Consider the following 72,089-nt stretch of genomic DNA (forward strand, 5'->3'; position numbering starts at 1 on the left):
GTGATCTATTCCCCCTTTCATAGCTATTGTTGACAGTGTGTATGCTATGTTAGTACTCGGTCTAAATTGCAACGGTCTATTATGTACTCTAGAGGTTACTTTAATATGAACTCCGGATGTTGTGGAGCTTGTTTACTCCGGCTTGAGGTGTGCTTTTGTAGCCCTACACAATGAATGGCGTTTGTTATCCAACAAGAGAGTGTAGAAAGTAGCATTTATTTATTCAGTTATGTGATCAATGTTGAGAGTGTCCACTAGTGAAAATATGATCCCTAGACCTTGTTTCTAAGCATTGAAACACCGTTTCCAACAAGTTCTGTTACATGTTTGCTTGCTGCCATCTTTATTTCAGATTGCAGTTACTACTTACAATCATCCATATTACTTCTATTTCACTATCTCTTCGCCGAACTAGTGCACCTATACATCTGACAAGTGTATTAGGTGTGTGTTGGGGACACAAGAGACTTCTTGTATCGTAATTGCAGGGTTGCTTGAGAGGGATATCTTTGACCTCTACCTCCCTGAGTTCGATAAACCTTGGTTGATTCACTTAAGGGAAACTTGCTGCTGTTCTACAAACCTCTACTCTTGGAGGCCCAACACTGTCTACAGGAATAGAAGCGTGCGTAGACATCAAGCTATTTTCTGGCGCCGTTGCCGGGGAGGTAAGGTAAAAGGTATTCACATCCTCCGACTACTAAGCTATTTCCTAGCACTGTTGCCGGTGTGTGAGTGCTCGAAGCTATTTCCTTTAGATTCTGCAATTATATCTTTTTGTTCTTGTTTTTATTTCACTAGTTAGGCTTAATGGAAAACAACAACAAAAATTAGAGATCTTTATGAACTTTATATGGAATTAGGACATGATGTGTTTGAAGAGAAAATTAAAAAAACCTATGGAACTTTATATGCATGCTAATGACAATGTTATTAGTATGAATGCTTTGAACACCATTGTTGCTAATGTTATGGAAAATTCTAAGCTTGGGGAAGCTGGTTTTGATGAGCATGATATTTTTAGTCCCCCAAGCATGGAGGAGAAAATTTACTTTGATGATACTTTGCCTCCCATTTATGATGATTATAATGATAGTGGTATTTTTGTGCCACCTACTATGGAGGATAAAATTTATTATGATTATACCATGCCTGCAATTTATGATGATTACAATGATGGTTGTGATAGTTTTACTCCCACTATTACTAATAAATTTGATTGTGCTTATGTGGAGAGTAATGATACTTTTATGCATGTGAATAAGAATGCTTTATGTGATAGTTATATTGTTGAGTTTGCTCATGATGCTACTGAAAGTTATTATGAGAGAGGGAAACATGGTTATATGCATCTTAATAATATTAAGTTTCCCCTCTTTATGTTGAGAAGTTTGAAGTTACTCGTGTTTTATCTTCCTATGCTTGTCACTTTGTTCTTCATGAAATTTATTTGTGTACAAGATTCCTTTTCATAGGAAGCGGGTTAGGCTTAAATTTGTTTTGAATTTGCTTTTTGATGCTCTCTTTTGCTTCAACTCTCATTTCTTGCGAGAGCATCATTAAAATTACTGAGCCCATCTTAATGGCTATAAAGAAAGCACTTCTTGGGAGATAACCCATGTTTTTTTTATTTTGCTACTATTTTGTTGTGTCTTGGAAGTTATTACTACTGTAGCAACCTCTCCTTATCTTTATTTTATTGCATTGTTGTGCCAAGTAAAGTCTTTGATATTAGGGTTGATACTAGATTTGGATTACTGCGCAGAAACAGATTTCTTGCTGTCATGAAATTGAATAGCCCCGTCTGTAGGTAACTCAGAAAAATCTGCCAGTTTACGTGCGTGATCCTCAGATATGTACGCAACTTTCATTCAATTTGAGCTTTTTCATATGAGCAAGTTAAGTGTCCCAGAAAAATTCGTATTTACGGACTGTTCTGTTTTGACAGATTCTGCCTTTTATTTCACATTGCCTTTCTTGCTATGTTGGATGGATTTCTTTGTTCCATTAACTTTCAGTAGCTTTGTGCAATGTCCAGAAGTGTTAAGAATGATTATGTCACCTCTGAATATGTGAATTTTTGATTATGCACTAACCCTCTAATGAGACTGTTTTGAGTTTGGTGTGGAGGAAGTTTTCAAGGATCAAGAGAGGAGGATGATATGATATGATCAAGAAGAGTGAAAAGCCTAAGCTTGGGGATGCCCCCGTGGTTCATCCCTGCATATTTCAAGAAGACTCAAGCATCTAAACTTGGGGATGCCCAAGGCATCCCCTTCTTCATCGACAACTTATCAGGTCACCTCTAGTGAAATTATATTTTTATTCCGTCACATCTTATGTGCTTTACTTGGAGCGTCTGTATGTTTTTATTTTTGTTTGTGTTTGAATAAATTCAGATCCTAGCATTCATTGTGTGGGAGAGAGACACGCTCCGCTGTTGCATATGAACACTGGTGTTCTTAGCTTTACTTTTAATGTTCATGGCGAAGGTTGAAACTGCTTCGTTCGTTGTTATATGGTTGGAAACAAAAAATGCTTCATATGGTAATTGGTATAATGTCTTGAATAATTTGATACTTGGCAATTGTTGTGCTCAAATAGATCATGTTTAAGCTCTTGCATCATGTACTTTGCACCTATTAATGAAGAACTACCATAGAGCTTGTTAAAATTTGGTTTGCATGATTGGTCTCTCTAAAGTCTAGATATTTTCTGGTGAGGTGTTTGAACAACAAGGAAGACAGTGTAGAGTCTTATAATGCTTGCAATATGTTCTTATGTAAGTTTTGTTGTACCGGTTCATACTTGTGTTTGCTTCAAACATCCTTGCTAGCCAAAGCCTTGTACTGAGAGGGAATGCTTCTCGTGCATCCAAAACCTTGAGCCAAAACCTATGCCATTTTTGTCCACCATACCTACCTACTATGTGGTATTTCTCTGCCATTCCAAGTAAATTGCTTGCGTGCTACCTTTAAAACTTCATTCCTTGTCTTTGCAATATATAGCTCATGGGAAAATAGCTTAAAAACTATTGTGGTAAAGAATATGTAGCTTATGTATCTTATTTCTTATAAGTTGCTTGTTGAGCGGTAACCATGTTTCTGGGGACGCCATCAACTATTACACCTTTGTTGAATATCATGTGAGTTGCTATGCATGTTCGTCTTGTCTGAAGTAAGGGTGATTTATCATGATCAAATGGTTTGAGTATGCATATTGTTAGAGAAGAACATTGGGCCGCTAACTAAAGCCATGTATCATGGTGGAAGTTTCAGTTTGGACATTAATCCTCAATCTCTTATGAGAATATTATCTGTTGTTGAATGCTTATGCATTAAAGAGGAGTCCATTATCTGTTTTCTATGTTGTCCCGGTATGGATGTCCTTAGTTGAGATCTATCAAAAACGAGAAATCAAATGCGATCTATCTCCTTGGACCTTTGTACAGGCGGCATAGAGGTACCCCTTTGTGACACTTGGTTGAAACATATGTAATGCAATGATAATCCATGTAAATCCAAGCTAATTAGGACAAGGTGCGAGCACTATTGGTATTCTATGCATGAGGCTTGCAACTTATAGGATGTCTTATGCATAACACATATGAATTATTACTACCGTTGACAAAATTGTTTCTATGTTTTCAAAATAAAAGCTCTAGCACAAAAATAGTAATCTATGCTTCCCTCTACGAAGGGCCTTTCTTTTACTTTATGTTGAGTCAGTTTACCTACTTCTTTTTATCTTACAAGCAAACACTTGTGTCAACTGTGTGCATTGATTCCTACATACTTGCTTATTTGCATTCATCATATTACTTTGTGTTGATAATTATCCATGAGATATACATGTTGAAGTTGAAAGCAACCGCTGAAACTTATATCTTCCTTTGTGTTGCTTCAAAACTTTCTACTAAGAATTTATTGCTTTATGAGTTAACTCCTATGGAAGTCTTATTGATGCTTGTCTTGAAAGTACTATTCATGAAAAGTCTTTGCTATATGATTCAGTTATTTAGTCATTATCTTTACCATTGCTTTGAATCACTTCATTCATCTCATATGCTTTACAATAGTATGATCAAGATTATGTTAGTAGCATGTCACTTCAGAAATTATCCTTGTTATCGTTTACCTACTCGAGGGCGAGTAGGAACTAAGCTTGGGGATGCTTGATACGTCTCAAACATATCTATAATTTCTTATGTTCCATGCTACTTTTATGATGACACTCACATGTTTTATACACACTTTATGTCATTATTATGCATTTTCCGGAACTAACCTATTAACAAGATGCCACAGTGCAAGTTCCTGTTTTCTGTTGTTTTTGGTTCCAGAAAGGCTGTTCGGGCAATATTCTCGGAATTCGACGAAACAAAGACCAAACATCATATTTCACCGAGACGGACCAGGACACCGAAGGGGAACCGGAGAGGAGGCCCAGGGCCCCCAGACCATAGGGCCGCGCGGGTGGCTCCCTGGCCGCGCCGGCCTATGGGGAGGGCGCCCTGGTGCCCTTCTGACTCCGCCTCTTCGCCTATATAAGCCCTCGTGACTTAAAACTTCGATACCAATTGACGAAACTCCAGAAAGACTCCAGGGGCGCCGCCGCCATCGCGAAACTCCGTTTCGGGGTACAGAAGTCTCTGTTCCAGCACGCCGCCGGGACGGGGAATTGCCCCCGGAGTCATCTCCATCGACACCACCGCCATCTTCATCGCCATCGCTGTCTCCCATGATGAGGAGGGAGTAGTTCTCCCCCGGGGCTGAGGGCTCTACCGGTAGCTATGTGGTTCATCTCTCTCTCTCCCATGGTGTGATCTTTATGTGATCATGAGCTTTGTATCACTATTAATCTATGTGCTACTCTAGTGATGTTATTAAAGTAGTCTATTCCTCCTCCATGATGTAATGTTGACAGTGTGTGCATCATGTAGTACTTGGCGTAGGTTATGATTGTAATCTCTTGTAGATTATGAAGTTAACTATTACTATGATAGTATTGATGCGATCTATTCCCCCTTTCATAGCTATTGTTGACAGTGTGTATGCTATGTTAGTACTCGGTCTAAATTGCAACGGTCTTTTATGCACTCTAAAGGTTACTTTAATATGAACTCCGGATGTTGTGGAGCTTGTTTACTCCGTCTTGAGGTGTGCTTTTGTAGCCCTACACAATGAATGGCGTTTGTTATCCAACAAGAGAGTGTAGAAAGTAGCATTTATTTATTCAGTTATGTGATCAATGTTGAGAGTGTCCACTAGTGAAAGTATGATCCCTAGGCCTTGTTTCTAAGCATTGAAACACCGTTTCCAACAAGTTCTGTTACATGTTTGCTTGCTGCCATCTTTATTTCAGATTGCAGTTACTACTTACAATCATCCATATTACTTCTATTTCACTATCTCTTCGCCGAACTAGTGCACCTATACATCTGACCAGTGTATTAGGTGTGTGTTGGGGACACAAGAGACTTCTTGTATCGTAATTGCAGGGTTTCTGAGAGGGATATCTTTGACCTCTACTGTGGTGACCCGGCATACCACTGCATGGTGTAGTATGCAAGTCTGATATAACACCAATGAAACACCGTTCCACTAGTATTATATCGCTCAGAATGGTACAACAGAAACATATGCGGGTCCAAGGCATGTCTATAGAATTACATACATTGACTCTGTTACATAAGATCATCACAGCCTCCTACTTTACAATGAGGTAAAACTGCAAATAAACTCCAGAAGAGCGACTCGTTGTCTAGTCTTATCACAAACTCTATTTGTAGAGTATTTAACTAGCTATAGAGGCTATGAATAGATTCTAGCTAAATAGGAGCTAGGTTTAGGAAGCTAGTTCCCTTCTATGGCTAAACTAGGTTTTCTCCTTGTTGGATGTGGTATCTGACTCCTCTGACAGGGTCCTGTCTCTTGAAGTAGTTGTTGACTCCTCGGCCTTCGAGTTGTACTGTAGATCCTCCTTTGGGGCCTCCATATCTAAGCAGGGGATTTAAGAGTGGGATGAGTACGAGCTTACTCAACAAGTTCATTATAGGAAAGAGGTGTTTAATGCACTAGCTACGACATTAGACCAGAAAGTCTAATACCAATGCAAGTTTTCATAATCATTTCTTCAATAGGTTGCTTTTATTCAGAAGAACTATGTCCGTCAGCCTTCACCGGTTTACTAGAACTTCATGGAGCTCCTTTCCGGCCGCGTTCGTAGTTCCATATCCCGGAACAGGGAGTGATAGGTCACGGTTCTTTACACTCTGCAGAGGTGTGTTGCTTTACCCATAAGAGATCTTAACCTTGGTGCCAACCGGGTGATCTTCCCGTCCACACTTCCTATGGTGTGAGGCCCGGTATAAGGTCTAGCCAATTGATACGTCTCCGACGTATCGATAATTTCTTATGTTCCATGCCACATTATTGATGTTATCTACATGTTTTATGCACACTTTATGTCATATTCGTGCATTTTCTGGAACTAACCTATTAACAAGATGCCGAAGTGCCGATTCTTTGTTTCTGCTGTTTTTGGTTTCAGAAATCCTAGTAAGGAAATATTCTCGGAATTGGACGAAATCAAAGCCCAGGGGCCTATTTTTCCACGAAGCTTCCAGAAGTCCGAAGGAGAGACGAAGAGGGGCCACGAGGGGGCCACACCCTAGGGTGGCGCGGCCCCCCCTTGGCCGCGCGGCCCTGTGGTGTGGGGCCCCCGTGCCGCCTCTTGACCTGCCCTTCCGCCTACAAATAGCCTCCGTGACGAAACCCCCAGTACCGAGAGCCACGATACGGAAAACCTTCCAGAGACGCCGCCAACGCCGATCCCATCTCGGGGGATCCAGGAGATCGCCTCCGGCACCCTGCCGGAGAGGGGAATCATCTCCCGGAGGACTCTACGCCGCCATGGTCGCCTCCGGTGTGATGTGTGAGTAGTCTACCCCTGGACTATGGGTCCATAGCAGTAGCTAGATGGTTGTCTTCTCCCCATTGTGCTTTCATTGTCGGATCTTGTGAGCTGCCTAACATGATCAAGATCATCTATCTGTAATTCTATATGTTGCGTTTGTTGGGATCCGATGAATAGAGAATACTTGTTATGTTGATTATCAAAGTTATGCTTATGTGTTGTTTATGATCTTGCATGCTTTCCGTTACTAGTAGATGCTCTGGCCAAGTAGATGCTTGTAACTCCAAGAGGGAGTACTTATGCTTGATAGTGGGTTCATGCCTGCATTGACACCTGGACAATGTGAGAAAGTTCTAAGGTTGTGTTGTGTTGTTGCCACTAGGGATAAAACATTGATGCTATGTCTAAGGATGTAGTTGTTGATTACATTACGCACCATACTTAATGCAATTGTCTGTTGCTTTGCAACTTAATACTGGAGGGGGTTCGGATGATAACCTGAAGGTGGACTTTTTAGGCATAGATGCATGTTGGATGGCGGTCTATGTACTTTGTCGTAATGCCCAATTAAATCTCACTATACTCATCATGATATGTATGTGCATGGTCATGCTCTCTTTATTTGTCAATTGCCCAACTGTAATTTGTTCACCCAACATGTTTGTTCGTCTTATGGGAGAGACACCTCTAGTGAACTGTGGACCCCGGTCCAATTCTCTTTACTGAAATACAATCTACTGCAATACTTGTTCTACTGTTTTCTGCAAACAATCATCTTCCACACAATACGGTTAATCCTTTGTTACAGCAAGCCGGTGAGATTGACAACCTCACTGTTTCGTTGGGGCAAAGTACTTTGGTTGTGTTGTGCAGGTTCCACGTTGGCGCCGGAATCCCTGGTGTTGCGCCGCACTACATCTCGCCGCCATCAACCTTCAACGTGCTTCTTGACTCCTACTGGTCCGATTAGACCTTGGTTTCTTACTGAGGGAAACTTGCCGCTGTGCGCATCACACCTTCCTCTTGGGGTTCCCAACGGACGTGCCAACCACACGCATCAAGCAAATTTCTGGCGCCGTTGCCGGGGAGATCAAGACACGCTGCAAGGGGAGTCTCCACTTCTCAATCTCTTTACTTTGTTTTTGTCTTGCTTAGTTTTATTTACTACTTTGTTTGCTGCACTAAATCAAAATACAAAAAAATTAGTTGCTAGTTTTACTTTACTTGTTATCTTGTTTGCTATATCAAAAACACAAAAAAATTAGTTTACTTGTATTTACTTTATCTAGTTTGCTTTATTTACTGTTGCTAAAATGGCCAACGCTGAAAATACTAAGTTGTGTGATTTCACAACCACAAATAATAATGATTTCTTATGCACACCTATTGCTCCACCTGCTACTACAGCAGAATTCTTTGAAATTAAACCTGCTTTACTGAATCTTGTTATGCGAGAGCAATTTTCTGGTGTTAGTTCTGATGATGCTGCTGCCCATCTTAATAATTTTGTTGAATTATGTGAAATGCAAAAATATAAAGATGTAGATGGTGATATTATTAAACTAAAACTGTTCCCTTTCTCATTAAGAGGAAGAGCTAAAGATTGGTTGCTATCTCTGCCTAAGAATAGTATTGATTCATGGACTAAATGCAAGGATGCTTTTATTGGTAGATATTATCCCCCTGCTAAAATTATATCTTTGAGGAGTAGCATAATGAATTTTAAACAATTAGATACTGAACATGTTGCTCAAGCTTGGGAAAGAATGAAATCTCTGGTTAAAAATTGCCCAACCCATGGACTGACTACTTGGATGATCATCCAAACCTTTTATGCAGGACTAAATTTTTCTTCACGGAATTTATTGGATTCAGCTGCTGGAGGTACCTTTATGTCCATCACTCTTGGTGAAGCAACAAATCTTCTTGATAATATGATGATCAGCTACTCTGAATGGCACATGGAAAGAGCTCCACAAGGTAAGAAGGTAAATTCTGTCGAAGAAACCTCTTCCTTGAGTGATAAGATTGATGCTATTATGTCTATGCTTGTGAATGATAGGACTAATATTGATCCTAATAATGTTCCGTTAGCTTCATTGGTTGCACAAGAAGAACATGTTGATGTAAACTTCATTAAAAATAATAATTTCAGCAACAATGCTTACCGGAACAATTCTAGTAACAACTATAGGCCATATCCTTATAATAATGGCAACGGCTATGGTAATTCTTATGGGAATTCTTACAACAATAATAGGAGTTCACCCCCTGGACTTGAAGCCATGCTTAAAGAATTTATTAGTACACAAACTGCTTTTAACAAATCTGTTGAAGAAAAGCTTGGGAAAATTGATATACTTGCTTCTAAAGTCGATAGTCTTACTGCTGATGTTGATCTTTTGAAATCAAAAGTTTTGCCTAATGAGAATCATCATAATAAAATTGCTACTACAGCAAATGCCATTCAAGTTAGAATTAATGAGAATATAAGATTAATGGCTGAACTGCGTGCTAGGTGGGATAGAGAAGAAAATGAAAAACTAGCTAAAGAGAAGAATGTAGCTAAAGTTTGGACTATTACCACCACTAGTAATGCTAATGCTACACATGTTGCTGCACCCCCTACTAATACTAATAAAAGAATTGGTGTTAGCAATGTTTCCACTTCTAATGCAAAGCGAAAAAGCACTGAAACTGCTAAAAAGCTACTTTGAAACTGCACTGTGATAAAGTCGCTGAAATTTTTTCCAACATTGGGGATGATGATCCCATTGCTTTAGATTATAATGGTTTGAATTTTGATGATTGCCACATCTCTGAAGTTATAAAGTTCTTGCAAAAACTTGCTAAAAGTCCTAATGCTAGTGCTATAAATTTGGCTTTCACGCATCATATTACAAATGCTCTCATAAAAGCTAGAGAAGAGAAATTAGAGCGCGAAGCCTCTATTCCTAAAAAACTAGAGGATGGTTGGGAGCCCATCATTAAGATGAAGGTTAAAGATTTTGATTGTAATGCTTTATGTGATCTTGGTGCAAGTATTTCTGTTATGCCTAAGAAAATTTATAATATGCTTGACTTGCCACCGCTGAAAAATTGTTATTTGGATGTTAATCTTGCTGATCATTCTACAAAGAAACCTTTGGGGAAAGTTGATAATGTTCGCATTACCGTTAACAATAACCTTGTCCCCGTTGATTTTGTTGTCTTGGATATTGAATGCAATGCATCTTGTCCCATTATATTGGGAAGACCTTTTCTTCGAACTGTTGGTGCTATCATTGATATGAAGGAAGGTAATATAAAATATCAATTTCCTCTCAAGAAAGGTATGGAACACTTCCCTAGAAAGAGAATGAAGGTACCTTTTGATTCTATTATGAGAACAAATTATGATGTTGACACTTCGTCTCTTGATAATACTTGATACACACTTTCTGCGCCTAGCTGAAAGGCGTTAAAGAAAAGCGCTTATGGGAGACAATCCATGTTTTTACCTACAGTACTTTGTTTTTATTTTGTGTCTTGGAAGTTGTTTACTACTGTAGCAACCTCTCCTTATCTTAGTTTTGTGTTTTATTGTGCCAAGTTAAGCCGTTGATAGAAAAGTAAGTACTAGATTTGGATTACTGCACAGTTCCAGATTTCTTTGCTGTCACGAATCTGGGTCCACCTCCCTGTAGGTAGCTCAAAAAATTAAGCCAATTTACGTGCATGATCCTCAGATATGTACGCAACTTTCATTCAATTTGAGCATTTTCATCTGAGCAAGTCTGGTGCCATTTTAAAATTCGTCAATACGAACTGTTCTGTTTTGACAGATTCTGCCTTTTATTTCGCATTGCCTCTTTTGCTATGTTGGATGAATTTCTTTGATCCACTAATGTCCAGTAGCATTATGCAATGTCCAGAAGTGTTAAGAATGATTGTGTCACCTCTGAATATGTCAATTTATATTGTGCACTAACCCTCTAATGAGTTGTTTCGAGTTTGGTGTGGAGGAAGTTTTCAAGGATCAAGAGAGGAGTATGATGCAACATGATCAAGGAGAGTGAAAGCTCTAAGCTTGGGGATGCCCCGGTGGTTCACCCCTGCATATATCAAGAAGACTCAAGCGTCTAAGCTTGGGGATGCCCAAGGCATCCCCTTCTTCATCGACAACATTATCAGGTTCCTCCCCTGAAACTATATTTTTATTCCATCACATCTTATGTGCTTTTTCTTGGAGCGTCGGTTTGTTTTTGTTTTTGTTTTGTTTGAATAAAATGGATCCTAGCATTCACTTTATGGGAGAGAGACACGCTCCGCTGTAGCATATGGACAAGTATGTCCTTGGTTTCTACTCATAGTATTCATTGCGAAGTTTCTCCTTCGTTAAATTGTTATATGGTTGGAATTGGAAAATGATACATGTAGTAATTGCTATAAATGTCTTGGGTAATGTGATACTTGGCAATTGTTGTGCTCATGATTAAGCTCTTGCATCATATGCTTTGCACCCATTAATGAAGAAATACATAGAGCATGCTAAAATTTGGTTTGCATATTTGGTTTCTCTAAGGTCTAGATAATTTATAGTATTGAGTTTGAACAACAAGGAAGACGGTGTAGAGTCTTATAATGTTTTCAATATGTCTTTTATGTGAGTTTTGCTGCACCGGTTCATCCTTGTGTTTGTTTCAAATAAGCCTTGCTAGCCTAAACCTTGTATCGAGAGGGAATACTTCTCATGCATCCAAAATACTTGAGCCAACCACTATGCCATTTGTGTCCACCATACCTACCTACTACATGGTATTTTCCGCCATTCCAAAGTAAATTGCTTGAGTGCTACCTTTAAAATTCCATCATTCACCTTTGCAATATATAGCTCATGGGACAAATAGCTTAAAAACTATTGTGGTATTGAATATGTAATTATGCACTTTATCTCTTATTAAGTTGCTTGTTGTGCGATAACCATGTTCACTTGGGACGCCATCAACTATTCATTGTTGAATTTCATGTGAGTTGCTATGCATGTCCGTCTTGTCTGAAGTAAGAGAGATCTACCACCATATGGTTAAGCATGCATATGTTAGAGAAGAACATTGGGCCGCTAACTAAAGCCATGATCCATGGTGGAAGTTTGATTTTGGACAACAATCCTCAAATCTCAAATGAGAAAATTATTAATTGTTGTTATATGCTTATGCATAAAAGAGGAGTCCATTATCTGTTGTCTATGTTGTCCCGGTATGGATGTCTAAGTTGAAGAATAATCAATAGCGAGAAATCCAATGCGAGCTTTCTCCTTAGACCTTTGTACGGGCGGCATAGAGGTACCCCTTTGTGACACTTGGTAAAAACAATGCATTGTGATGATCCAGGTAGTCCAAGCTAATTAGGACAAGGTGCGGGCACTATTAGTACATTATGCATGAGGCTTGCAACTTATAAGATATAATTTACATGATGCATATGCTTTATTACTACCGTTGACAAAATTGTTTCATGTTTTCAAAATCAAAGCTCTAGCACAAATATAGCAATCGATGCTTTTCCTCTATGGAGGACCATTCTTTTACTTTCAATGTTGAGTCAGTTCACCTATTTCTCTCCACCTCAAGAAGCAAACACTTGTGTGAACTGTGCATTGATTCCTACATACTTGCTTATTGCACTTATTATATTACTCTATGTTGACAATATCCATGAGATATACATGTTACAAGTTGAAAGCAACCGCTGAAACTTAATCTTCTTTTGTGTTGCTTCAATACCTTTACTTTGAATTATTGCTTTATGAGTTAACTCTTATGCAAGACTTAATTGATGCTTGTCTTGAAGTGCTATTCATGAAAAGTCTTTGCTTTATGATTCACTTGTTTACTCATGTCATATACATTGTTTTGATCGCTGCATTCACTACATATGCTTTACAAATAGTATGATCAAGATTATGATGGCATGTCACTCCAGAAATTATACGTGTTTATCGTTTTACTCGGGACGAGCAGAACTAAGCTTGGGGATGCTGATACGTCTCCGACGTATCGATAATTTCTTATGTTCCATGCCACATTATTGATGTTATCTACATGTTTTATGCACACTTTATGTCATATTCGTGCATTTTCTGGAACTAACCTATTAACAAGATGCCGAAGTGCCGATTCTTTGTTTCTGCTGTTTTTGGTTTCAGAAATCCTAGTAAGGAAATATTCTCGGAATTGGACGAAATCAAAGCCCAGGGGCCTATTTTTCCACGAAGCTTCCAGAAGTCCGAAGGAGAGACGAAGAGGGGCCACGAGGGGGCCACACCCTAGGGCGGCGCGGCCCCCCCCCTTGGCCGCGCGGCCCTGTGGTGTGGGGCCCCCGTGCCGCCTCTTGACCTGCCCTTCCGCCTACAAATAGCCTCCGTGACGAAACCCCCTGTACCGAGAGCCACGATACGGAAAACCTTCCAGAGACGCCGCCAACGCCGATCCCATCTCGGGGGATCCAGGAGATCGCCTCCGGCACCCTGCCGGAGAGGGGAATCATCTCCCGGAGGACTCTACGCCGCCATGGTCGCCTCCGGTGTGATGTGTGAGTAGTCTACCCCTGGACTATGGGTCCATAGCAGTAGCTGGATGGTTGTCTTCTCCCCATTGTGCTTTCATTGTCGGATCTTGTGAGCTGCCTAACATGATCAAGATCATCTATCTGTAATTCTATATGTTGCGTTTGTTGGGATCCGATGAATAGAGAATACTTGTTATGTTGATTATCAAAGTTATGCTTATGTGTTGTTTATGATCTTGCATGCTTTCCGTTACTAGTAGATGCTCTGGCCAAGTAGATGCTTGTAACTCCAAGAGGGAGTACTTATGCTCGATAGTGGGTTCATGCCTGCATTGACACACAGGACATGTGATGAAAGTTCTAAGGTTGTGTTGTGTTGTTGCCACTAGGGATAAAACATTGATGCTATGTCTAAGGATGTAGTTGTTGATTACATTACGCACCATACTTAGTGCAATTGTCGGTTGCTTTGCAACTTAATACTGGAGGGGGTTCGGATGATAACCTGAAGGTGGACTTTTTAGGCATAGATGCATGCTGGATGGCGGTCTATGTACTTTGTCGTAATGCCCAATTAAATCTCACTATACTCGTCATGATATGTATGTGCATGGTCATGCTCTCTTTATTTGTCAATTGCCCAACTGTAATTTGTTCACCCAACATGCTGTTCGTCTTATGGGAGAGACACCTCTAGTGAACTGTGGACCCCGGTCCAATTCTCTTTACTGAAATACAATCTACTGCAATACTTGTTCTACTGTTTTCTGCAAACAATCATCTTCCACACAATACGGTTAATCCTTTGTTACAGCAAGCCGGTGAGATTGACAACCTCACTGTTTCGTTGGGGCAAAGTACTTTGGTTGTGTTGTGCAGGTTCCACGTTGGCGCCGGAATCCCTGGTGTTGCGCCGCACTACATCTCGCCGCCATCAACCTTCAACGTGCTTCTTGACTCCTACTGGTCCGATTAGACCTTGGTTTCTTACTGAGGGAAACTTGCCGCTGTGCGCATCACACCTTCCTCTTGGGGTTCCCAACGGACGTGCCAACCACACGCATCAAGCAAATTTCTGGCGCCGTTGCCGGGGAGATCAAGACACGCTGCAAGGGGAGTCTCCACTTCTCAATCTCTTTACTTTGTTTTTGTCTTGCTTAGTTTTATTTACTACTTTGTTTGCTGCACTAAATCAAAATACAAAAAAAATTAGTTGCTAGTTTTACTTTACTTGTTATCTTGTTTGCTATATCAAAAACACAAAAAAATTAGTTTACTTGTATTTACTTTATCTAGTTTGCTTTATTTACTATTGCTAAAATGGCCAACGCTGAAAATACTAAGTTGTGTGATTTCACAACCACAAATAATAATGATTTCTTATGCACACCTATTGCTCCACCTGCTACTACAGCAGAATTCTTTGAAATTAAACCTGCTTTACTGAATCTTGTTATGCGAGAGCAATTTTCTGGTGTTAGTTCGATGATCTTGCTGCCCATCTTAATAATTTTGTTGAATTATGTGAAATGCAAAAATATAAAGATGTAGATGGTGATATTATTAAACTAAAATTGTTCCCTTTCTCATTAAGAGGAAGAGCTAAAGATTGGTTGCTATCTCTGCCTAAGAATAGTATTGATTCATGGACTAAATGCAAGGATGCTTTTATTGGTAGATATTATCCCCCTGCTAAAATTATATCTTTGAGGAGTAGCATAATGAATTTTAAACAATTAGATACTGAACATGTTGCTCAAGCTTGGGAAAGAATGAAATCTCTGGTTAAAAATTGCCCAACCCATGGACTGACTACTTGGATGATCATCCAAACCTTTTATGCAGGACTAAATTTTTCTTCACGGAATTTATTGGATTCAGCTGCTGGAGGTACCTTTATGTCCATCACTCTTGGTGAAGCAACAAAGCTTCTTGATAATATGATGATCAGCTACTCTGAATGGCACACGGAAAGAGCTCCACAAGGTAAGAAGGTAAATTCTGTCGAAGAAACCTCTTCCTTGAGTGATAAGATTGATGCTATTATGTCTATGCTTGTGAATGATAGGACTAATATTGATCCTAATAATGTTCCGTTAGCTTCATTGGTTGCACAAGAAGAACATGTTGATGTAAACTTCATTAAAAATAATAATTTCAACAACAATGCTTACCGGAACAATTCTAGTAACAACTATAGGCCATATCCTTATAATAATGGCGCCGGAATCCCTGGTGTTGCGCCGCACTACATCTCGCCGCCATCAACCTTCAACGTGCTTCTTGACTCCTACTGGTCCGATTAAACCTTGGTTTCTTACTGAGGGAAACTTGCCGCTGTGCGCATCACACCTTCCTCTTGGGGTTCCCAACGGACGTGCCAACCACACGCATCACCAATCATGTTCCTCCGCTACCTCGAACACCCACCCGTTGTTGCATGCCCCGACCCTGGGTCCTCGCCGGTCCCATTATTCCCACTCACGGGTGGACCCCGACCACGACAACAGTTTGGGACTCGTTAACCAAACTCCTTCGCCGGTAGCTGCAACCCATCATAGACCGCAATACCGTGGGGACTTAAGGCTTCCCCAGCCAACCGCTTGTTCTTCGAGCGACAAGTGTCTACGGACTATGCCGTGGGGACTTAAGGCTTCCCCAGCCAACCGCTTGACCTGACAGATACAAGTGTCTACGGTAAAGCGCATCCGTTGATGAATGAGAGGTGGAAACACTTTTGACTACTCCGTCCCACTCCGGATCTTATGGTTAACACGGGTATTACGGCACAAGAATCACTGGACGACATTTGTTGTTTAATCCTAGATGGATATAAACCCTTGCAATGGAACCTCCACCATATCAACACAATCCATGGTTCCATTGCCCACCACATAGTCATATTCATAGTTATGAAAGTAGTGGTTTTGGTTTTTATGCAATAGTGATAACCATAGTACTTTGCAAGTAATTTGATAGAAATACTCAAATGACATGAGCAAGTGATGAACTTGCCTTTCTTGACTGCAAGATTATGCAGGCAAGGTCTTCGATACGCAATAACTCCAAATTCTGAAATAGCATCATCGTCCGGTAAGGACGATGTTTAAAAGATTGCCAAGGATGCAATAATGCATAAGTATGAGATGCAATCGCTCTAAGCGTGAACTAACCCCAATGATTTAGGATCAGTGAGTTGTAATGATTGGTTTAGGGTGTGTTGTACTTTTAGAGTGGTTCACATACAAGGTTCTTATTCAGGTATGATTACTTGGTATCATAAACAGGTAGATAATAAAGCACAGTAATCAGTTGAGCACACAAAGAATGATAATTGGCATAATGTTAACATGTAAAGAACAGTTGTCAGTTTTAGTACTATATGGCATGGTTAATGATTGATTATCATATACTTTAAAAGAATAACTTTTGAAGAACATGTTCTTTGATAAAGAACAAGTATGATAATTAGGGTTGTGGAGTTCTATGGTTTACTATGGTTTCAATTGGTTCTGGAGTAGATATTAGATGGATCCCAACATAGTTGGATTCATCAGCTACTAGGCTTGTATTGTTGAATTAAGTCTAAACATCTTAATTACCAATAGTTGATATCAAGGTGGTATACCTTGTTGGTGATAGCTGGCTAGGGTTTATAGGTCCTTATAAGCAGGGTTGATGATGATTCTGTATTTACTTCAAAAGAATAACTTTTGAAGAACATACTTCTTAAATAATAAGAAGTATATCAATTAGGGTTGAGGTTGTCTAGGTTTTGTTATTGGATTCACTGAGTAAGGAATGGTGGTTTCCTAAATAGGATGTTTAATAATTATTTCACGCTAATAGGGTTTAGTGTGTATGGGATATAATGATAAATATTGGGTATAGATGCTATTGGATCTCATCACAATGGTGTGATGCTATTTAAGGTTAATTAAGGATGAGATCCATGTGATAGGGACTAGGTTTGACTAAGATGAACACATGGGATGCTAATTAGTAGTGTTAGGGTCCCCATATGTCATGTGGATTTGAACAAGCATTTAGTTGCTAAATCTGAATCTATGATTACTAATGAAGTGACATGATCACATGTTACTTAGGGTTTTTAGGTTTGGAAACAATTTAGGGTTCATATGAAATAATGGATTTGGGGTTCCTAATTGAATTAGGGTTTTGGGTTTTCACATGAAATGATAGGGTTGTAATATCATTCCATATGGAATTAGGGTTTGCTATTTACCATATAGCTCTATGATTAATAACTTCATTTTTAAAGTTGAAGTTATTAGTAACTTGAAAATACAAATAATATTGAATTTGACATTTTATTATTTTTAATGGATTTAATAATTAAGGTAATTATTAATTAGGGTTTAAATCCTCCTATTAAGGATTTAATAAGTAATAAGTAAAGGAAAATTAGTTTTAATATTTTCCTGATTTACTTACTGGTTTTTATTAAATTTAGAAGTTTTTCTTAATTATTGAATATTATTTGAATTTAGAATTAAAATTAAAGGCTTAAATAACAGGTATTAAATAATTAAATTTTTTTAAAAATAAAAATTTCATATTATATTTTTATTGGATATAGTTTAGTTTTCTAAGAATTTTAAGATCTCATTTATATTTTTCTGAGTTTTTATGAATTAGATATGAATTTCTAAAGTTTCTACTATTTTCAGGAATATTGAAATAGCTATAATTACTAAAGATACCGGTTCGTTTTGTACCCAGACGCAGACAGGTGGGGTCATTGACCCGGTCAGTTGCCACGCAGGCAACGACTGGACAAAGAACATGAAAGGGCCCCATGGCCACGTCGGCCTTGCCGGCGGCTCAACGCCGACGGTCAGGAGAAGACGGCGCCGCCGATTTAGGGCACGGCAGGGCGCGATTTTTGTTCCGTTCGAACCAGCAGTGTATAGGGAATCTAATGGTGGTGGTTCCATCATCTATTGGTCGCCGGAATCACGTCGGCGGACTAGTTTCGCGGCATTGCTCTCCGGCGAGGTTCCTAACTCGAGGTACAGTGCATGCCGGGAAGTATATAAGGGTTCAATCGACGCGCAAGCTCACCGTGGGGCTTGTAGAAGGCTCGATGAAGACGATTATCGACGGAGGAAGCCTCACAGTCGCCGATTCCGACGAACTGCTGTGAAGGGGAAACTTCAAATTGGCTTGATTCTGAGGTTCCCCAGATGTGTAGCTTGGCCAGAGTAGAGAAGACGTTGAGGCGCACCTCCTCGATCCATCACTGGGCTCAGGGGTGGTCGGGAGCGGTGGGGCGTTAGGGTGGCCGGTGGCTAGTGTATCGGTCACGGTGACGAAAATGGAGAAAATTGGAGCGCTAGGGTTGCTCCCCCGTATTTATACCGCCTCCGAAGATCGTCGATGGACGCGGAAATCCACATTGGCGGCCGGGACGTGGAGCTCTGGCGGCATCGTGCTGTCGAGCATGCCCGCGCCGAGGAAGACGGAGACGAAGACGATTTCGTCGTCTTCGCTCTTATCCGTGGCGAAGGGGTAAGTGGCTGGGCCAGGCCGTGGTTTGGGCCGTTAGTGGTCTGCTGCTGGGCTGTGGTGGTGGGCTGCGGTGGCCAAGTGAGGTCTGGTAAGCCTCTCCTCCTTTTCTTCTTTTCACTTTTCTATTTTTATTTTCTGGTTTCAATTTCATTTATTGAATTCTATTTTTTAAATCTAATTTGATTTCAAAATTTACTTGCAAGTTTCTTATTATGTTAATTCAATTACAAGGTAATGTGATGTATTACACCACACTCCATTATGAAGCAAGTATTTTATATTTGATTACATTTCATGCTTGTTGGCTTATTCAAAATAAATAGGCATGAGTTTATATTCTCATTTTTTTTTAAAATTTTCTTTTTCCTTGTGAATCCAATTATTTGGATTAGTATAGTTGATACTTTAAAGGTTGTATTAAGACTTGGTTTCAACTTAGGTAATTTGTCACTTGCACATAATTTTATGTGAGCACTTGCTTGTTTAAGGTTTTGTGGTTTTTATTATAACCATATTTTAAAGGTGGCACTAGGATTATATTTAATAACACCTTGAATTACCTAGAGTAGACATTACTCTTATAAGGGTTTGGTCTTGGTTATAAGGACAAGTGGTTAATCACCAATCATGGTTTTATCATTCTTAATTTATCACTGAAGTAACTAAAGTGATTAGGGTTCTTTTTATAGTTAACTTTGGTTATATGGATAAATGGTTTCTCACCATATAAGGTATAGATTTGACTCTAAGGTTTTCTTAGGTTCTTTTAATTAAGGAATAAGTGGAATGTAGATGTGGTAAGATTCTACTTATGATCACCAAGTGGTTCACAAGTTAAGGTTGGAATATAAGCTTAGGGTTTCTTACTAGTTACCTCCCTATGATTTCATGTGGTGAATGATATCTGTTTATCCTATTAGGGTTTAACTTATCCTCACATATCTTAAGGGCATGACCATGGTTTAGACATGATCATCTTGTTCTTAATATCTTTACCTCAAGTTCTTAAGGTTTATGATCATTACTCATTTTATAATGATCAAGGTTTGGCTTTCTAAAGTATATCTCTCCTGAGTTAGGTTTCTCACTTCTAAGATCCTGTATTGTCTTGATCAACTAAGGTATATTACTTCTCTTATAGTTCCTTAGGTGGACATGGTCATGGTGGTCTCATTGGATTGATATCCCAGGAAATGCCTGAGATATATATTCACTTAGAGTTCTCTCAAGGATTGATGGTTTAACTACTTGAATATATAATAGGTCTCTCCCTTAATTCCAAGTGTTTCCTCAACTAACTGAAGTGTAGCACCAGATCTTGAGCTCTCTTATATAGGAATGGATTATTCTAGGTTCTATGGTATGTTCACAAGATCTCATTAGATAGTAAAGGGTTAAGTCTCCACCTAGATGCTTAGTTGAATTGGTTGCTACTTTACTTCATCAATTCATGGATGTGATCTTACTCAATTTGGTATTGGCTAGCTCACCACTCCCAAATGATATGGTTTAACTCCTAATACTTTAGTTCAATGGTTGTCCTTTATTCTTAAATATGTAAAGATAAAAATTGGTATCTATGGTTTCTCTCATTTGGAAGGACTTCAATACTAACCTAAGTTTAGGCTCCATAGAGAATGATGTGATCATCAATATCTATGTTTAACACAATTGGGTTCTCTCTCTAGGGATGGTCTTGAATAATATCCTATGGTTTCTCTTACAGATGATTATTTGAATACATGGATGCATATCCAAGGTTTAGCTCAAAGTTTGTTAATGCTTCTCTAATAATTAGAATATAACTCTCACCTCTCTTGGTTTGATGCTTAACTATTTGGAATAGAGAAGGATATATATTTATAAAGTTGATCTTCTTGTTATGTTTCCAATAATGAACTAAAATGAACACCATGAGGTTCATGGTAGGATCAAGGATTAGTTTAAGACATGGAAAACATAAGTGAAGAATAGTTTCTCCAATTATTGTTACTTGACTTGCAATTGAATTGATGTTCATATGTTATGACAAGAATTACCATATTATGATCTTTAATAAGATCAAGTAGTTGATCCTTGATTTATAAGTTCTTGTGTTGATTTTAATTCCATTTGATCTAATCCCTTAGATCAAATTATCTCTACCCAAAACAAGGTTTTAGCAAAGTCACATTGAGGTTTATAGCGCTTGACTTGATGAGCTACTTCAATTCCACCAAGGTCAGGTGCAACTTCAGTTACTGTGACTGTTTCACTTTAAAGCGCAAAAATTCCCCAGATTTTCTATGCATGAATGCAATGCACACCTCTGTTTACTCTATTTTTGTAACCCCATTACCTGGGATATTACATCTACCTCCCTGAGTTCGATAAACCTTGGGTGATTCACTTAAGGGAAACTTGCTGCTGTTCTCAAACCTCTGCTCTTGGAGGCCCAACACTGTCTACATGAATAGAAGCGTGCGTAGACATCAAGGGCCCCGCCGGTGCCGGCACCGCATGGTCTTTGCCCGGCGATGCCCTGTGGCGGCCGCGAGGGGAGGGGGAGGAGAGGAGTAGGGACGAGGCAGGCGCCGCCGAGAGCCCTCGGGTCGCCCGCGGGAGCGACCAAGAGCTAGGGTTTTTTTGTACGATCTTTTGATGTCGTCCCGTTTCCCATTATTCCTTATTCATCTTAGTTACGTATTACATGAATACGTCCAAATGTGAAACAAAAGAGGAAATGAAAAAAAAGATCGCATGGATATGAGAGGATGCATTTCTGTCTCATGTAAGGTCAATTAGTTACCTCTGTTTATGTCTAAATAAGGGTGACATGTATCAGGGAAAAGGATTTTCCTCATATGGAGCTCAAGCTAGCCTAAATTCTGACGCTTTAATAAAGAAAATTCACATTAGTCTCCTAAGAGCATATTTAACCGGTCCCTTATAATTAGTTAGAGAAGTAAAACTGTAATTTTTTTAGTTTTACTTCTCTAACTCACACCTAATTAACAATTTTCTTATATTTACTCCACTATTCGGTGGTCAAGTATATATTTTTTTTCCTTTTTCACGCACACCACTCGTCTCCCGAACTACCTCTCCCACCTCGTCGCCGCCCCTCCGCAAACCCTAGCCCCCTCCAGCGGCCTCCATTTCCGGATCCAGGCGCCACCGCTCCCTGCCGCCATTTCACAGCGCTTATTCCGCGACGGTTCATCTTCCCGCGGCACATCCTTTTCCCGCGTCGGCTCCCACGAGCTTCCTGACCCTGCCACATCCATCGATGAGGAAATATTACAGGGCGTGCACCAGTGATCGTGGGGCACATTGGTGCGGAGATCACCGAACGCACAACCAGCGAGAGACACTAGCTTGGCTCGCTCCACTCAGCGGCGTAGGCGGCAAAAGCCAACGACATTGTGTTGGTACAGTTTCAGCCACGGCGCGTATGTGAAGCTCAATATTGCATTCGGCGATCCATGGCCAAGGGCAGGGCCGGCCCTGACCCATGGCCACCATGGGCGGCCGCCTGGGCCAGGCCAGGGAGGGGCCCATGATCCCATATTTTCTTTACTATGGGCTCAAGAAAAAAGTGACTCGCCCAACCAAATGAGCACGCGAGCTAACGAAGCGACGAAGTCATTAGGCTTTCCGTCACGTCGATCGGTCCATCGGTACACATAAGTCACTCATGGCCTCACGAACAAGCGATTTCCATTGATAGAAAAGGAAACGGAAACAACAAGACAATAGATCGGGCTTGGCTGGATTGACAATTGTTCATTTTTCTCACTCTCTATCCTTGTCTCACTCTCGCATGATGGCCTCGCTCCCTAGCCTGTTTCTCGCTCGCCGATCGGCAACGCGCCCTTCATAATGTTAAGTTTCATGCACTAGCCACTTTTGAGAATCGGACAATATCTTTCTCGAAACAAACAGAAAGCAAAAGAAAGAGAAAACACAAATCATGATCAACTAAGCCCTCTCGAGGGCTTGCTTAAGAATAAGAAAGAAGAATCTTATGGAAATAGCATGGAATAAGGTTTGATCCTATTCATGGGGATTCCCTAAATATCCTTTTCCAAAAATCGAAACAATCGGGACTTTTCGGAGATTGGATGCAGTTACTAATTCATGATCTGGCATGTACAGAATGAAAACTTCATTCTCGATTCTACGAGAATTTTTATGAAAGCGTTTCATTTGCTTCTCTTCAATGGAAGTTTCATTTTCCCAGAATGTATCCTAATTTTTGGCCTAATTCTTTTTCTGATGATCGATTCAACCTCTGATCAAAAAGATAGACCTTGGTTCTATTTCATATCTTCAACAAGTTTAGTAATAAGCATAACGGCCCTATTGTTCCGATGGAGAGAAGAACCTATAATTAGCTTTTCGGGAAATTTCCAAACGAACAATTTCAACGAAATCTTTCAATTTCTTATTTTATTATGTTCCACTTTATGTATTCCTCTATCCGTAGAGTACATTGAATGTACAGAAATGGCTATAACTGTTATTCATATTAACAGCTACTCTAGGGGGAATGTTTTTATGTGATCTACTTATACACTTCAGCACCCCCTCTCACGTGTGACGGGAAGACAAGAAGACAAATCAACAGCAAAGAGGCAGCGGGAGGCCGGGCGCGGCAGGAGGCTGCGAGAAGAGGGGAGATAATTTTAGAATAAATTGTGAAAGCCAGGATTTGGACTCGAAACCTGGGGCTTTGATACCATGTTAAGCTTCATGCACTAGCCACTTGAACCAAAAGTCCGAACCGATGGAAAGGGCTAGACAATCTACTTATACACTTCAACACATAAGACCATATTAAATCCATCATCTAATTCTTCATCTAATCCATAATTTAGTTCATCAATTAGGGTTTTAATTTCATGTAAATTCATTCACCATTATAGGCGTCGTTAAGACACCGAAACAATTGACCGGTTGTGCGAAAAAAAGTAAGCGATTTTAAAATTGTCCTCAATCATTTTGCATCACTACGGGAAAATATGTCTTTGTCGTGCAACTATTTGCACGGCAAAGGGCTCTATATGATGGCAAAGGCATTGCCGTGCGACGCCGCACGGCAAAGGTCGCACGGCAATGCCATTGACGGCAAAGGCCTCTTTGTCGTGTGACTCGCCAATGTTGCACGGCAAAGGCTTTGCCGTGGTCGCTTCTTTGCCGTGTGCCAAACATGTTTTATCTAAAAAAAACCCAAATTGGCTGGTATGGGACTCGAACCTAGGACGCAGAGTAGGGAAAGCATGCAACCTTGCCGCTGGGCTAGGCGTTTGTTTATTGATAACTATACCACGCCACACGTTCTGAGATGAGAAGAAATCTAGTTTTTACATCTTTGCCGTGCGCTTAGACTAGGCAAATCCTTCTTTGCCGTGCGTTTGTTAAAAATACTAGGCAAAGGCTGCTTTGCAGTGCGCCAACGTTGCACGACAATGCCTAACGGCTTTGACGTGCACTGAATATTTGCCGTGCGGTGCGTTGGGCCATTGCCGTGCACTTTTGTTTGCCGTGCGGCCTCTTCCGTCGTTTCCGTGAATCATATCTTTGCCGTGCGCTCGTGTCTATCTTTCCCGTGGTCAAGATCTTTGCCGTGCGTTTTTATCTGTGCGCACGACAAACAAATCTTTGCCGTGCGGGGACACACAGCAAAGAAAGGCTGCACGGCGATGGCTATTTTTCCCGTAGTGCATCTAGAATGCGCGAAGAAGCTTTATTGTGAAGCACTCAAGCATAATTGTCGATGGAGTCAGTGTAATATGATTTATATTGAAGGTAGTCAAACTAGTAGGGAATACTTGTTATATTTTGCTACCATTTTGTTGTATCTCTATCATAATATGACATTGGTTAAGTAAAATTATTTATGGACATCTTGGGGTAAAAATGTGTGCTTAACTTTAAATCTTATGTTTTTGTAAGGGAAAATAAGGTCAAATATGTTTATATATCTGTAATATCCTAGGTTTAGAGGCAATAAAATGAGAGAAAACCAAAGTGTGCATTGCATTTATGCATAGAAAATCCGGGAAATTTTCGCGCTTCAAATAAAACTTACCACAGTAACTGAAGTTTCACTTGACTTGCTGGAACTGAAGTAGATCATCAAGTCAAGCGCTATAAACTTCACTGTGACCTTTGCTAAAACCTTGTTTTGGGAAGAGATGATTTGATCTATGGACTAGATCAAATGAATTAGTTTTACAACAAACAACACCTTAAGTAAGGTTCAACTACAAGATCTTATAAAGGATCTCAACATGCCATTCCTTATACCAACACAGGAATAATTATTCAACCATAAATCAAAGAACACAATTAAGTAAGACACTATTCTTTACTTATCTTATCCATGTCTTTTACTAAATAAACATTTCTACCATGAGTCACATGGTATATCTTTTCAACTACAATAATTGAATCCATGTCAAGGACATTCATATTCATTCTTCATTAACCTTGACCATTCCAACCTTATTTCCCAACTCATTCCATTAAACCTTAGAGAAAGGAGAGAATCATTCATATGCTTATATTATGCATTCAATAGAACCTAGATCACTATTTAAACCTTATCCAATTGAGGTACTTGTTGATACTAATCAATGATACATGAAATATAAGTCAAGTGCTAAACCCTACTTGACCTAGCTCACACTTGATGGTAAATAAGAATTTATTCCTCTAGTAATTATATAGAGGCAAGTGTTGTGATCATTACAACTTGGTAATGATCATAAACCCTAGGGGAACCCTACCCATTCAGTAGAGCTCAACCTAAAGAGGTATACTCAAGTATATGGACTTATACTTGATCTTGGATAGAGAACCATGATTTACTACGGAATTATTATGAGGTCAATACTTTGATCATTACAAATTGGGTGATGATCATAAACCCTAAGAAATCTAAGTGAGTGTGTTGAAAGAAGTATTAAAGAAGAGAGATTAGTGAGGAATAAGTGGATCATGTCTAATGCATGATTTTACTTTATAAATTTAGATGATAAGTTAAACATATATATGTGATCCATAGATCTAATCTATCACATGAAATGATAAATATATCAATAGTAGTTAATCCAGACCAATACTCATGCCTTGTATAGAGTAGTAATGATATTGTATTTAAACCTTGCTTATCCAAACACTTGAGACTAACCTAGCATTGCCTTGATACAATACTTCTACCTAAGTGAGGAGGATAACTCTAGCCACTAGAATAGAATCAATGCTTATGCTCATACCTAAACCTAGTTGTGTATCACTTGGGTGATCACTACTAAAACCCTAGACCACATTTGAGTTCCAATCCATGGATTACTTTGGATCATAAGTAGACCCTGCCATGCCTCATGCCTACTTATATTGCAATTTAATGAAGAGTATGCAAAACCCTAAACACTTTCACATAGAATCCACTTCACATAAAATGATATGCCCTAATTTGTGTATCATGGATCACAAGTATAATTCAAGTCAGTAGTTTGCTAAGCAAGATTATTTAACACAGAGTGAAGTCAACCATATTCTTAAACCTTTGGAAACAATTCTTCACATAAAATCATGAACCAATCCATTCCCATTGCCATTTAATTTAAACTCTAGCTATAATTATAATATGTGCACACTCCATATTATGATGTACAAGTCAAACTTGACAAAGTGTTCACCAAGCACATGTTATAATTTTCAACCATTCAAACAGAGTGGTTCCTAAATAAAAGGGAATAGAGATAAACATTTAAAACCATGTTCATTTCTAATTTAAAATGCATTTCACAAGAACACCAAATTAATCAATTATGAAATGGTTGTTTATAAACAAAACAATACAACAGGTAGCATTATCAAATTGTCCTGATATTAAAATATTTTAGAATCTGCAAAACAACACATAATTCAAATCAAGTTAAAACCAGTAAATAAAACAGAAAAGAAAACAGAAATTTGAAAAAGAAAATGGAGGGAAACTTACTGGCAGGCCGAACAAAGACCGCAGCAGCCCATCACCACCACGTCCACGCAAGCCCACCAGTAGCCCAGCCCACGAACTAAGCACCAGCCCACCGTACCGATTCGCTTTAAGAATCGTGCGAAGAAGAAAGTCACCTTCTTCTTCTTCCCCGGCGACGACAGCGCAGAGGTGAAGCCTCGGCCACGTCCTCGATGTCGATAAGAACAGCCCGGACCTCGTCAGACGTCCTAGAGCTCGACCGCATGACTTTGGAATCCGTTGCCAGTAGGATTATCAAGATTCCCGCCCGAAAACCCTAACTGGAACACCGCCGCATCCTGGACGCTCACCGCCAAGCATCGCCGTCGAACCAGACCGTGCTTGGAGCTATAAATAGGTCGGAGAGATCGCCACGGATCGAGAAACCCTAGGCTCCCATCCTTATCCTCCCTCATTTCCTAATTCTTCCTCTAGCTGCAAGTCTCTGTCGCCGGCGACCTCCATGGCACCGTCGATTGAGAGCATCCCGGAGTCCGTGCAGTGGCTCGTTGGAAGCGCCAGGCCGCGTAGAGCATCCTGGAGGAGCAGAGCGTCAAGGAAGCTCGGGATCAATCCACTCGCCGTTCCTTTCTCGCACCTCGCCGGTAATGGCGAAATCGAGCTCATCCCCATCGCCAATCGACACCGCCGACCACGCCATCATACTCGGGTGAGTTTGCGCATTCGTAGAGCTCGCTCTCGCATCTTATCGACGTGTAGCTCAGTTTAGCTACCTCGCCGGAGAGCACCGCCGCGGTCATAGTTTCCGATGAAGTTCCGGCCAAGAATAGCTCATTCCACCACCACCATCTTGTTCCTCGTCGTCTCCTCATTCGATTGATACCAACCACGCATCCAGGGGTGCCTTATAGTGGCGGCGCCGTCACCGACTGCCCGCCGGCGTCAAGCCGCCGGCTAGTGTGACGTGGCCATGGGGCCCTGCAGAACTTTTGACCTGGTCCACGCTCACGGGGCGTCTGACGTGGACATTGGTCCACCAGTCAGTGACCAGGGTAGACTCTGTCTCGGGTACCTTTAGCATTTGGCATTTAATTCAAATTCCAGAAAAATACGAAACTTTGCCAAAATAAATAAAATTCATATCAACTCAGAAAAATATAAATAATATATCAAAATACTCACAAAAATAAACTCTATTCAAATAAAATATAAAATAAAAATGTATGTCAAAATAAAAATTCACTTATTTTAATCTTTATGAATTCTGTCTTTCTAATTGTTTAAAATGCAAATTTAATTCAATAAATAATCAAGTTCCAAAATTAAATTTTAACTATTCAGTAACTAAATAAAATGTTAGGATTAAATTTTATTTACCATATTTGCATTAACCTAATTATTAGTAGTAATTCATAAACCCTAATTTGCAATTTACTATTTTCTATTTTCTTTAAATAGTAATAATCAAGAAAATATTAAAAGCCAAGATTATTTTGATAACTCAAATTTTGTAACTTAAACATTCTTTATTTAACAAGTTAATTATTTTAAAACCTAATCACAAATTGTTAAACCCTAATTCTCAATTAAACCTAAATAAAAGTTACCCTAATTATTAATTCTTGTGGAAAATTAATAAAATGTTAAACCATTACTAATTTTAATTCAAAGTAATTAGTAACCACAACTCTATTACCAATTATAATTTTAGGAGATGTACCATAATTTAGAAACCTAGTTACAATTTGAGTAAGACCTTGATCTCATTATTTCATGTGATCACCCTAAATTAGAAGCAACTCCAAAACCCTAGTTATGTGTTACATGTGATCATGTGAATTTCACCTTACATAGAGAACCTTATTATGTGACCAACAAATACAAGTCAGGATCTACCAACATAGAACCAATTCACATGAGTCATCATTTCATGCCTCTATTTCCAAATTAAAACCTATATGATTCACTAGTATCACCTAGGTATAAACCCTAACCTCGTTAATTGGATTAGTACCATTGATCATCAATCCTAGGTACCATACCATTAGGATTAACCTCAACCATCAAACCCTAGTTAAACCATGATGAAAAACCCTAATACCAATCTGGTGTAGTAATGCACATCACATGCTCCTATTCCACTCAACCCTACTTAGGAAATGATAAACCACTTAGCTGGACAACCATTAGAGATTACTTAGTTAAGTAGTTGTGAAACCATAGTAAACCCTAATAGCTAATATATAGAACCATCTTAAACAACCATCCTTTGATATGATGTATATAGGAAACCATAGTAATAACCTTACCAATACTTGCTATATAGAAACCCAATCCAAATTAAGAACAAACTAGTTCCTATTAGTGAAACTAAAGGAATCCAATAGTAAACCCTAGAAAGCCATAGCACCTCTATATAGTAGTTCATATTTTTATTTTAACATGTTCTTCAAAAGTTATTCTTTTGAAGTACAAGTGTCAATCAAACCTTAGAAGCCCAATACTTCTTTGAAATACTAAATATTTCTTAAACAACATGTTCTTCAAAAGTTATTCTTTTGAAGTATAGTAGAAGTAATCATCAACCATGTTCTTTAGAACTTAAAATTGACAATTATTCCTTACATATTATTCCATCATTATTCTTTATGTGTATGATTGTTATGATATCTTATATCACTTGGATATGATGCTAATATAACCAAACCCTAATAAGAACCTTGTTTGAGAACCATTCTAAAAGTACAACACACCCTAAAGAACTATTTACAACTTATCAAACCTAAATCATCGAGGTTAGGTTACGCGTGGGGCGATTGCATCTCATACTATGCATTACAAAGATCTTTGCCGCTTCTTTAAACATTGTCCTTACCGGACGATGATGATATTTCAGCATTTGGAGTTATCACGTATCGAAGCTTTTGCCTGCATAATCTTGCAGTCAAGAAAGGCAAGTTCATCGCTTGCTCATGTCATTTGATTATTTTTATCAAACTATATACAAAGTACTATACTTATCACTCATGCATTGAAAAGCAAAATATTATTTTCCAATTATGAATATGACTATGTGGTGGGCAATGGAACCATGGTATGTGTTGATATGGTGGAGGTTCCATTGCAATGGGTTATATCACCCTAGGATTAATTACCAATGCCGTCCAGTGATTCTAGCGCCGTACATATCGCGTTGACCATAAGATCTATAATGGCTGGGGGAAGCCAGCCGTATCTTTTCCCTTCTGCACGCCAACGGATCGGAGAGCTGGTGGGGTGTTGGAGGCACTGCCGCAATAGGTTGGGAAATCCTTTTAAATCCCCATCCATTAGTGATGATAAGCTCTACGATCTATGAGGGATTGTCCGGAGAACACCATGAGTAAAGCCGTATTATCGGGGGAAGTCTACTGGAGGTGTAGGGTCGGACAAAAGGGTGGGTTTGCAGTCGCGGAGAAGGCGGTGTGGGCTTGGATCTTACACCTGGCCTCACACCAAAGGAAGTGTGGACGGGAAAGATATCGCCTGGTTGGCAACAAGGATAAGGTCTCTTATGGGAAAAGTAACGCACCTCTGCAGAGTGTATCAAATTGTGGTCACTCCCTGCTCCATTCGGGAAGGAATCGCGAACGCGGCAGAAAGGAACTCCATGAAGTTCGGTCAACTCCGTGAAGACCGACGGGCATAGTTTTCACAATAAAATAAACCTTTTAAAGAAACGTTTATGAAAACTTGCATTGGCCTATGACTTTCTGGTCTATTGCTGTAGCTAGTGCATGATACATATATTTCCTAATATGAACTTGCTGAGTACGCTCGTACTCATTCTATCTCGTTTGAATCCCCTTCTTAGAGCAATGCACCGAAGGAGAAACAACCGTGGAACTCGAAGACAAAGGAGTCAACTGCAACAAGATGAAGAATCCAATCAAAGAAGTCAATGGAGCCAACTTCTGCATCAGCTATAATGGAAACCTAGACTAGTAATAGAAGGGAACCTTTCCCAAATCATAGCACCTAAGTAGCTAGATTTCTATAGCAAGCCAAGTAGCTCTTAAACTTGAGTTAGCAATAAGATAGATTACGAGTCGTTCTTCTGGAGCTTTATTTGAAGTTTTACCTCACTGTAAAGTAGGAGGCTGTGTTGATCTTATGTAAACAGCTCGTGTGTACTTCTATAGACATACCTTGGACTCGCATATGTTTCTGTTGTACCACTCTGATAGATGTAATATGGGTGGAACGGTGTTTCACTTGTGTTATGTCAACGACTTGTGTACTACACCATGCGTGGTCTGTTTGGTCATCACAAATGGTATCGTGAGCAAATGCTTTGACCCTAGGATTAAAACCCTTTAAAGGAGACCTATAGGTTTGGTAGTGTCTATAGGAAGTTGTCTTAGCCAAACCAACTATTCTTTTGACTTGAGATAGGAATTCACTTGAGAATAATCCTGACACACTTGAGTCAATCTTTCTTATCTATTTTCTTAAATAAAGTTGATTAGTTATCTTGCTTCATTCTAAATTAATAGAACACCATTGAAGCATAAGATAATGGGTGGTAGTAAACCACAGTTGGTATACAATACATGGTAGTCCAAAGAGAGGATACAACCATAAGGAAGATATCCTATTGGAAGAAGTATACCAATACAAGTATGGTTATGTAAGAGTTATTTAAAATACCAAATGACTGATGTTAAGTAATGAAGATAAGTAATATGAGGTAGTATGTACCTATGATGAGTCAATCATAGAAGGTAAGGAAGAGTGATAGGAGTATGTAAGTCTACTTTTCATGGTAAAGTTGGTAATCATATCTGATTCACTTGAGAGTCATGATGTGAGGGAGTAGAACATCATAAGTAAGTTAACAGAAGTATGATGAGGAGTAGGATTTAAGGGATAGTTCGAAAGCTTAGGCCTTAAAATCCTAATAACTGTACCAAGTATGTTAGAACCATAGTCCTTAATTCAAAGAAGGCTTATTTAGAGCTTATCACATAGAGAAATCCTAGAGTTATAGGTGGTATATTCTAAACAATCATGTGTTTAGAGTAGACATGTTAGAACTAATTGTATTATAGGAAGTAGTCTTCAATAGCACATATATATAGTATTCTATTTTTTTTGTACTTCCAAAGAAAACTAGGTTAACTTCAACTATCCCAAGCCATTTTGTTTCAAGTTTGTCTCATTGCAAATGTGCAATTAAGATAAATGTTGAGACAAATAGTAGAAATTCACGTATTGTGCTAAGTATCACAACCTAAACCTATCTTATGTGGTGTTATATACTACACATCTGAACCTGATGTTTAGGGATGTCTTACCCAACTATTTTATTCAGGTATATCAGGATGTGTATTATGAACACAAAGCTAAATCTTCTTGGATTTTATTGGATTTTCATTGTTTGACTAGATCCATACATGAAGTTTGACTTTGATATGCAAATGCATGTTGCAATATTGTGACGCCCCAAAACCGGTACCATGAGGATCCCAGCGAATCCGCCGAAATCCGCACGATATCGATTTTAGGAGACGCACCACCAAGCGCCTCGTACACGCCTAAGCATGCACGCGATGCGGGTGGAATCAATCACGAGCGGTAACATTACAACAGGATTACAATAGAGCCCACAAGAAACATATATATTACAACAACGACTCCAACGAGTCAAGATACAAATATACAATACAAAGATCCAAATCATACAGAAGATCAAATACGTCCGAGTACGGACAAGATACAAATTTGGACTAAGAGTCCCGAAGATAACCAGTGGCGTCCATAACCCTGCCCAGGCCAAGCCGGAAGGGTAACCTTGCTAGCGTCATCCTCATCGAACATATCTTCATACCTGCCCGGTTATATCCCGTAGAAGCAGCAATAAGTACGGGTTCGTACTTAACAAGACTTCAAGACGTATAAGCATTCGTCAACCAGTCGTCCTTTGTACTTGAGGCACGCAGGGGGCTTAGAGGACGCAAGAGGAACGTCATAGGCAATATGGTGGGGTTAAGCGGCAGCGCGCAAGCACTAAAAACCTATAGGGACACTCTAAACAGTCGTCTATCAGAGAAGGTGAGAGAGCGCATAACTAACAGTTCTATACTCTGCAAACATAACACAGCCGATGCATTTCCCCCTCGCAAGGAAGTACTTACAAGGGCACTCACACAGTTGACAAGTTTTACCCAGATTTTATTGAAGTTGTGCTAACTTACTACGCAAGTTATTAGTATTGAAACAACGGGTGTAAGTGGTCTATGGTCGAGTCATACAGCTCCAAGTCGTCCATAACCGCGGACACGGCTTATCGATAAGATTTAACCCTGCAGGGGTGCCCAAATGTGCCCACACGCACGATCAACCCACTTGCGACAGGTGGATATAACGACTCGCACTCTCCTTCACGACAACAATGTCCAGGAAGCCACCTAACTAAGTTGAACCCGTATCGAAGTTCGGCCGTATCTCCGAAGCGGACTTAGCTATGTGTGTCAACGTGCTAGGTGGTTTAAACACACACTGGGGCGATAAACCACTTCGCAGAGGCTGCACGACCTATACGTGCATACCAGAAACAAGGGATACAAGGCACCCAGGGGCTTCCCAAAGTAAATAAGTAGCATGCTGGCATGCACGCAAACAACAAATGGTAAAACATTACGAAACTAGTTGTGGCCACTGGACAAAGCTGTAGATTCTGGCAGTGGTCGAGGGGAGACCCAGAAACATACCCACGTATGGTTAGAGCGCTTAGTCTCGGAACAGATAACAAGAACTTGGGGTCCTAAGCTTTAAAGAAACACAAGTGAGCCGTCACAAAACGATCAGCTGACCCACCGATGCCTCCGCTAACAACTATTAACAAGTAACCATGATACCCTCAACAGATATATCCATAAACCATATGTCATGATTCCCAACTGATAACCCGATAAGATAGCGGTAACGGTAACGAGATATAAACAGCACTAGCATGCACTACGACTCGCAAGGCAGACCCGATAACCAAACAATAGCTGTAGGTGGTTAGTGGAGGCAATATAGGCTGCTTGAGGTAACAAGTGGAAGGGACACGTGAGAAGAACGCAACTTGAGGATAGCATGAGGGAGAAGGCAAAATAAAATAGGTGAGCGACTTCTGCAGGGGCAGAAGTATAGGGGAAAATGCTTGCCCGTTAAAGCTTGCCGAGGGACATCCGGAGAACTTGCCGTATCTCACCACACCACTTCGCGATCCTATCCGGGAAGAAGCAAATGCTGGAACACACACAACGTATGCAAGTCTTACTACTACGGATAAAGAAGATCCAACATGATCATGATAAGATATGCATGACATGGCATATATGATGCGATGCACTTATCCAATTTAAGCGGAGTCAGAACCCCGGACAAACAGAATAGATTGGAGTTGCATTTTCTACCGACAAATTTAAGTGTTGATTAGCATGGCACGACATGGCATGGTGCGCTACTTCAATATTAAACGGAGCGGGGGACCGTATCCGGTAATTCTCAAATACTCCGTGTTTAAATATTAGGTGCGATGCAAACTACAACATCACGACATGATGCGAGATGTAAACAGCCATATGAATGACATATCTAGATTGTATACATTTTTCTGATAAAAATAGATATATTATTTGTGTCATTTGGATTTATAAAACAGGAGATATAAATTTTGGCATTTCTGCAAAAAGAAGAAACAAAGAAGGCATCTGGGCCTGGACCTGACTGAAGCGGCAACTGTTAAATTGCATCCCTGGAATTGAGCATAGTGTCGTTTGGAGCCAAAGGAAACAAACCAGCTATACTCCTTGTTGATGTTGATTTTGGAAAGCTCCCATGCAAACTGAAACATCTCTGGCCGTGAGATCTGAACCAAAACAGAGAAAGGAGTTGCTTTAGATGGCCACTGTGAGTGAAGATTTTTAACTCAGGTCGCACATGAGGAGGATCAAGATACCGATCAGGGAAGAGATCAAGGCCTTAAGCCAGTGGGCTGCTTTGACATGCTGATTTTGCTTGGCTCATGCGTAGAAAGGAACTATCTCCAGGCGTGTGGAAACTGAACAAACAAGGAAAGGTGATGGATTTAATTGAACGCTGTGGGGATCTGAACAAAGGAGCTCAGCCGAACCAACGAAAAGAAAACAGTTGACCTGAAATTCAGATGTTCAGTAGGTACAGACGCTGCAGATTTTGGACCAACTAACTGTCGGAGATACCTTATCTGACGGAGATGCATAACAACAGGCCGGGCTTGGAGAAGATGGCGTCGAGCACGGCCCTGACGATGGAGGGTGAACGGCGAGGGAGAAGACGGCGCCGGACGTGTGCCTCGACTGGGCGGACGTGGTGGAGTAGGCGCTGGGACCGGGGTCAACCGGGAGTCGTCGGCGACGAGATCCTGCGGCAAAACGGCGTTACCGTCGGCAGGTCGGAGAAGAAATGAAGGAAGTTGATGGTAAGGTCCAGGAGAACGTGGAGTTTACCAGGAAGACTATGGAGGTGTCAACGACGCCGGGGCATGGCCGGAGCTGCAGGGCGACGTCGATCTTCCGTCGGGGCTCGGGATTTGTCTGAACTTTCTGAAACTGTCTCTAAAAGCCTCTGTCTGCAGTCATGCGCGGAGAAGAGGAATTGGTGGCGGCACAAGGAGGGGAAGAAGGGAAACTAGGGTTCAATGAGGATCCTCGGCTGGGGAACTAAAAGGGGAGGAAAAGCAGTCTGGTCGTGGTTGGGAAAAACGTTGGCCAGCAAGGAGTTCACGTTCTGGGTCACTGGTTGAAGAAAAACAAAGAACAGGATGGTGGCGACATGCTGTTGGACTGGTGGCTGAACAGTGCTTCTTTGCTTCTCTTCTCAATTTCTTCTGTCTTCTTTTTCTCACGAATTCTTCCAGGAAGCAAAGAGAAACGAGAGAAGGGATCAGAGGAAGTTTGATAAGGTTTTAAAGTAGTGGCACTATTTACAAAAACTAGGCATTTGGTTTTAAACCACTTGAAAGCATATTAAAAATATTTTTTATTCGGTTCAATTGAAATATGAATAAAGGTGGGAGGGTTTTATTAAACCTTGGAATAATTTTGCAAACAAACATAGGGTTTTAATAAAACTAATTTTCTTGAGGGATTTAATTAAAACATGCAAGGTGATTGATGCCATGATTATGCACAAAAGAAAAAGAACAAGCAATTCTATATGGGGATTTTTCCTGGGTCGCTACAATCGACACCACTAACAAGGAATCTCGCCCCGAGATTCCACGTCAACCTAAGGGGGAGTTGGTTAAACTATCGGATCTTTTTGTACCATGTTGACAATCACCCGACCACGGCGTGGAACCTTATTCTGGCGAAGTGTTGACCTTCTCGACACCACTAACAAGGATTCTTGCTCCACGTAGATCGGCGACACCACTAACAAGAGTTATTGCTCCATGTTGAACGGTCGACACCACCAATAAGAAGTCGTTGTTCCGTTGACGATGATGAGCTTCTGTCGGATCCTCCGAAGATCGAACCTATTAGGATGGGGCAAAGATCGTCCAACCCGCGTCGAAACCTAAGACTCAAGGAAGCAGATAAGAGAAGAACCAAAACTCGCGAAGGTAAGAGGAGAAAGAATATAGATAAGGAGAAAATCAGAGCTAATCAGATCTATCCAACGAATTTTATAAAATAGTTTGGACTCTCTAAACTCAACGACCGTTGGCAAGGTTATCCTAAAGGCTGGACTAGTGGGGTACCGTCAACCTGATGCTCTGATACCAACTTGTGACGCCCCAAAACCGGTACCATGAGGATCCCAAATGATCCAGCGAAATCCGCACGATATCGATTTTAGGAGACGCACCACCAAGCGCCTCGTACACGCCTAAGCATGCACGCGATGCGGGTGGAATCAATCACGAGCGGTAACATTACAACAGGATTACAATAGAGCCCACAAGAAACATATATATTACAACAACGACTCCAACGAGTCAAGATACAAATATACAATACAAAGATCCAAATCATACAGAAGATCAAATACGTCCGAGTACGGACAAGATACAAATTTGGACTAAGAGTCCCGAAGATAACCAGTGGCGTCCATAACCCTGCCCAGGCCAAGCCGGAAGGGTAACCTTGCTAGCGTCATCCTCATCGAACATATCTTCATACCTGCCCGGTTATATCCCGTAGAAGCAGCAATAAGTACGGGTTCGTACTTAACAAGACTTCAAGACGTATAAGCATTCGTCAACCAGTCGTCCTTTGTACTTGAGGCACGCAGGGGACTTAGAGGACGCAAGAGGAACGTCATAGGCAATATGGTGGGGTTAAGCGGCAGCCACGCAAGCACTAAAAACCTATAGGGACACTCTAAACGATCGTCTATCGAGAGAAGGTGAGAGAGCGCATAACTAACGCTTCTATACTCGCAAACATAACACGGCGATGCATTTCCCCCTCGCAAGGAAGTACTTACAAGGGCACTCACACAGTTGACAAGTTTTACCCAGATTTTATTGAAGTTGTGCTAACTTACTACGCAAGTTATTAGTATTGAAACAACGGGTGTAAGTGGTCTATGGTCGAGTCATACAGCTCCAAGTCGTCCATAACCGCGGACACGGCTTATCGATAAGATTTAACCCTGCAGGGGTGCCCAAATGTGCCCACACGCACGATCAACCCACTTGCGACAGGTGGATATAACGACTCGCACTCTCCTTCACGACAACAATGTCCAGGAAGCCACCTAACTAAGTTGAACCCGTATCGAAGTTCGGCCGTATCTCCGAAGCGGACTTAGCTATGTGTGTCAACGTGCTAGGTGGTTTAAACACACACTGGGGCGATAAACCACTTCGCAGAGGCTCCACGACCTATACGTGCATACCAGAAACAAGGGATACAAGGCACCTGTGGGCTTCCCAAAGTAAATAAGTAGCATGCCGGCATGCACGCAAACAACAAATGGTAAAACATTACGAAACTAGTTGTGGCCACCGGACAAAGTCGTAGATTACGGGCGGTGGTCGAGGGAGACCCGTAAACATACCCACGTATGGTTAGAGCGCTTAGTCTCTAATGTATAACAAGAACTTGGGGTCCTAAGCTTTAAAGAAACACAAGTGAGCCGTCACAAAACGATCAGCTGACCCACCGATGCCTCCGCTAACAACTATTAACAAGTAACCATGATACCCTCAACAGATATATCCATAAACCATATGTCATGATTCCCAACTGATAACCCGATAAGATAGCGGTAACGGTAACGAGATATAAACAGCACTAGCATGCACTACGACTCGCAAGGCAGACCCGATAACCAAACAATAGCTGTAGGTGGTTAGTGGAGGCAATATAGGCTGCTTGAGGTAACAAGTGGAAGGGACACGTGAGAAGAACGCAACTTGAGGATAGCATGAGGGAGAAGGCAAAATAAAATAGGTGAGCGACTTCTGCAGGGGCAGAAGTATAGGGGAAAATGCTTGCCCGTTAAAGCTTGCCGAGGGACATCCGGAGAACTTGCCGTATCTCACCACACCACTTCGCGATCCTATCCGGGAAGAAGCAAATGCTGGAACACACACAACGTATGCAAGTCTTACTACTACGGATAAAGAAGATCCAACATGATCATGATAAGATATGCATGACATGGCATATATGATGCGATGCACTTATCCAATTTAAGCGGAGTCAGAACCCCGGACAAACAGAATAGATTGGAGTTGCATTTTCTACCGACAAATTTAAGTGTTGATTAGCATGGCACGACATGGCATGGTGCGCTACTTCAATATTAAACGGAGCGGGGGACCGTATCCGGTAATTCTCAAATACTCCGTGTTTAAATATTAGGTGCGATGCAAACTACAACATCACGACATGATGCGAGATGTAAACAGCCATATGAATGACATATCTAGATTGTATACATTTTTCTGATAAAAATAGATATATTATTTGTGTCATTTGGATTTATAAAACAGGAGATATAAATTTTGGCATTTCTGCAAAAAGAAGAAACAAAGAAGGCATCTGGGCCTGGACCTGACTGAAGCGGCAACTGTTAAATTGCATCCCTGGAATTGAGCATAGTGTCGTTTGGAGCCAAAGGAAACAAACCAGCTATACTCCTTGTTGATGTTGATTTTGGAAAGCTCCCATGCAAACTGAAACATCTCTGGCCGTGAGATCTGAACCAAAACAGAGAAAGGAGTTGCTTTAGATGGCCACTGTGAGTGAAGATTTTTAACTCAGGTCGCACATGAGGAGGATCAAGATACCGATCAGGGAAGAGATCAAGGCCTTAAGCCAGTGGGCTGCTTTGACATGCTGATTTTGCTTGGCTCATGCGTAGAAAGGAACTATCTCCAGGCGTGTGGAAACTGAACAAACAAGGAAAGGTGATGGATTTAATTGAACGCTGTGGGGATCTGAACAAAGGAGCTCAGCCGAACCAACGAAAAGAAAACAGTTGACCTGAAATTCAGATGTTCAGTAGGTACAGACGCTGCAGATTTTGGACCAACTAACTGTCGGAGATACCTTATCTGACGGAGATGCATAACAACAGGCCGGGCTTGGAGAAGATGGCGTCGAGCACGGCCCTGACGATGGAGGGTGAACGGCGAGGGAGAAGACGGCGCCGGACGTGTGCCTCGACTGGGCGGACGTGGTGGAGTAGGCGCTGGGACCGGGGTCAACCGGGAGTCGTCGGCGACGAGATCCTGCGGCAAAACGGCGTTACCGTCGGCAGGTCGGAGAAGAGATGAAGGAAGTTGATGGTAAGGTCCAGGAGAACGTGGAGTTTACCAGGAAGACTATGGAGGTGTCAACGACGCCGGGGCATGGCCGGAGCTGCAGGGCGACGTCGATCTTCCGTCGGGGCTCGGGATTTGTCTGAACTTTCTGAAACTGTCTCTAAAAGCCTCTGTCTGCAGTCATGCGCGGAGAAGAGGAATTGGTGGCGGCACAAGGAGGGGAAGAAGGGAAACTAGGGTTCAATGAGGATCCTCGGCTGGGGAACTAAAAGGGGAGGAAAAGCAGTCTGGTCGTGGTTGGGAAAAACGTTGGCCAGCAAGGAGTTCACGTTCTGGGTCACTGGTTGAAGAAAAACAAAGAACAGGATGGTGGCGACATGCTGTTGGACTGGTGGCTGAACAGTGCTTCTTTGCTTCTCTTCTCAATTTCTTCTGTCTTCTTTTTCTCACGAATTCTTCCAGGAAGCAAAGAGAAACGAGAGAAGGGATCAGAGGAAGTTTGATAAGGTTTTAAAGTAGTGGCACTATTTACAAAAACTAGGCATTTGGTTTTAAACCACTTGAAAGCATATTAAAAATATTTTTTATTCGGTTCAATTGAAATATGAATAAAGGTGGGAGGGTTTTATTAAACCTTGGAATAATTTTGCAAACAAACATAGGGTTTTAATAAAACTAATTTTCTTGAGGGATTTAATTAAAACATGCAAGGTGATTGATGCCATGATTATGCACAAAAGAAAAAGAACAAGCAATTCTATATGGGGATTTTTCCTGGGTCGCTACAAATATCCAGCTCTTACTTGATGTTATAGGTCTAGAGGGTAAAGGTATTCGCGTGAGGAAGTGACGAATTTGGAAGATTTTGAAGACAAGATGAAGGTTCACTAGATGAAGGAAGTAAAGTTGTGGGAAGCAACCACAACAATCTGAAGGAAGGACCAATCAAAACTCATTTTTATCCTTAATTAAGGAGTACTTCAACATGGAAGTATCATGAAAGTGAGAAAAATAGTGAATATGGAGCAGTAGAAGTGGAGCCATATTCATTCTGGAAGAAGGGAATGCAAGTGAAGTCACTTAGAATACTATTTTCATAGTGTCAACAAGTGGTTATCTTGCAAAACAAACCCTAGAAGAAGGAAAATAGACAAGTGAAGTCGTAGCTGGTATAATAAGACCACAGCTGATATAGGATAATCATGAAGAGAAAATATGTGAAGTGAGGTATATCTTAACTAAAACTATAAAAGTAGCCACAACTGGTCAGTAGATATTGACTAGAACCATAACATAGCCACAGCTGGTACCAGATAGCCCACAGCCTGAACATTTCTTTACCCTAAAAGAATGGGGGACTCCGCAGCTAGTATTTCACAACTGATATCTCGTAGTTGGTAAATATTTACTTGGAGGATTCATAATGGATACCCACAACTGTGTGGATACACCACAAAGAATTCTTCATGAGACTTTAGAAAGGTACGAAATATAAACCAGACTTAAACCAACTACCTAACCTTGGAGTTTAATGATTAGAAGAAAGGAAGTTTGAAGATCATTAGTAAACTCCAAGGGGGAGAGGAAGGTTGAAGGAGAAGTATTAAAATATGATTAGGAGTATGATAGACGGAGAAAAAGGTCTGAACTGAGAGGAAGTCCAATCTTATTTTTATAAGGTTGTTGGGAGGTACCCATATAATAGTACTCTCAGGAGGATGTCAGACCAGAAGCCGAGGTTTAGATCTCGAGGAAGTAAGGGTTATACCTTAACTTGAGTGGGTAATAGTAATTACTCCAAAACCAAGAGACCTTAAGTAAGCTTAAGATAATGAAGTTGGATGAAGAAGATGTCGGAGGACAATCAAAGCCTAAGAAAACAAAAGACTGAAGGTATTAATCATACCAAAACTAATGATTATTAGAAAGATTCCTTTCATGGAACCTAAAGAAACCAAAGGGAAGATAACTAGTATAAACTAGAAGCCATGATTGGATGGACTAAATGAGTCTAATCCATTCGTAGGACTAAACAACCAGGACCATGCCTATTGTAAATACCTTACCAAGTACCATTACTTTCGTTATGGTAGTAAGGGAAAACAATACCCTACTTTAAATAAATCTTTTAGAATTAAGGTTTGGACATCGCAGCTGGTACACCATATTGCCATATTACATCGCAGCTGGATTACCGCAGCTGGTAGAACCAAGCTTTGAGTACCCAGATAGGAAGCTATCACCACAACCATTAGTAAAATCCATTAACACAATAAGATGTCCTAATTCAAGAATCTTTAGAGAGAAAGTCTATAAGCTTAGAGTGTTGGAAGAAATCATAGAATTGAAGAAAGTATCAGTGTCAGACAATAGAAGACTCCAGGAAGGATCTGGACTAGGGATATATTCAATTATATCTAATGTGATCACCATGGAGTTGAAGGATGGTGATCTGTTCAAGTCTGTTCCACATTCCGAAACATGAGAGCGTTCGAACTTCGGGACGAAGTTCAGTTTAAGGGGGAGAGGCTGTAATATCCCAGGTTTAGAGGCAATAAAATGAGAGAAAACCAAAGTGTGCATTGCATTCATGCATAGAAAATCCGGGGAATTTTCGCGCTTCAAATAAAACTTACCACAGTAACTGAAGTTTCACTTGACTTGCTGGAACTGAAGTAGATCATCAAGTCAAGCGCTATAAACTTCACTGTGACCTTTGCTAAAACCTTGTTTTGGGAAGAGATGATTTGATCTATGGACTAGATCAAATGAATTAGTTTTACAACAAACAACACCTTAAGTAAGGTTCAACTACAAGATCTTATAAAGGATCTCAACATGCCATTCCTTATACCAACACAGGAATAATTATTCAACCATAAATCAAAGAACACAATTAAGTAAGACACTATTCTTTACTTATCTTATCCATGTCTTTTACTAAATAAACATTTCTACCATGAGTCACATGGTATATCTTTTCAACTACAATAATTGAATCCATGTCAAGGACATTCATATTCATTCTTCATTAACCTTGACCATTCCAACCTTATTTCCCAACTCATTCCATTAAACCTTAGAGAAAGGAGAGAATCATTCATATGCTTATATTATGCATTCAATAGAACCTAGATCACTATTTAAACCTTATCCAATTGAGGTACTTGTTGATACTAATCAATGATACATGAAATATAAGTCAAGTGCTAAACCCTACTTGACCTAGCTCACACTTGATGGTAAATAAGAATTTATTCCTCTAGTAATTATATAGAGGCAAGTGTTGTGATCATTACAACTTGGTAATGATCATAAACCCTAGGGGAACCCTACCCATTCAGTAGAGCTCAACCTAAAGAGGTATACTCAAGTATATGGACTTATACTTGATCTTGGATAGAGAACCATGATTTACTACGGAATTATTATGAGGTCAATACTTTGATCATTACAAATTGGGTGATGATCATAAACCCTAAGAAATCTAAGTGAGTGTGTTGAAAGAAGTATTAAAGAAGAGAGATTAGTGAGGAATAAGTGGATCATGTCTAATGCATGATTTTACTTTATAAATTTAGATGATAAGTTAAACATATATATGTGATCCATAGATCTAATCTATCACATGAAATGATAAATATATCAATAGTAGTTAATCCAGACCAATACTCATGCCTTGTATAGAGTAGTAATGATATTGTATTTAAACCTTGCTTATCCAAACACTTGAGACTAACCTAGCATTGCCTTGATACAATACTTCTACCTAAGTGAGGAGGATAACTCTAGCCACTAGAATAGAATCAATGCTTATGCTCATACCTAAACCTAGTTGTGTATCACTTGGGTGATCACTACTAAAACCCTAGACCACATTTGAGTTCCAATCCATGGATTACTTTGGATCATAAGTAGACCCTGCCATGCCTCATGCCTACTTATATTGCAATTTAATGAAGAGTATGCAAAACCCTAAACACTTTCACATAGAATCCACTTCACATAAAATGATATGCCCTAATTTGTGTATCATGGATCACAAGTATAATTCAAGTCAGTAGTTTGCTAAGCAAGATTATTTAACACAGAGTGAAGTCAACCATATTCTTAAACCTTTGGAAACAATTCTTCACATAAAATCATGAACCAATCCATTCCCATTGCCATTTAATTTAAACTCTAGCTATAATTATAATATGTGCACACTCCATATTATGATGTACAAGTCAAACTTGACAAAGTGTTCACCAAGCACATGTTATAATTTTCAACCATTCAAACAGAGTGGTTCCTAAATAAAAGGGAATAGAGATAAACATTTTAAACCATGTTCATTTCTAATTTAAAATGCATTTCACAAGAACACCAAATTAATCAATTATGAAATGGTTGTTTATAAACAAAACAATACAACAGGTAGCATTATCAAATTGTCCTGATATTAAAATATTTTAGAATCTAAAACAACACATAATTCAAATCAAGTTAAAACCAAGAATAAAACAGAAAAAGAAAACAGAAATTTGAAAAAGAAAATGGAGGGAAACTTACTCGGCAAAGCCGAACAAGACCGCAGCAGCCCATCACCACCACGTCCACGCAAGCCCACCAGTAGCCCAGCCCACGAACTAAGCACCAGCCCACCGTACCGATTCGCTTTAAGAATCGTGCGAAGAAGAAAGTCACCTTCTTCTTCTTCCCCGGCGACGACAGCGCAGAGGTGAAGCCTCGGCCACGTCCTCGATGTCGATAAGAACAGCCCGGACCTCGTCAGACGTCCTAGAGCTCGACCGCATGACTTTGGAATCCGTTGCCAGTAGGATTATCAAGATTCCCGCCCGAAAACCCTAACTGGAACACCGCCGCATCCTGGACGCTCACCGCCAAGCATCGCCGTCGAACTGCACCGTGCTTGGAGCTATAAATAGGTCGGAGAGATCGCCACGGATCGAGAAACCCTAGGCTCCCATCCTTATCCTCCCTCGTTTCCTAATTCTTCCTCTAGCCGCAAGTCTGTCGCCGGCGACCTCCATGGCACCGTCGATTGAGAGCATCCCGGAGTCCGTGCAGTGGCTCGTTGGAAGCGCCAGGCCGCGTAGAGCATCCTGGAGGAGCAGAGCGTCAAGGGAAGCTCGGGATCAATCCAATTTCGCCGTTCCCTTTCTCAGTACCTCGCCGGTAATGGCGAAATCGAGCTCATCCCCATCGCCAATCGACACCGCCGACCACGCCATCATACTCAGGGTGAGTTTGCGCATCTGTAGAGCCTGCTCTCGCATCTTATCGACGTACCGTAGCTCCGTTTAGCTACCTCGCCGGAGAGCACCGCCGCGGGTCATAGTTTCCGATGAAGTTCCGCCAGTAATAGCTCATTCCACCACCACCATCTTGTTCCTCGTCGTCCTCATTCGATTGATACCAACCACGCATCCAGGGGTGCCTTATAGTGGCGGCGCCGTCACCGACTGCCCGCCGGCGTCAAGCCGCCGGCTAGTGTGACGTGGCCGTGGGGCCCTGCAGAACTTTTGACCTGGTCCACGCTCACGGGGCGTCTGACGTGGACATTGGTCCACCAGTCAGTGACCAGGGTAGACTCTGTCTCGGGTACCTTTAGCATTTGGCATTTAATTCAAATTCCAGAAAAATACTGAAACTTTGCCAAAATAAATAAAATTCATATCAACTCAGAAAAATATAAATAATATATCAAAATACTCACAAAAATAAACTCTATTCAAATAAAATATAAAATAAAAATGTATGTCAAAATAAAAATTCACTTATTTTAATCTTTATGAATTCTGTCTTTCTAATTGTTTAAAATGCAAATTTAATTCAATAAATAATCAAGTTCCAAAATTAAATTTTAACTATTCAGTAACTAAATAAAATGTTAGGATTAAATTTTATTTACCATATTTGCATTAACCTAATTATTAGTAGTAATTCATAAACCCTAATTTGCAATTTACTATTTTCTATTTTCTTTAAATAGTAATAATCAAGAAAATATTAAAAGCCAAGATTATTTTGATAACTCAAATTTTGTAACTTAAACATTCTTTATTTAACAAGTTAATTATTTTAAAACCTAATCACAAATTGTTAAACCCTAATTCTCAATTAAACCTAAATAAAAGTTACCCTAATTATTAATTCTTGTGGAAAATTAATAAAATGTTAAACCATTACTAATTTTAATTCAAAGTAATTAGTAACCACAACTCTATTACCAATTATAATTTTAGGAGATGTACCATAATTTAGAAACCTAGTTACAATTTGAGTAAGACCTTGATCTCATTATTTCATGTGATCACCCTAAATTAGAAGCAACTCCAAAACCCTAGTTATGTGTTACATGTGATCATGTGAATTTCACCTTACATAGAGAACCTTATTATGTGACCAACAAATACAAGTCAGGATCTACCAACATAGAACCAATTCACATGAGTCATCATTTCATGCCTCTATTTCCAAATTAAAACCTATATGATTCACTAGTATCACCTAGGTATAAACCCTAACCTGTTAATTGGATTAGTACCATTGATCATCAATCCTAGGTACCATACCATTAGGATTAACCTCAACCATCAAACCCTAGTTAAACCATGATGAAAAACCCTAATACCAATCTGGTGTAGTAATGCACATCACATGCTCCTATTCCACTCAACCCTACTTAGGAAATGATAAACCACTTAGCTGGACAACCATTAGAGATTACTTAGTTAAGTAGTTGTGAAACCATAGTAAACCCTAATAGCTAATATATAGAACCATCTTAAACAACCATCCTTTGATATGATGTATATAGGAAACCATAGTAATAACCTTACCAATACTTGCTATATAGAAACCCAATCCAAATTAAGAACAAACTAGTTCCTATTAGTGAAACTAAAGGAATCCAATAGTAAACCCTAGAAAGCCATAGCACCTCTATATAGTAGTTCATATTTTTATTTTAACATGTTCTTCAAAAGTTATTCTTTTGAAGTACAAGTGTCAATCAAACCTTAGAAGCCCAATACTTCTTTGAAATACTAAATATTTCTTAAACAACATGTTCTTCAAAAGTTATTCTTTTGAAGTATAGTAGAAGTAATCATCAACCATGTTCTTTAGAACTTAAAATTGACAATTATTCCTTACATATTATTCCATCATTATTCTTTATGTGTATGATTGTTATGATATCTTATATCACTTGGATATGATGCTAATATAACCAAACCCTAATAAGAACCTTGTTTGAGAACCATTCTAAAAGTACAACACACCCTAAAGAACTATTTACAACTTATCAAACCTAAATCATCGAGGTTAGGTTACGCGTGGGGCGATTGCATCTCATACTATGCATTACAGCATCTTTGCCAGTTCTTTAAACATTGTCCTTACCGGACGATGATGATATTTTAGCATTTGGAGTTATCACGTATCGAAGCTTTTGCCTGCATAATCTTGCAGTCAAGAAAGGCAAGTTCATCGCTTGCTCATGTCATTTGATTATTTTTATCAAACTATATACAAAGTACTATACTTATCACTCATGCATTGAAAAGCAAAATATTATTTTCCAATTATGAATATGACTATGTGGTGGGCAATGGAACCATGGTATGTGTTGATATGGTGGAGGTTCCATTGCAATGGGTTATATCACCCTAGGATTAATTACCAATGCCGTCCAGTGATTCTAGCGCCGTACATATCGCGTTGACCATAAGATCTATAATGGCTCTGGGGAAGCCAGCCGTATCTTTTCCCTTCTGCACGCCAACGGATCGGAGAGCTGGTGGGGTGTTGGAGGCACTGCCGCAATAGGTTGGGAAATCCTTTTAAATCCCCATCCATTAGTGATGATAAGCTCTACGATCTATGAGGGATTGTCCGGAGTACACCATGAGTAAAGCCGTATTATCGGGGGAAGTCTACTGGAGGTGTAGGGTCGGACAAAAGGGTGGGTTTGCAGTCGCGGAGAAGGCGGTGTGGGCTTGGATCTTACACCTGGCCTCACACCAAAGGAAGTGTGGACGGGAAAGATATCGCCTGGTTGGCAACAAGGATAAGGTCTCTTATGGGAAAAGTAACGCACCTCTGCAGAGTGTATCAAATTGTGGCTGTCACTCCCTGTTCCGGGAAGGGAACTGCGAACGCGGCAGGAAAGGAACTCCATGAAGTTCTGGTCAACCTGTGAAGACTGACGGGCATAGTTTTCACAATAAAATAAACCTTTTAAAGAAACGTTTATGAAAACTTGCATTGGCCTATGACTTTCTGGTCTATGGCTGTAGCTAGTGCATGATACACATATTTCCTAATATGAACTTGCTGAGTACGCTCGTACTCATTCTATCTCGTTTGAATCCCCTTCTTAGAGCAATGCACCGAAGGAGAAACAACCGTGGAACTCGAAGACAAAGGAGTCAACTGCAACAAGATGAAGAATCCAATCAAAGAAGTCAATGGAGCCAACTTCTGCATCAGCTATAATGGAAACCTAGACTAGTAATAGAAGGGAACCTTTCCCAAATCATAGCACCTAAGTAGCTAGATTTCTATAGCAAGCCAAGTAGCTCTTAAACTTGAGTTAGCAATAAGATAGATTACGAGTCGTTCTTCTGGAGCTTTATTTGAAGTTTTACCTCACTGTAAAGTAGGAGGCTGTGTTGATCTTATGTAAACAGCTCGTGTGTACTTCTATAGACATACCTTGGACTCGCATATGTTTCTGTTGTACCACTCTGATAGATGTAATATGGGTGGAACGGTGTTTCACTTGTGTTATGTCAACGACTTGTGTACTACACCATGCAGTGGTACGCTGGGTCATCACAATATCTATTTATGCTTGCACAAATATTAGCCACATATAAAAGGGGCCCTTTTGCCGGCTTCGCCCAAGGGCCTCGAAAGATATAGAGCCGGCCCTGGCCAAGGGATGCTCCAGTGGTCGACCGTCGTGCTTTTTGGAGAACCGGGAAGCTCGCAAGCAACTTGAGGCGACGAGGAGTACATGAAGGAGCTCTACAAGAAGACCTGGAATGGTTCGCGCGAGAGGCGGCTTCCTACGAGCAGTACGCCGAGAAGAAGCCCCCGAGGGATGCTACAATGGACGCCGGAGCCGGGCTGTCCAAGGAGCTAGATGTCATCGATGACTCCATTGAAAGAATCATCTAAGAGATGCTTTGGAGTACTGAGGATTAGTTTGAGTGGTAGGCTAGACATTAATATAAGTTTTAGTATATTTCCATACTAGCTTGAATCAACTTTAAAATGAAATTCTATGAAATTTGGATGAACTTGTGTGAATTTGATTTTTACTCTTTTAAATTTAAGGGATTAGTTACAATTGACAAAAATTTAAAGTTGATATACTCCTCTAAAGAATACTCGGTTAGATATGTTTTAATACATACTAGATATTCCATCTTGACGTTGCATGGAAATTATACAACTGTTAGATCTGAAGCGTTTCACTTTGTCCATGTTATGTCATGAGCCTCCCTTCTCTGACTGCTATATAAACATTAAAGGACAATGCTAGGTAGCGACGCTCTATTTTCTCAGAGATTGTGGCGGCTACCTCCGTCTCATTTTCAATGCATGTAAGTCTAATATTTTTAATTTTCTAAAAGTTTTTTCTTTCAAACCTTAACCCGTTTGACGATCAATCTTTACCATTAGCTTATTTGCAATGAGATGTTCGAAAATAAATTTCATGTCGGTTTATATCGACAACTTTTTATTATTATCTATTTCCAGATTATTATGACATATTTGCGAGTTCAAACATTACGTAGTTGCCAGATTAAAAAATAACCTGTTTGTCCATAGTTTCCAGATCGTTGTCATGTATTTGTCTGATTATACATATTTGTCAGCTTAAAGTGACTCACTTGTTAGTAGTTGCAAAATTACACAATAATTGGTTTCCACATTAAATAAGTTGTTTGTAAGTTTCATATATGCTACTCTACATCGATGTGATGTGCATCCTACCACTTATTTATCGAGTGATATCATCTATTAGTTGTTGCACAATACAAGGCTCACTCTCAAAATTGTGCGAGTTATTTCGATGTATTAAAACATGTAGAACACCACCTATTACTATGCACCTTTATTGGTAATTGTTTGCTCATAATCTGGTAACTAACACAACAACAAAATATTTTGTTGAAACATAACAACATGAGATCTAGTTTTAAAGCCCCCATCGAGATGAACTCAGCAGTGAAAATGGACCGACATTCAGATTAACGGTTTAGCAGATAGATCATTTTGAAATTTTGGATTTAACGTAGCAAGCCGATTTGGATGGTTCCCTACATCTCTCTCTATAAGAGAAACCACACAAAAATCTGTCTGCCGCATGCATATGAGGCTTATGGGCGCTTTCGGTTAGATTTTACAAACACTAAATTAGGTACAATAAGTAAACAAAAAAAATGACATTGTGAGACTAGGGAGTAGTACACATATCATTTTAATGGCTCTACGCCTCTCTTCAGTTCGCATACCCTCCTAATCTCGTAATCAAAGTTGGTTGACTAAATCACCAAGACCAAGTGATGCCCATTTTATGTGCTGGGTCTATTGTTGTTTTAATTCATGCCTTTCAAAAAAAAAAGGCGACATACCGGCCTAGATAGGTAGACATGGCAACACATTCTTTGGTTTTATGGTGTTTGTGTATTTATTTCCAGTTTGATTATCCTGAACTAGCACCTAATAATAAGACGGAAGAATTCAAGAACGTAGTATTTTAATAAGTCCTCTATTCCTCTTGGGTTTTTGTACCTCCTAGTGATCTCTAGGACGCATCATCTACTCAATAGTACCATCAATACAACATTACTCCTAATTTCCACTTTTTATGCATGTACCTTTATTTTTCATCTTTGTTATGTAAATCATCCAAGCATTAAGCATAAAAGGAAAAGAATACAAAAGAGAAACGCATATGCATAAAGGGAAATGATTGCATTAAGTGAAAAAGAGATTGCGTCCATGAAATTTTCATTGACTTAATAATTTATTTATGTTTGCCTAAGGATGAGAGGATTCAAGAAAACAAGCTTTCTGAGGCCAAAATCACAACGAACTATATGTGTGCTTGTCTTGATGTCTGATACTAGAATTTGTAGTTACGGTATGAAATTACATTTTTTGGCATATTTTATTTTTCCCGGTCTATGTTTTCATAAGAATGCGAGTTATGAGGCAAAAAAAAATACTCTCAGTGCGAAATAGAGATGCTTTTTGTCAATGTTTCTACTGGATCACTTGTACCGGATGTTTGTTGCTCATCGACTTGTCTCCAATGAGCAATCACATCATATCACACATGGAAGGCTTGTTTGGGATGTCATCTTCGCAAAGAAGTTCCTCCATTTGCCGGCCATGCACACATTAGGAAAAGCGCAATAAAATGTCGAAGATGTAAAACTGTTTATTTTAGGGCACTGAGAGACCAAAACAGTGCTCAGAAGATACCCTGTCTCTACTTGGTGATGGAGATTTTTTTACTTCATGCCATATATTTTTCTCCCAAGTGTTGCAAATACAAGACACCAAAACTTTTTCCCTAAAAAAATCTCTAGTCGCGCGTAGCCGAACGCTAGCTAAAACCTTTTCCCCACTGTTGGATCTCATGTTGGGTGCTCTATTTTATATCACGTGCTGCAGAGAAAATTCTGGTGGCCTAAAACTAACATTTGGTGCCCTATTTTTTTTCCTTGATGCCCATATATACATGCCCTTGTTAGAGATGATCCAAGTAAAAGAAAACGTAAAAACACATCTAGATCATCAAGTAGAAGTGCATTCCTTAGCGCTTGTATGTCTCTCAACAACTCCAATGTTGCATTGCCAACGAGCATCTCTAACAGGTGACCCACAATAGGCTTGGTGATGTAACATCTAACTTCAGCATCACATTGTAAAAAAATAGGACTTCAACAGATGATGTAGATATAGATGATGATGTGTAGTTTTGGTAGGTGATGTATATTTTGGTCTTACATCACCTTGGAGGTGATGTACTACAAAATAGGGCAGCGTGCACAACCAACTGTCAGGCTGAAACTTCATTTCCATTCCTGCCACGTGACCGCCATCTACCTCTGATAGCCGTTGGCAACCAAATGGATCCTTCGGCTATCAAAATTGAGCCGTCCTTCATGGCCAAGTCGCCCTGCCGCCATTCTGAATTAGGTGGCGCACGACGTGACCACCAGTAAATTCCAGAGGGCCGCCGCGCGACGAACGCTTGACTGATGACATCCGCGTATTCATCATCCGTTCGGATGGCTGTGGAGGAGCAGTCAACTCTCCTGAGGCCTACCTCCATCCGCCGAGGTTGAAGGCGACCGTCGTGTGACCAATCCTTGATTGAGTGCCCACCGCTCTTCGCCGAGGTTCAGCAAGGGAGGAGAAGATGTCGCCCACCACCGAAAGATTCCCACATGCGTGGGCACGTAGTGTTCGACACGAAACCTCAAAGGTAATTTCTTGTACTTTTTATTTTCTGAAAAATGTTTTTGCCATGTATAAGAAGTTTGTAATCTAGATTATTGTTTATTGAAGATGGTTTCATTCGACTACACCCCTTCCCATAAAGAGTTTGACATGGAGGAGGATATTGGTATGCTCTTATTCATGCACAAGAAAAAGAGCCTGAATCATGTTGGTTCCGTCTTTGGACGTGGGTATATTTCAAGACTCCAAATTTATGTAGACCTGAAGCTCATGATACACTACTTCACAGACAACCCGGTGTTTCGCCACATCTATTTTTGCCCCCGGTTTAGGAAGCCTCTCTATTTTTACAAACATTGCAGAGTGTTTCAAGCTGCACGATCAGTTCTTCGAGAAGCGGAGTAATTGTGCGGGAGAGCTTGGGCACAACACCTTCCAGAAGGTGTTGTCGTATTGCGCATGATGACATAATGTATTCTGAAAGATTTTATCGATGATCGGTTGGAAATGAGTGAGAGCCAGAGCATCAAGTATGTCAAGCTCTTTCAAATGGAGATAGTTGAGGTGTTCGGGTCTGAGTTCTCCAGAGCACCCATTGCTCAAGACACGGCTCAGCTGCTAGAGAAAAAAGCAGCATGTGGGTTCCCAGGTATTCTGGGCTCCATATATTGCATGCATTTGAAGTGAAAGAGCTGTCTTGCAACAAGGCATGGAAAGTTTCGAAGACATGAGAAGGATACCACCATCATTCTTGTGGCCGTGGATGGTAAGGAGACATGGATATGGCAGGCTTCTTTAGGGATGCATGGTTCGTGCAATGACATCAATCTTCTCCAACAACCACATCATTTTGCGAAGCTTGCCAATGTCGAATCTCCACCGGTGATGTTTCAAAAGGATGTACCTATAACATGGGATGTTACCTTATGGATGACATCTATCCGACGAGGTCAACATTTCTAAATCCACTTCTAGTCCCCCAAGGTAAGAAAAAAAATCCAATTCTATAAAGCTCAAGCGACGGCTAGGAAAGATGTGGAGCGAGCATTTGAGATTCTGCAAGCCCAATTTGCTATTGTGAGAAGACTAGCAAGGTTTTGGGATCAAGAAATGGTACATCTTGAATGCTTGCATGATCATGCATAACATGATCATTGAGAATGAGCTTGGCAAAAATGGGGTATATGGTGTCTATGACTTGGCAAGAATGAGCTTGGGAAAAATAGGGTGTATGGTATATGGTGTATGGGGTGTATGGTGTCTATGTCATAATCATTGAGAATGAGCTTGGGAAGAATGAGCTTGGCAAAAATGGGGTGTACGGTGTATGGTGTATGGTGTATGGTGTATGGGGTGTATGGTGTCAACCAGTGAAGCCACGTAGAAGTAGAGATTGAGTGCATTGCTTTGTCGAGGCGTACCGTGAAATCCAACATTTAGATGGACACGAACATCTTCAGAAGAATATAATCAAGGAGTGATGGAATGTAGAATGGTGAACAAAACCGCTAGATTTTTCTCTATGTCATGTTGTTAGATGTGATGAACTCTATGTTGTTTGTGTGTTGATTCGTGTGCTACATGATGAACTATATGTATTGTTATGTAATAATTAAGTACTATTTGTTTTCATTTTTTAAATTTATTTTAGTTGAGTTCCATAGTGTGTGTTGATGCAATTGTTGAGCAACTAGTGTGGTACATGTGCCCTAAAATACATCATCTGGAAAAGTAGGGACTACACAGGTAATGTAAAACCCCTTTTTATGTATAATGTTTACATCACTTGTTTTCGGTGACCTATTATACATCATCTCTTAGAGTTTCTCCTATTTACCTGCATCCCAAGGACCAAGTGTTGTGCATTAGATGGATAGGGATGTCAAGAGCACGTTTTATGATTTTCATGGTATATGCTTATTTATTTTTATGTTGAAAAGCCCATGGCTCTATAAGCTACTAGCAGTATAAATGTACACGTGAACAAAGCATTTTCAAGCTATCTACTCCCTCCATCCTATAAAACTTGTCTTAACTTTATCTAAATTTGGATATATCTAATTTAGCATCTAATACATCCAAATTTAGAAAAAGTTAAGACAAATTTCATGGGATGGAGGTAGTACATAACTTCATGTGTATAATCTTGATAGTAATCCATGTCTAAGAAATCATAGGACAAATGACCTACTACGTTTTGATTAGCATCAATGCAAGTTCCCCCTACATATCGGTTTATTAGCCCGATGTCTAATTTAAGTAAAAAAGTTTAATCGTAAATTTAGTCAACAAAATCCTTTTTCCCTAATCCAAGATTGGAGAAAGAATATCTAAGAGGACCCTATGGAGAATGTGGTCATAAATCCATAATTTAGTCTGACCACAACGACCGAATTGATTATCCACATCGTGAAACTTAGACTACTAAATAGAAAATATTTTAAAATCATGGCATGGGTCTCCTTTTTCTCAATTATATGTGTTTTTAATGGTATAATGTTTTAAAATATACTTTAGTATTTTTTAACCAAATTTATGATCAAACTTTTATCTTGAACTATGTGTTGGCCCAGTAAACCAATATTTTGACACCTAACTTTTTAGGTTTATAAGCCCCCTTTATTTTTAAGTAAAACTTAATCATAAATTTAAGTAAGATTATTTATATGACACAAAAAATATACCATTGGATTTGTCATCATAGTATTTGTTATAAGTAGTAGTTAACTCATAGCTAAGCAATAATATCACGCACTACCAACTACATTTTGATAACAATCAATACAATAGTACACCTTTTTTTTTCACTTTAACCTCCTATCTTTGCTATATATATAAAGGGTCCAAACACGAAACCCCATAAGAAAAGGAATACACAAGAGAAACAAAACAAAAGGTCAATGATCGCAACTAGAGAATGGAGATCAAGATCATGTGATATTTTCGTTGTCCTCGGTTATGTATGTTTGCATAAGGATGAGAGGCATGAGGGAAAGTATTTTCACATGGGATTTTCTGGGAAGAGTAAACTGTGGGATTTTCTTCCAGAAAACTGACATAGGGTTTCCGATCCATAACGAACAGCGGACAACCATCGGTCATGTCTCGACGTGCCAGCCTACAAAGTTTACTTGATTGGAAGAAACAGGATCGGGGGCTTCACGTGCATGATGTGATTGGCCCCTGTTCTCTTCCCGCTTACAGCGGTATGGTACTGCAGTGGCCAGAACACGATAGGAATGGGAAAATCAAAAGAAAGGAGAGATTTTGGGAAGAAACAAAACATAAAATCTCATCTCGACACCTTGGCGTTCAATGCCTCCACGTCTCTCCCTGTTGCTCTCGTGCCCATTCATGGATCATGTTTGCTACTGTGCACGTACCGGTCCCGATCATGGGACTCTCCCGAGTCCCGACAGGGCTGCACATCTCGCAGAACCTCATGGACTGCTCATTCATGTGCCCATATCTGTCTTGCCATTAAATGCTTAAGAATCGTGTCCCATATATGAACAGCCGTGCACAAGTTGTCGTGCACGATCATGAAAGCCAAACTTCAATTACCGCAGAATCGTTCGGTGTTACGTTTTTTTAATAAAGGAGCGTTGCTCCAGCCTCTGCATTAATAGATGTACACAGTTTACTTTACTAAACCATAGTATCAGTTCACCAAATATTTAACATCACTTATTACAATCATGGATCGGCTAAAATGGATACATGAATCAATCAAAAGAAAATACGGCACATAGAAAAACTATGCATTTACTATTCTATAAAGATGCCGTTACCTAGTAGCCTGGAAAAAGAAGTCCTGAGCAACCACTAGCATCCGGTTGCATCCAGTAACCATATCCTCCCGCTGCTCCAATGGAAGAAGGAAAGCCCATTGTTGAATCGAATGAGCAGCTCGCCGGATAATCTGCAAAAAATTAGTTTCGGTTTCCTTGTTAAAAAAAATATCATTCCTACTTCTCCAGATCGCCCAACAAAGAGCAGATATTTCAATTCGAATTTTCTGTTTATCATCATTTCGTACTCCATTAAGCCATCTGATGAGGATATTCAGGCCTGGTACACTAGGACAGTCATTGATATGATGATTAAGTCTAAGGTTGTACCAGTATTTTATAATACTCTTATTATTAGGAAATAATAATGTAGCCAGGTCATGTGGTGGGCCATTTAGGGTTAAATTAGTGTTGTGTTTGGTTTTGGGCCTGTCCAAACCAAACCAGGTTAGGCCCATAGTGGGGCGCCCCAGCCTAGCAAGGCTGGTCGGCCACTTCCCCCTCATATAAGGAGGTGGGGTGGCTAGGGTTTAGGATAGACAAGTTTAGTTTTAAGTTTAGGTTATACCTAGTTGCGTGTGTTCACGTGTATCATCCCTCCGGGGGTACGGCGCTGCCGTTTATCTATTATATCCGACGTTGCTTGCTGGATTCGTTCCCTCTTCTGCAGGCTGCGTTTATCGCGTTGTTGGGAGGATTTACTACTCCAGGGTCTCGTTGCGAAAGATCGGTCGTTTTCTTCTGACGCGTCCAACCGTGGGACACCGTCTAAGTTCAGGGCGACCAGAAACCATCACTGTTGCAACACGTTGTTATACATGTTTCGTACAACATCTGTCGGTGCATACTACGATGACTGGTCATTCACCGCACACGAATCTCGAATTCTCAGCCACCGTCGATACGCAGGTTCATAGGCCCCTCGGTTCAACTAGGCATTTCCCGGTTGGTGGGATACTTGGCCCAGGATTTCTGTACTGACATGTACCGTGTGACACATTAAATACCCGCCGCTTCCTTTGCTAAAATGGGCTAGGCGGAATAGCGTAATGTCAGCTATCGACAGTGGTATAGTAGTGTGTTCCAAATAGAATACTACATTTCAGCCTTGAATTTTCCTTACTTTTCCTTGTATCAGCGACTTCCAAACGCTAAATGCGGCGTTAGGGCATGTACAATGGTAATGGTAGAGAATGCACGTATTCCCTTATACCGCCACATCATTTAGAGATTACAATAGATATAAGTCATAAAATGTGTTATCTCTTATAGCCTTCCCTAGTAATTAATGGTAATCAATTAAAATTAGTAGGAAATTATGTTGCCAAGGGAATGTATATCGTATAATGGAGAAAATGTCTTCCCTTATTTTCTAAGAGATGATCTCTTAGTTAAGGAAAGACAACATTCTCTCTCCTCCAAGTAAGCAAAAATCTGACGTGGCATCTCTAAGGGAAGGCCTGGCGTCACTCCATTGTACCTGCCCTTATTACTAGACACGGTTCGGAAGGACACGAGAGGAGATGCTCTACTCCCTCCGTATCGGTTTAACAGACACGCACGCAGTTCAAAAAATACTTTAACCATTAATTTGATGAATAAAAAAAAATATGTCATAAAAATTATATCATTGGAAACCTAATTTGAATATGAATATAATGGTATAATATTTATAGACATATAATTTATATTTTATTGACAAATTAATGGTCAAACTTTGTCTTAAACTGTGTGTGCGCCTGTTAAACCGATACGGAGAAAGTAGTATGTATTTTTTCGATAAAGGAAATATATTAATATCGAAGGATACCAATTACACCCAACCTCTGCAATAACGCAATACCCTAAAACATGACAGATGCACACAACCAAAAAAAGAGAAAAAGAAAACTAAGAAATAAAAGTCATGCTATAACATCACAACCCTAGCAACAGTAATACAACCACCACCAAGACAACACCTGAAAATTAGACTCTTCAAAAGCGACGCCTCCAAGAAGGGAACAGTGCACCAGCGCCGTCGTCGCCCGATAAAAGATCTTAGGTTTTCATCCTGAAGATAGTCTTCGCTCTCAAAACAATGCCTTCAACAAGGATATTGCGAGGCACAACCAGTTAAGACAAGACCTTGGGCTTTCACCCTGAAAGGTAAGACTCCGAACTTCACATGTGCTGCCGCCCCCACTTCCATACCACTGTTGCGAAGTCTGGAACACCAAGCAAGCCCCTCAACAGCGCAAAGACTTGAACCTCCATTAGCTAGTTCTCCAATCTGGCCTTCATTATATTCTCTTCTTCTGACTTCACCATGGACCAGCTGTCACTTGGTATCAACACAGAAAAGAGCTTCGTGCCGCTCCCTCCAGACCAAACGGTCGGAATAATAGCATGGGTGCGCACGACCGAATACCACCGATCCAGCAAACTCCAGGCAATAAAAGAACTGCTACACTTGCCGGTGGGGCCTTCCGGAACTCAACACACCAGCCAGATTGTGAGTCCAGGCCTGTGGTAGGTCTTCCTCTTCACCCAAGAGAGGCCCTAGAACCCCCGCCTTTATTCAGGTCAGACCCCCATGCCGGCAACCATCCCAGACTGCCATAGCTGCCACCGGAGACACCAAGCAGATCGTCGTAATCCGAAGACACCGCACACGTCTGGGCACCACCGCAGCCGAACGCCGGCTCTCCACCACCGGTCGCCGATAGGCGAGGAGAAGGGGACCTAGGGTTTCCCCCTGTAGCCTGCCCCCACCCCTCCATCCGCCGTCGCCAGGGCACATCACCACCTCCCATCCGTCCTCAGCGTCGCAGAGGTTGCCCGGGAAAGACTCCACGCCATCGACGGAGAAGAAGGAGAGCATGTCGGACCGAAGGGGCCAGTGCCACCACCTGCCTTCGCCGCTAGCCACATGAGCTTCACTAAGGGCCGCAACCCCGCAGCGCCTTCGGGTGGAAGAAGAGGCCGAATGCCGCCTAGCCTCCCCGATCCGCAATAGACGAGGCCAAGGAAAGCCGCCGCGCCACATAGGGGCTTTGCCCGACGATGTCCTGGGCGGCGGGAGAGGAGGTCGAGGAAGGGGCACCGAGGGAAGGGGGAGGCGGTGGCCTGGCGCGGCTCTGGATACCTTTGCGTTCAATGCCTCGGTGTCTCTCTCCCAGTTGCTATGACCCCCATTCTAGAATCTTGTCGGCCGCACTCACCAACATACTATACGATTCATTCACAATTTCCACACAGACACACAGACGCTATAGTATTATTGGAAATATCTTATATTTGAACATATCTTATTAGGGATCTCTGATTCCTCACCGTCGACGAAGTATCGAGGTAGGTACCCGCGAGCGGATGTGAAGGTGCTCCTTGTTGATGGAGAATTTTTTGGACAGTAGCAACCCAATCCCTCTGCCGCGGGTGTTGAGCTCGAGGATGCCCAGGGCGGCAGCACCTCACTCCCTCCGCCATGCCTAGGACGGCGCCGGCGGGCTGGGACAGTGCGACGAGGTCCCGGGCAAGGATGAAACTCACTCGGGCTCGGACGTCTAGGCGATGGAGCCATCAATGGCCTCCTCTAGCTAGTGCGGAACCTTCCAACTCAAGCGTCGTGATGATAGACAAGGTTCCAGTGGAGATGAGGTCTGCGCCTCCACCTCCGTCTCCATCAGCGGGGAGGCATGGGAAGAGCGGATGTCCCGGTGGAGAGGAAGAGCAGTCAAGTGATGGGGAGGGGGATGATGTCACTGCAGTCACTAAACCTTAGTAGTGGCGTGCCTATTTTTCTTGGAAGTGGTGCACCACTACTAGCATGCCACTGGTAATGCTTAGCAGTGGCGCACGATGAGGTGTGTCACTAGTAATCAAAGTACAAATGGCGCACCACAAGGTACGTGATACGTCTCCAACGAATCTATAATTTCTTATGTTCCATGCTAGTTTTCTAACAATACCTACATGTTTTATTCACACTTTATAATGTTTTTATGCATTTTCTGGGACTAACCTATTAACAAGATGCCACAGAGCCAGTCTATGTTTTCTGTTGTTTTTGATTTCAGAAAAGTTGTTTTACAAATATTCTCGGAATTGGACGAAACAAAATCCCACAGCCCTATTTTCCACGGAGTGTTCCAGAAGACCGAAGAGGAGTCGAGGAAGGCCAGCAGGGGGCCCTCCCCATATGGCGGCGTGGGGGGCCCCACTGCCACGCCGAGACGTGGGGAGGGAGCCCCCTGGCTCCCCCGACACTGCCCCTTCGCCTATGTATTCCTTCGTCCCCGAAAACTGATACGTCCCCGACGTATCCATAATTTCTGATGTTCCATGCTTGTTTTATGACAATACTTACATGTTTTGCTTGCACTTTATGATGATTTCATGCATTTTCCGGAAATAACCTATTAACAAGATGCCACAGTGCCAGTTCCTGTTTTCTGCTGTTTTTGGTTCCAGAAAGGCTGTTCGGGCAATATTCTCGGAATTGGACGAAATCAACGCCAAACCTCCTATTTTTCCCGGAAGGCTCCAGAACACCGAAGAAGAGTCGGAGAGGGGCCAGGGGGCCACCACACCACATGGCGGCGCGGGCCAGGCCTTGGCCGCGCTGGCCTAAGGTGTGGCGCCCCCAGGTGCCCCCCTGCGCCGCCTCTTCGCCTATATAATCCCTTTCGACCTAAAAACACCGTACCAATTGACGAAACTCCAGAAAGACTCCAGGGGCGCCGCCGCCATCGCGAAACTCCAATTCGGGGGACAGAAGTCTCTGTTCCGGCACCCTGCCGGAACGGGGAAGTGCCCCCGGAAGCCATCTCCATCAACGCCACCGCCTCCGCCATGCTCCGTGAGTAGTTCCCCCATGGACTACGGGTTCTAGCAGTAGCTATGTCGGTATACTCTCCTCCATGTACTTCAATACAATGGTCTCATGAGCTGCCTTACATGATTGAGATTCATCTGATGTAATCGGTGTTGTGTTTGTTGGGATCCGATGGATGATACATTATGATTAGTCTATCTATAAAGTTTGTGAAGTTATTGTTGCTGCAATCTTGTTATGCTTAATGCTTGTCACTAGGGCCCGAGTGGCATGATCTTAGATTTGAGCTCTATATTGTTGCTTAGATTGTATCTACAAGTTGTATGCACATGTCACTGTCCGGAACCAATGGCCCCGAAGTGACAGAAATCGGGACAACCGGAGGGGATGGTAGTGATGTGAGGATCACATGTTTTCACGGTGTGTTAATGCTTTGCTCCGGTACTCTATTAAAAGGAGTACCTTAATATCCAGTAGTTTCCCTTGAGGCCCGGCTGCCACCGGCTGGTAGGACAAAAGATGTTGTGCAAGTTTCTCATTGCGAGCACGTACGACTATAATTGGAAAACATGCCTACATAATTAATAAGCCTGATGTTCTATCTTAATGCTTTGATTCCTATCAATTGCCCAACTGTAATTTGTTCACCCAACACTTGTCACTTATTGGACAGTTACCACTAGTGTAGATCGCTGGGAACCCCGGTCCATCTCTCATCATAATATACTTGTTCTACATGTCATTGGAAGTAGTATCAACTATTTTCCGGTGCCATTGCTCTCATATTGCTATTATCGCTGTCGTATTCTTGTTACTACTGCTCTCATATTACTGCTACTTTCACATCACCCCGTTGCTAGTGCTTTTCCAGGTGCAGCTGAATTGACAACTCAGTTGTTAAGGCTTATAAGTATTCTTTACCTCCCCTTGTGTCGAATCAATAAATTTGGGTTTTACTTCCCTCGAAGACTATCGCGATCCCCTATACTTGCGGGTTATCAAGACTGTTTTCTGGCGCCGTTGCCGGGGAGGCATAGCTCTACTCATAAGTTCACCTGGGGAGTACACTCTACCTCTCTCTCTGTTTTTAATTTGTTTTATTTTGCTTTGCTTAGTTTACTTTTGTCTAGTTTATTTTTGCTTAGTTTATTTCTGTCTAGTATTAGTTTGCGTAGTTTACTTTTGCTTAGTTTATTTTTGTCTTATTTTATTTGTCTCATATACCCAAAAATCCATAAAAATTTAAAAAACCAAAAAATTAAAAACTGCTGTTATGGGAGAACCTACAACCTACTTGGAGCTTATAGAATGTTATAATAATTACAGAGAATCAAGAACTGGTAAAATAATGAGTGCTATGATAGAGAAATTAAATACAATTGCTAGAATCTTGCTTAGACGCCATGATATAAACTGTTGCTCTCAACAGGATACTAAACATCTTAAATTTCAATGTGGCTTTAGTGAGGAATTTTTTATTAAGAACTATAACCGGAATTGCTATATTCATTATGGGTTCGAAGAGGTAGAACAATTTGTCTTATTTATGGGAGCCTCCGAGATAGAATCCTTCATGGTTGAGAATTATGAAACTTGTGCTATTTGTAAGGACCTTAAAGATTATGTCTCTACTATCCTCAATTCTTGCATAGAATGCTACAGTAGGAATCCTTATATCCTTGATTATAAAGAGAGACACATTAATGCACAAGAATGCACTCACAATTTGCAGGAACCTGTGGAAGAAGAAATTGATGAACCTGAAAGCTCATTGGATGAAAAAGAGGAGGAAATTGATGAACCTGAAAGCTCATTGGATGAAAAAGAAGAGGAGAGCGACGAACAAAAGGAGGAAGAATGGATTAGCTACCCATGCCAACCTTCTAATGAGAGTAACTCTTTATCTCTTACACTATTTGATTGTCCTCCATGCTTACCGGAAGAGGTTGAATGTTATGTTCCTGTGGATTCTCTTGAAATATTCCCTATGAGTAAAACTTGTGAGAATAATTATGCTACTGTTATTTATGATAATCCATGCTACTTTGATAAATCTTATGATAATGCTTTGTTTGTGCCTGATGTCGAAATGCATGGTACTAAAGAATTTTGCTTGGCAAATGTTTATGATAAAGCTCTAGATGATGGTCCTATGTTACTTGATACTATTAATTGTACTACTAATGAAAATGGGATTGGAGAGTCCTTAACTTATTCTATGAGTCCCATATCTCTTGAGATTGATCAACTACCTTGTTATATTATTAATAAAAGTAAGTTTGAAAGTTTTTATTCCACTATTCTTGAACTTGATAAAAATTATGTGTTTGGAAATCATGAAAAGTATGCTGCATGTGATAGTTATATTGTTGAGTTTGTTCATGAAGCTACTGAAAATTATTATGAGAGAGGAAAATACGTTTGTAGAAATTTGCATGGTACTAAAACACCTCTCTATGTGCTGAAATTTTTGAAGCTACACTTGTTTTATCTTCCTATGCTTGCTACTTTGTTCTTCATGAATTTATTTGTGTACAAGATTCCTTTGCATAGGAAGCATGTTAGACTTAAATGTGTTTTGGATTTGCCTCTTGATGCTCTCTTTTGCTTCAAATACTATTTCTTGCGAGTGCATCATTAAAACTGCTGAGCCCATCTTAATGGCTATAAAGAAAGCAACTTCTTGGGAGATAACCCATGTGTTATTTTGCTACAGTACTTTATTTTATATTTGTGTCTTGGAAGTTGTTTACTACTGTAGCAACCTCTCCTTATCTTAGTTTTGTGTTTTGTTGTGCCAAGTGAAGCCTCTAATCGAAGGTTGATACTAGATTTGGATTTCTGCGTAGAAACAGATTTCTATCTGTCACGAATCTGGGCTGTTTTCTCTGTAGAAAAATCATAAAAATATGCCAATTTACGTGCGTGTTCCTCAGATATGTACGCAACTTTCATTAGTTTTGAGTTTTCTGATTTGAGCAACGGAAGTATTTTATTAAAATTCGTCTTTACTGGCTGTTCTGTGTTGGCAGATTCTGTCTCTGTTTTTTTTGCATTGTCTCTTGTGGACTTTAAGCAAGGCTTTCTAGACGTAGAGGGCTGTAGCTAATGTTTTATTGAGTTCTTGCAATGTGCCACTACAGGACCAAGGTGGATTCAAATTTTTTGAGTACTAACCCCTCTAATGAAGTTTATGAGAAGTTTGTTGTGAAGGAAGTTTTCAAGGGTCAAGAGAGGAGGATGATATATGATCAAGAAGAGTGAAAAGTCTAAGCTTGGGGATGCCCCCGTGGTTCATCCCTGCATATTTCAAGAAGACTCAAGCGTCTAAGCTTGGGGATGCCCAAGGCATCCCCTTCTTCATCAACTTATCAGGTTCCTCCCCTGAAACTATATTTTTATTCAGTCACATCATATGTGCTTTACTTGGAGCGTCTGTGTGTTTATTTTCGTTTTGTTTGTTTGAATAAGATCGGATCCTAGCAATCCTTGTTTGGGAGAGAGACACGCTCCGCTTTTTCATATGAACACTTGTTCTTCGTTTTACTTTTAATGTTCAATGAATAAAAGTTGGAAGCTACAATATTTATCTTTATTTGGTTGGAAAAGGAAAATGCCTCATATGTCTTGGATAATTTGACACTTGGCAATTGTTTTGAGCTCTCAAGTAGATCATAAGTTTTTGCATGTAGTTTAAACCTATTAGTGGAGAACTACCGTAAAGCTTGTTAAAATTGGTTTGCATAATTGATCTCTCTTAAGGTCTAGATATTTTCTGGTAAAAGTGTTTGAGCAACATGGAAGACAGTGTAGAGTATTATAATGCTTGCGATATGTTCTTATGTAAGTTTTGCTGTACCGGTTCATACTTGTGTTTGCTTCAAACAACCTTGCTAGCCTAAGCCTTGTATCGAGAGGGAATACTTCTCATGCATCCAAAATCCTTGAGCCAATCACTATACCATTTGTGTCCACCATACCTACCTACTACATGGTATTTCTCCGCCATTCCAAAGTAAATTGCTTGAGTGCTACCTTTAAACAATTCAAAATGCTTCTCAATTTGTGTTAATGTTTTATAGCTCATGAAGAAGTATGTGGTGTTTAGCTTTCAACCTTGTCATTTACTTTTGACGGACTCTCATATGGACTAGTGGCACATCCGCTTATCCAATAATTTTGCAAAAAGAGCTGGCAATGGGATTCCCAGTCCCGAATTAATTAACTTAAATAGACACTCCTCCATGGTTTGTGATTGTTGGACGGCACCCGAAGGATTCGGTTAGCCATGGCTTGTGTAAGCAAAGGTTGGGGGGAGTGTCATCATCATAATAAAACTAAAATAAAAAGGCACTCCTTCATGGTATGAGATTGTTGGCAGGCACCCGAGGATTCGGTTAGCCATGGTTTGTGAAAGAAAGGTTGGAAGGAGTGCCAAATAAATATGCAATAATTCATGGGAGCCGCTCTTGAAAGTCCGGTTGGCGAGGTAGTTAGTGTACCCATTACCATTCGTTGACAATAACAAACACCTCTCAAAATTTTACTTTTTATGCTCTCTATATGTTTTCAAAACCAAAGCTCTAGCACAAATATAGCAATCGATGCTTTCCTCTTTGAAGGACCATTCTTTTACTTTTAATGTTGAGTCAGTTCACCTATTTCTCTCCACCTTAGAAGCAAACACTTGTGTCAACTGTGCATTGATTCTTACATACTTGCATATTTGCATTCATCATATTACTTTATGTTGACAATATCCATGAGATATGCATGTTGAAAGTTGAAAGCAACCGCTGAAACTTATATCTTCCTTTGTGTTGCTTCGATGCCTTTACTATGAACTTATTGCTTTATGAGTTAACTCTTGTGCAAGACTTTTGATGCTTGTCTTGAAAGTACTATTCATGAAAAGTTTTGCTATATGTTATCTACTTGTTAGCAACTATAGATCATTGCCTTGAGTCACTTCATTCATTTCATATGCTTTGTAATAGTATGATCAAGGTTATGTAAGTAGCATGTCACTACAGAAATTATTCTTTTTATCGTTTACCTGCTCGGGACGAGCAGGAACTAAGCTTGGGGATGCTGATACGTCCCCGACGTATCCATAATTTCTGATGTTCCATGCTTGTTTTATGACAATACTTACATGTTTTGCTTGCACTTTATGATGATTTCATGCGTTTTCCGGAACTAACCTATTAACAAGATGCCACAGTGCCAGTTCCTGTTTTCTGCTGTTTTTGGTTCCAGAAAGGCTGTTCGGGCAATATTCTCGGAATTGGACGAAATCAACGCCAAACCTCCTATTTTTCCCGGAAGGCTCCAGAACACCGAAGAAGAGTCGGAGAGGGGCCAGGGGGCCACCACACCACATGGCGGCGCGGGCCAGGCCTTGGCCGCGCCGGCCTAGGGTGTGGCGCCCCCAGGTGCCCCCCTGCGCCGCCTCTTCGCCTATATAATCCCTTTCGACCTAAAAACACCGTACCAATTGACGAAACTCCAGAAAGACTCCAGGGGCGCCGCCGCCATCGCGAAACTCCAATTCGGGGGACAGAAGTCTCTGTTCCGGCACCCTGCCGGAACGGGGAAGTGCCCCCGGAAGCCATCTCCATCAACGCCACCGCCTCCGCCATGCTCCGTGAGTAGTTCCCCCATGGACTACGGGTTCTAGCAGTAGCTATGTCGGTATACTCTCCTCCATGTACTTCAATACAATGGTCTCATGAGCTGCCTTACATGATTGAGATTCATCTGATGTAATCGGTGTTGTGTTTGTTGGGATCCGATGGATGATACATTATGATTAGTCTATCTATAAAGTTTGTGAAGTTATTGTTGCTGCAATCTTGTTATGCTTAATGCTTGTCACTAGGGCCCGAGTGACATGATCTTAGATTTGAGCTCTATATTGTTGCTTAGATTGTATCTACAAGTTGTATGCACATGTCACTGTCCGGAACCAATGGCCCCGAAGTGACAGAAATCGGGACAACCGGAGGGGATGATAGTGATGTGAGGATCACATGTTTTCACGGTGTGTTAATGCTTTGCTCCGGTACTTTATTAAAAGGAGTACCTTAATATCCAGTAGTTTCCCTTGAGGCCCGGCTGCCACCGGCTAGTAGGACAAAAGATGTTGTGCAAGTTTCTCATTGCGAGCACGTACGACTATAATTGGAAAACATGCCTACATAATTAATAAGCCTGATGTTCTATCTTAATGCTTTGATTCCTATCAATTGCCCAACTGTAATTTGTTCACCCAACACTTGTCACTTATTGGAGAGTTACCACTAGTGTAGATCGCTGGGAACCCCGGTCCATCTCTCATCATAATATACTTGTTCTACATGTCATTGGAAGTAGTATCAACTATTTTCCGGTGCCATTGCTCTCATATTGCTATTACTGCTGCTGTGTTACTGTTACTACTGCTCTCATATTACTGCTACTTTCACATCACCCCTGTTGCTAGTGCTTTTCCAGGTGCAGCTGAATTGACAACTCAGTTGTTAAGGCTTATAAGTATTCTTTACCTCCCCTTGTGTCGAATCAATAAATTTGGGTTTTACTTCCCTCGAAGACTATCGCGATCCCCTATACTTGTGGGTTATCAAAAACCCTTGTACGGAGAGCCAAAATACCAGAACAGTTCCAGAGACGCCGCCGCCGTCAACCCTAACTCGAGGGGTTCAGAAGATCTCCTTCGGCACCCTGCCGGAGAGGGGAATCATCACCGGAGGGCTCTACATCACCATGCCCGCCTCCGGACTGATGCGTGAGTAGTTCATCCTTGGACTACGGGTCCATAGCAGTAGCTAGATGGTTGTCTTCTCCTATTGTGCCATCATGTTTAGATCTTGTGAGCTGCCTATCATGATCAAGATCATCTATTTGTAATGCTACATGTTGTGTTTGTTGGGATCCGATGAATATGGAATACTATGTCAAGTTGATTATAGATCTATCTTATATGTGTTGTTTATGATCTTGCATGCTCTCCGTTGCTAGTAGAGGCTCTGGCCAAGTTGATACTTGTAACTCCAAGAGGGGGTATTTATGCTAGATAGTGGGTTCATGTGTCCATTGAATCTGGGGGAGTGTGATACGTCTCCAACGTATCCATAATTTCTGATGTTCCATGCTTGTTTTATGACAATACTTACATGTTTTGCTCGCACTTTATAATGATTTCATGCATTTTCCGGAACTAACCTATTAACAAGATGCCACAGTGCCAGTTCCTGTTTTCTGCTGTTTTTGGTTCCAGAAAGGCTGTTCGGGCAATATTCTCGGAATTGGACGAAATCAACGCCAAAGATCTTATTTTTCCCGGAAGGCTCCAGAACACCGAAGGGAAGTCGGAGGAGGGCCAGAGGGCCATCACACCATAAGGCAGTGCGGCCAGGCCTGGGCCCGCGCCAGCCTATGGTGAGGAGCCCCCAGGCGCCCCCTTGCGCCGCCTCTTCGCCTATTTAACCCCTTTCGACCTAAAAACTCGATACCTTTTGACGAAACTCCAGAAAGACTCCAGGGGCGCCGCCGCCATCGCGAAACTCCAATTCGGGGGACAGAAGTCTCTGTTCCGGCACCCTGCCGGGACGGGGAAGTGCCCCCGGAAGCCATCTCCATCAACGCCACCGCCTCCATCATGCTCCGTGAGTAGTTCCCCCATGGACTACGGGTTCTAGCAGTAGCTAGTTGGTAATCTCTCTCGCATGTACTTCAATACAATGATCTCATGAGCTGCCTTACATGATTGAGATCCATCTGATGTAATCGGTGTTGTGTTTCTTGGGATCCGATGGATGATACATTATGATTAGTCTATCTATAAATTTTGTCAAGTTATTGTTGCTGCAATCTTGTTATGCTTAATGCTTGTCACTAGGGCCCGAGTGGCATGATCTTAGATTTAAGCTCTATACTTATTGCTTAGATTGTATCTACAAGTTGTATGCACATGTCACTGTCCGGAACCAAAGGCCCCAAAGTGACAGAAATCGGGACAACCGGAGGGGATGGCGGTGATGTGAGGATCACATGTTTTCACGGAGTGTTAATGCTTTGCTCTGGTACTCTATTAAAAGGAGTACCTTAATATCCAGTAGATTCCCTTGAGGCCTTGGCCGCCACCGGGCTGGTAGGACAAAAGATGTTGTGCAAGTTTCTCATTGCGAGCACGTACGACTATATATGGAAAACATGCCTACATGATTAATGAATTGATGTTCTTTCTTAATGCTTTATCAATCCTATCAATTGCCCAACTGTAATTTGTTCACCCAACACTTGTCACTTGTTATTGGAGAGTTACCACTAGTGTAGATCGCTGGGAACCCCGGTCCATCTCTCATCATCATATACTCGTTCTATATGTCATTGGAAGTAGTATCAACTATTTTCTGGTGCCATCGCCTACGTGTTCTCATATCACGCTGCGTGTTCTGTTACTATTGCTCTCATATTACTGCTGCTTTCACATCACCCCTGTTACTAGTGCTTTTCCAGTGCATTGAATTGACAACTCAGTTGTTAAGGCTTATAAGTATTCTTTACCTCCCCTTGTGTCGAATCAATAAATTTGGGTTTTACTTCCCTCGAAGACTGCCGCGATCCCCTATACTTGTGGGTTATCAAGACTGTTTTCTGGCGCCGTTGCCGGGGAGGCATAGCTCTACTCATAAGTTCACCTGGGGAGTACACTCTACCTCTCTCTCTGTTTTTATTTTGTTTTATTTTGTTTTGCTTAGTTTACTTTTGTCTAGTTTATTTGTGCTTAGTTTATTTCTGTCTAGTATTATTTTTGCTTAGTTTGTTTTTGTCTTGTTTTACTTTTCTCATATACCCAAAAATCCATAAAAATTTGAAAAACCTAAAAATTAAAAACTGATGTTATGGGAGAACCCACAACCTATTTGGAGCTCATAGAATATTATAATAATTATAGAGAATCAAGAACGGGTAAAGTAATGAGTGCTATGATAGAAAAATTGAATACAATTGCTAAAATTTTGCTTAAACGCCATGATATAAATTGTTGCTCTGAAGAGGATACTAAACATCTGAAATTTCAATGTGGCTTTAGTGAAGAAGTTTTAATTAAGAACTATAATTGGAATAACTATATTCACCTTGGGTTCGAAGAGGTAGAACAATTTGTCATATTTATGGGAGCCTCTGAGATCGAATCCTTCATGGTTAAAAATTATGAAACTTGTGTTGTTTGTAAGGACCTTAAAGATTATGTCTCTTCTATCCTTAATTTTTGCAATGAAACTTACACTGATAATCCTTATATCATTGATTATAAAGAGAGACTCATTAATGCACAAGAATGCACTCACAATTTGCAGGAACCTGTGGAAGAAGAAATTGATGAACCTGAAAGCTCATTGGATGAAAAAGAGGAAGAAATTGATGAACCTGAAAGCTCATTGGATGAAAAAGAAGAGGAGAGTGATGAACAAAAGGAGGAAGAATGGATTAGCTACCCATGCCAACCTTCTAATGAGAGTAACTCTTTATCTCTTACATTATTTGATTGTCCTCCATGCTTACCGAAAGAGGTTGAATGTTATGTTCGTGTGGATTCTCTTGAAATAGTACCTATGAGTAAAACTTGTGAGAATAATTATGCTACTGTTATCTATGATAATCCATGCTACTTTGATAAATCTTATGATAATGCTTTGTTTGTGCCTGATGTCGAAATGCATGGTACTAAAGAATTTTGCGTAGCAAATGTTTATGATAAGGCTCTTGATGATGGTCCTATGTTACTTGATAATATTAATTGTACTACTAATGAAAATGAGATTGGAGAAGTCTTGACTTTATGTAGGAGTCCCATATCTCTTGAGATTGATCAATCATCATGTTATATTATTGATAAAAGTGGGTTTGAAAGTTTTAATCCTATTATTTTTGAGCTTGATAAAAATTATGTGTTTATAGATCATGAGAAACATGCTTTATGTGATAGTTATATTGTTGAGTTTGTTCATGAAGCTACTGAAAATTATTATGAGAGAGGAAAATATGGTTGTAGAAATTTGCATGGTACTAAAACACCTCCCTATATGCTTAAAATTTTGAAGTTACTCTTGTTTTATCTTCTTATGCTTGTCACTTTGTTCTTCATGAATTTATTTGTGTACAAGATTCCTATGCATAGGAAGTGGGTTAGACTTATATGTGTTTTGAATTTTCTTTTTGCTGCTCTCTTTTGCTTCAACTCTTATTTCTTGCGAGTGCATCATTAAAACTGCTGAGCCCATCTTAATGGCTATAAAGAAAGAACTTCTTGGGAGATAACCCATGTGTTTATTTTGCTACTGTTTTGTTGTGTTTTGGAAGTTGTTACTACTGTAGCAACCTCTCCTTATCTTTATTTTATTGCAATGTTGTGCCAAGTGAAGCCTCTAATCGAAGGTTGATACTAGATTTGGATTTCTGCGCAGAAACAGATTTCTATCTGTCACGAATTCTGGTCTGATTCTCTGTAGGTAACTCAGAAAAATCTGCCAATTTACGAGCGTGTTCCTCAGATATGTACGCAACTTTCATTAGTTTTGAGTTTTCTGATTTGAGCAACGGAAGTACCTCTTTAAAATTTGTCTTTACTGGCTATTCTGTTTTGGCAGATTCTGTCTCTGTTTTTTGCATTGTCTCTTGTGGACTTTAAGCAAGGCTTTCTAGACGTGGAGAGCTGTAGCTAATGTTTTATTGAGTTCTTGCAATGTGTCACTACAGGACCAAGGTGAATTCAAATTTTTTGAGTACTAACCCCTCTAATGAAGTTTATGAGAAGTTTGGTGTGAAGGAAGTTTTCAAGGGTCAAGAGAGGAGGATGATATATGATCAAGAAGAGTGAAAAGTCTAAGCTTGGGGATGCCCCCGTGGTTCATCCCTGCATATTTCAAGAAGACTCAAGCGTCTAAGCTTGGGGATGCCCAAGGCATCCCCTTCTTCATCAACTTATCAGGTTTCTTCTATTGAAACTATATTTTTATTCGGTCACATCATATGTGCTTTACTTGGAGCGTCTGTGTGCTTTTATTTTTGTTTTTGTATGAATAAGATCGGATCCTAGCAATCCTTGTTTGGGAGAGAGACACGCTCCGCTTTTTCATATGAACACTTGTTCTTCATTTTACTTTTAATGTTCAATGGTAAAAGTTGGAAGCTACAATACTTATGGTTATTTGG

At 40.6% G+C, this 72,089-nt stretch overlaps 2 long non-coding RNA genes across 2 annotated transcripts; both read right to left on the reverse strand.

The window, feature by feature from the left end:
* Positions 1-32,612: 32,612 nt before the first annotated feature.
* Positions 32,613-37,325, reverse strand: LOC139829870 (uncharacterized). Its single transcript, XR_007845768.2, has 5 exons — positions 35,491-37,325; positions 35,224-35,405; positions 34,962-35,063; positions 34,726-34,871; positions 32,613-34,249 (listed from the first exon to the last, which is right to left on the reverse strand). It is a non-coding gene; the product is annotated as an uncharacterized lncRNA (long non-coding RNA).
* Positions 37,326-38,099: 774 nt separating this feature from the next.
* LOC127293381 (uncharacterized) lies at positions 38,100-40,463 on the reverse strand. Its single transcript, XR_007845766.2, has 5 exons — positions 39,817-40,463; positions 39,550-39,731; positions 39,288-39,389; positions 39,052-39,197; positions 38,100-38,575 (listed from the first exon to the last, which is right to left on the reverse strand). It is a non-coding gene; the product is annotated as an uncharacterized lncRNA (long non-coding RNA).
* Positions 40,464-72,089: the final 31,626 nt, after the last annotated feature.

Source organism: Lolium perenne, chromosome 4 (genome assembly GCF_019359855.2).
Source record: "Lolium perenne isolate Kyuss_39 chromosome 4, Kyuss_2.0, whole genome shotgun sequence".
NCBI lineage: Eukaryota > Viridiplantae > Streptophyta > Magnoliopsida > Poales > Poaceae > Lolium > Lolium perenne.